Source organism: Lynx rufus, unplaced genomic scaffold (assembly GCF_022079265.1).
Source record: "Lynx rufus isolate CCGP_SWC_20201006 ecotype Redwood Valley unplaced genomic scaffold, mLynRuf1.p SCAF_9, whole genome shotgun sequence".
NCBI classification, from domain to species: Eukaryota; Metazoa; Chordata; class Mammalia; order Carnivora; family Felidae; genus Lynx; species Lynx rufus.
In genome coordinates this window covers 101306594-101378682 of record NW_025814897.1, presented here as the reverse complement: position 1 = coordinate 101378682, position 72089 = coordinate 101306594, and the positions used below count along the sequence as shown (strand labels likewise).

At 37.5% G+C, this 72089-nt stretch overlaps 5 protein-coding genes and 2 pseudogenes across 5 annotated transcripts; 6 read left to right on the top strand and 1 right to left on the bottom strand.

The window, feature by feature from the left end:
* The first annotated feature begins 1458 nt into the window (after nt 1-1458).
* Nucleotides 1459-2391, top strand: LOC124506171 (olfactory receptor 5W2-like). Its single transcript, XM_047072191.1, has one exon. It carries the CDS (start codon nt 1459-1461, stop codon nt 2389-2391), a length of 933 nt encoding a protein of 310 aa, XP_046928147.1.
* A 14718-nt stretch (nt 2392-17109) lies between these two features.
* On the top strand, nt 17110-18019 carry LOC124506381 (olfactory receptor-like protein OLF2; annotated as a pseudogene).
* A 10910-nt stretch (nt 18020-28929) lies between these two features.
* LOC124506300 (olfactory receptor 5W2-like) lies at nt 28930-29865 on the top strand. The gene has a single exon (XM_047072338.1). The coding sequence runs from the start codon at nt 28933-28935 to the stop codon at nt 29863-29865; it is 933 nt and encodes a 310-aa protein (XP_046928294.1). The 5' UTR covers nt 28930-28932.
* An 8218-nt stretch (nt 29866-38083) lies between these two features.
* LOC124506264 (olfactory receptor-like protein OLF2) lies at nt 38084-39019 on the top strand. Its single transcript, XM_047072289.1, has one exon. The coding sequence runs from the start codon at nt 38084-38086 to the stop codon at nt 39017-39019; it is 936 nt and encodes a 311-aa protein (XP_046928245.1).
* Nucleotides 39020-51039: 12020 nt separating this feature from the next.
* Nucleotides 51040-51883, top strand: LOC124506044 (olfactory receptor 5W2-like; annotated as a pseudogene).
* Nucleotides 51884-61727: 9844 nt separating this feature from the next.
* Nucleotides 61728-62711, top strand: LOC124505405 (olfactory receptor 5W2-like). Its single transcript, XM_047071354.1, has one exon. It carries the CDS (start codon nt 61728-61730, stop codon nt 62709-62711), a length of 984 nt encoding a protein of 327 aa, XP_046927310.1.
* A 5019-nt stretch (nt 62712-67730) lies between these two features.
* LOC124505406 (olfactory receptor 5I1-like) lies at nt 67731-68684 on the bottom strand. The gene has a single exon (XM_047071355.1). The coding sequence runs from the start codon at nt 68661-68663 to the stop codon at nt 67731-67733; it is 933 nt and encodes a 310-aa protein (XP_046927311.1). The 5' UTR covers nt 68664-68684.
* Between the last annotated feature and the right edge of the window lie 3405 nt (nt 68685-72089).

The window sequence follows — 72089 nt, the reverse complement described above, 5'->3', positions numbered from 1 at the left end:
CTGCTTACTCAATGAAATAAACTCTGCAGTTTAATGGACAAAAATATTTTCTTCTCAAAACTGAACCTGAGCTTAGTATTCACAATATAACTTTTTAATTATTTTACTTGGATGTTGGTTTACAGGAAAGCTTCTATTACTTTTATTGCTGGGTAAGTATATACATGAATTTAAGCAGTTTTTTTTTCTGGTTTTACTTAAAAATAATGTAGGCACCACTTTACAAATAACAACATACACAAACGCATCTCCATGTGAACCACATGCCATATTTACTTCAGTCTAAAGAGCAAGTCCATTGTCCACTTTCTATTCTTGTGTACGAGAGAGACATATATACACATGCAAATACATGACACACACATAAATACACACACAAGGAAAAGAACCTGTATCACTCAGACGTGTTTATCATTCTTCATCTTACTTTCGTTCTTTAATATAAGAGTCCATTCAAAATCCAAAGACATGCGAATGTATGTGTTAACTTCTTTTTTTTTTTTTTTGCCCTTTTCTTTGGTTAAGAGACTCCTCCTTCGCATCAGACCACTCCACAAACAGTAATGAGTATTTTGGCAAAGCAATAATACATTTCCTGAAAAAAGTCAGTAATTCTTACTCCTTGTCCTAGCAAACACTGAAGACAACTCACCCCGGGATCAGGAATATAATTATTTTCATTGTTATTAGTGTGTGATATGCTCATTGTTTCTAAAACCTAATATAAAAAAATCTTTTAAGCCGATCATTTTTTTTTAAAGAATAGAATAAATATACTCATTTTGTGTGTGTGTCCATGGAATTCTTTCAAGCAGAGAAAAGGCTTAGTCCTCCATCTTATGGCCTAACATTCGTGCTTCTTCAGGTTATTCTGAAGATGAATGAGATATCAATTCACCCAAATATCATCCTTGATAAAAGGAAGGTGATATTTGGAGGAATTAAAGAGCTTGTTGAAAGTTGCATCCCTCATAAATGACATCTAGATTTATACAGTTTATTTATTTATTTACTTGCTTATTTTGAGAGTGAGAGAGAGAGAGAGAGAGAGAGAGGGAGACAGCAGGGGGAGGGGCAGAGAAAGAGAGAGAGAAGCCCAAGCCAACTCTGCACTGACAGTACTCTTCACAATGTGGGGCATGAACTCACAAACCGTGAGAAACTGAGCTGAAATCCAGAGTTGGACACCCAACCGACTGAGCCACCCAGGTGCCCTAAATGACATCTAGATTTATATCAAAGTTTCTTAACCACTTATCGTAGATATTTTTATTATTACCATAGAGGTAGCGATGCCTCTTTAAAGAATTGACCAAGTAATTTTATGAGTATAAAAGACAGTTGAGGGAAGAAATTGTGTTCTGCCTTACAGGTATTTTGTGGCTGTCGGAAGAGTTACATGTGTATCTATCATCGTCTTGGTCATGTTCTCAAAAGTTTAGACAAGGATATAGAAGAATGGATGGAGGAAATTGTTCATCCTTGACTGATTTCATTTTCTTGGGAATTACCAATAACCCTGGGATGAAAGCAACCCTATTTACAATGTTTCTTGTTATTTATCTCATTAATCTTTTTGCAAACCTCGGAATGATTATTCTAATTAGAATGAATTCTCAGCTGAACACGCCAATGTACTTTTTCCTTAGCCACCTCTCTTTCTGTGACCTCTGTTATTCCACAGCTATTGGGCCCAAAATGTTGGTAGACCTTCTAGCCAAAAACACATCAATCCCTTTCGTTGGCTGTGCTCTGCAATTCTTGGTCTTCTGTACGTTTGCTGATTCTGAGTGCCTACTGCTGGCGGTGATGGCCTTTGATCGGTACAAGGCCATTAGCAACCCCTTGCTCTACACGGTCAACATGTCCAGCAGAGTGTGCTTCCTGCTCATGGCTGGGGTTTACGTGCTGGCCATGGCAGATGCTTTGATACACACGACACTAACATTCCGGTTATGTTTCTGTGGATCAAAGGAGATTAATCATTTCTTCTGTGATCTACCTCCACTCTACCTTCTTTCCTGCTCAAATACAGAGATCAATGAGTTGGCATTATTCACATTTTTTGGCTTCATTGAACTGAGTACCATTTTAGGAGTCCTTATCTCTTATTGTTATATAATCCTATCCGTCCTGAAGGTCCACTCTGCGGAGGGGAGATTCAAAGCTTTCTCCACCTGCACCTCCCACTTAACTGCTGTTGCAATTTTCCAGGGGACCATTCTCTTCATGTATTTCCGGCCAAGTTCTTCCTACTCTCTTGATCAAGACAAAATGACCTCCTTGTTTTACACCCTTGTGATTCCCATGTTAAACCCACTGATTTACAGCCTGAGGAACAAAGATGTGAAAGAGACCCTGAAAAAAATAAAAATTAAAAGATGGTTTTAAATATCACATGCACACACACACACACACACACACACACACTTTGTGGTTATAGTTTATATAAAATTATATTGCATAACAGAAGAGAAATAAAGTTGTCTCGAAAACTTTAATTGAATAAAATGAGTTTGTTTTGAAGCCCTATCACAATAATATTGCAGTTCCTTATATATATCATACTTTATTATGCATCTAGATTTTGTATATGGTACTCCTTCTTTGTGGAAAACTTTTCGCACTTTTCTCATTTTGCCAGATTTTTATTTGTTCATTCATTCATTCAAACATTAATTTATTATACTTAGATTGAGTGTGTGCTTACTAAGTGAACTTGGGTATTTAAATGCTTTGTATCCCATGGCATATCCAGTAGTTTCTATACTAATGAAACTTGTAATCTACTCAAGGTAACCAACATTACCTAACTAAGCACCAAATAATTCATAACTTTCAAATTCATCATGAAGTAAAAAAACAGGGGGCTTTATCCACAGAAAATGTCTAAATCTAGTATAAAAGAAAGGCTTCATTGGCTGGAGATATTGAGTCTCAAAAGATCTCAAAAGATGCAAGTTGGATCCTGGAGAAGTGAAGATAGTAGGCAGTGTATCTGACTGTTAGAGAGGTCTTGAGGTGGCCAAGTCATGAGTTTTCAAAGTAAAGAAGTTGTGCTTGCCAAAACATGGATGGACCTTGAGGGCATGAGGGCATTATGCCGAGTGAAATAAGTCAGACAGAGAAAGATAAATATTATATGATCTCACTTGTTTGTGGAATCTAAAAAAGCTGAACTCATAAAAGCAGAGAGTAGAACAGTGGTTGCCAGGAGCTTGGGGAGTGGGCAAAATGGGGACACGTTGGTCAGATAGTACAAACTTTCTGTTATAAGCGGAATAAGCTTTGGGGGACATAGTGTGCAGCATGGTGACTACAATTAACAATACTGTATTGCATAATTGAAATTTGCTAAGAATTTGTTCTTAAATGTTCTCAACACGATATAAAGTTGGTAACTATGTAAGGCAATGAATGTGTTTATTAACGTTATAGCAATGATGATTTCACCAAGTAGACATATATCAAAACCCACCTTGTACCCTTTTAAAAATTCCCAATGTTATATGTCAATTTGATCCCAAGAAAGTGGGGGAGAAGAAAAGGAATCAAAATGGCTAGGTTATAAAGAACAGCGGAAAGGGCTTTGGGCATCACTGTGCTGTAATTATCAAAAATCAGCTCCTCTACCAATCCTCTAGGGAAATTTCCTTCCTTCCTTTTCTCTTCTCTGTCCTGGATAAATGTCTCTTTTTGTAATACATAGCAAAACCTCTCCCTTAAATACTGTTTCAATATCATTCCCTTTATTAAATAACTGCTTCTAATATGTAGTTGGGAGCATTCTTTGTCAAGAATTGAACACTTTGGGGGCACGTGGGTGGTACCTGGGAGGCCCAGTCAGTTAAGTGTCTGGCTTCAGCTCAGGTCATGATCTCATGGTTCATGAGTTTGAGCTCCATTCTGGGGTCTGTGCTGACAGATCAGAGCCTGGAGACGGCTTCAGATTCCCTGCCTCCCTCTCTCTCTGCCCCTCTCCCACTCACACTGTCTCTCTCTCTCAAAAATAAATAAGCATTTAAAAATTTTGAAAAAAGAATTGAACATTTTGTTTGTATTATCCAAAGTACCTGCTTACTGTATGGGACACAAAATGGAAAAAAAAAAAAAACAATTAAATGATAAATTAAAAACACCAGGCAACATTTTTGAATGTTTATTACAAATTAGTAACACAATTATATAACTGTAAAGTATGTAGCCGGAATATATATATATATATATATATATATCTATATATAGATATATATATATAGATATAGATGTGTATATATATATATGCAATTTATTACTATACCGTTATGTTATATATTATATTATATTATATTATATTATATTATATTATATTTTGTTTTCTATAAATTTTAAGGAAGTACATAAAATGATTGTGGATACCAAGATAATGAGTCTGTAAACACCTACATATTAGTTACACTAGAAACAAAGAGCATTTATGTGTGTATGTTCTTGATATTGGTCTATTTGAACTTTCTCTGTTTTAATTTCTAATGATTAAAACAACTTGTTGAAATAGCATGGGAATATCCTTATATTTAAAGAACCATATCAGACCCAAAGACACTCTTAATTATCCATTACAATTGTTGAAGCTAAAAACCACTGAATTTCTTAGATTTTTTAGCTGCTACTTTTAAATAGTTTTGTGAGCAAACATTTTAGAGTGGAAGAAACAATTCCTCTCCTTTTTCAGAGGGCATTTGTGGAAACCTGTGACCTGTCACTGGGTGTCATGCTGGAAAAGAAAAACTGTGAAGAAATTTATTTATTAATAAAGGTTTGAAAGGTTTTCATCTGTACCATGTTTTCTCGATGAACACAGGCACTTTTAAAATTAAGAGCAGCAGCATGGAAGAAAACATTGCTTAAAATATTTAAGTCCAAAAAAAGAGAGTGTGAGTGGATTGCTACTTAAAATTAGAGAATTTTAATATGCAATCTGATTAACCAGCATTGCTCCCTTAGGACAGCCACCATATTTTCCAGTATCTGAAGACTGATTTGATCTACATATTAACTGTTTTTTCAGATCTAGTGGGTGTGAACGAAGAAATAGGAACTTCTACACCACAGAAATGGAATTCCAAAAATAGAATGGACTGACTCAACTAATTTTGGGTTACCTCTCCCTAAATTTGAAGCCAGGTAGATAATACCAATTTCAGAGGGCCAAGTACTTGTCAGTGTGACCATTTTCAGTGGCCAGTTGACGCAAATTCAGAATTTCCTAGACACTTCAGAGAGTGGATATCCAACTTCATTGGTATTCAAGAAAATAAAAATGAATATGTAAATGTAGTATATTCTGATTCACATATAGAACAGCAAAATATGTAAACAATTGAAATGCCAAGTATTGATGACGATATGGAACAATTGTAGCTCTTACACACTGACAGTAGAAAGCAGAATTGGCATTTTACTTTGCAAAACCGTATGCTTATGTCTGCTCGTGCTGGCCATATAAATGTCTTATGACCTAAAAACTCTATTCCCAGATTTATGCTGAGGTTAAATGAGTATGTCTGCCCAAGACATGTGTGCAAATATTCCTCATTGCATTATTATCATTAGCATCAAACTGAAAACAACTTAGATCAACACAACAGGACAAGAGTTGACAAAATTTTTTCCTAAAGTGTTAAATGCGGCATATTTTAGGGTTTGCAGGCCATAAATTCTTAGTTACAGTCCCTTAGGATTGCCCGTGTATTGCCAAAACAATCCTCGACCGTATATAAATAGGAAGTGTCTCACGTCCAAACATACTTTGCGCTATAGTTTGACTGTTGCTCTAGAGGAGATAAATTATTTCATGACATGTTAGCACACTGGAAAACGACACAGCAGGAAGTGAACTCACTGCTTCCATGTGCAACAACACGGAGAAATTTCACAAACATACTGCTCCGCGAAATGAGCAAGGTAAAAAAAAACGTGTAAAAGCTGTGTATACTTTAAGAACTTAGAACTAACCTAGCTCGCTAGACGTCACCTTGCGGTGGTTCTCGGGACGATTTCTACAGACGCTAGTAACGTTCTCCTTTGGAGTGAAAGAAATTTTTGTTTCTGAAATTAACTGCAGTATACATCCTGAGAAAGTTTCTGTAAGTAGATTATACTCTAAATATATTTCCCAAACACATAGTATATTTTCTACCGTATCGTAAGCAACCTCAGGGTTGCTTAACCTAGGTTAACAACCTAGGTTGTTTAACCTAACAGTTCCTTGTACACAGTATGTGTTCTTAATATATCTGTAAAATTGATGTAGTGCCCGTATGTCATAGAATATCTCAGTACACATTCTTCATATTATTAAAAATTGTTTTTTTTAATTTTTTTAACGTTTATTTATTTTTGAGACAGAGACAGAGCATGAATGGGGGAGGGGCAGAGAGAGAGGGAGACACAGAATCCGAAACAGGCTCCAGGTTCCAGCCATCAGCCCAGAGCCCCACGCGGGGCTCGAACTCACAGACCGCCAGATCGTGACCTGAGTCGAAGTCAGACGCTTAACTGACTGAACCACCCAGGCGCCCCTCACGTTATTAAAAATTCTGACTTGCTTGCAGAACGCCTTTATCCACCTGCAGGAACTTCTAGTCTTTCCTCCAGCAGCAGGGAAACTCAGTGTACTTTGGTACCATCATCATGCCAGGAACCCTTTGTCACAATACTCAATGTGACAGGAAAGGCAACTATTTTCTGAAGAAGGTGATCTTCTAGGTAGATGGTTGCCTACCTCCTACTGCTTGAGTATCACCAGGGTGATCCAGAAACCCCTAATTATACATAAATTTTTCTTGCTTGCCTATAATTGATGTATAGAATTTCTCCTAAAAACATTCTTTTTTCTGTTATTTATAGCTCTTTCTCTTTTTTTAAAATTTTATGCTTTATTTTATATTAGAGAGAGAGAGAGAGAGAGAAAGAGAGAGAAAATGGGGGGAGGGGCAGAGAGAGAGGGAGGCACAGAATCCAAAGCAGGATCCAGGCTCTGTGATGTTAGCACAGAGCCTGATGTGGGGCTCAAACCCATGAACCCTGAGAACATGACCTGAGCTGAAGTGGGACGCTGAACTGACTGAGCCACCCAGGCGCCCCTGTAACTCTATTCTTTTAAAAACAATTTAACAAGTTGTTTTTAAGTTTATTTATTTTGAGAGAGACAGAGAGAGAGTGAGGGAGGGGCAGAAAGAGAAGGAGAGAGAGAATCCTAAGCAGACTCAACACTGGCAGCACAGAGCCCAACACAGGGCTGGAACTCACGGCAGGGGAGATTGTGACCTGAGCTGAAATCAAGAGTCCAATGCTTAACCAATGAGCCACCCAGGTGTCCCTTTATAACTCCATTTTTAAGAAAACCGAGATCCATTAGGGTACCTAAGTTATAATAATGTGGCTATACAAGCTCATTTAAATCATGGGAAGGAGGAGAGTCAAGGGAAGTCAGTTTACATGGTCTTGAGGAGAAACGCTGTTTTAGAGGCTAAAGTTAGGTCCTGGTTGAACAGAATGGAACCTGTGGGATTTTCACATCCCTCTACACAGGGGAGCATCTGAGGAAACAATTAATTTGAAAAGAATCAGAAGAAAGGACTGAGGACAATTCCACATCCTCTGAATAAGTACCAAGGAAGTAAACAATGGCAGAAAATGTCTTGGGTAACAAAAATGAATCCGTTTCTTAATTTTAACTGGTGGGCAGTTAGTAGCAATTAGTTACATGGTTTGAGCCTTGCCTCAACAGTATCTCCCACACGAATACTTTTGTTACCTTAGTACTGGGGCCATCACACAAAGAATGACAAAGAATATATGAAAGCATCAAAAATTGTCACTGAGAATCATTTTTCCCAAATTTAAAAGTATACTAATTTCATTGTGGAGAGTTCTAGCTTTATAGAAAGCAAGAAACAAAAACAATACACTAACAAGAGAGAAAAAAAAAAAGCAGAAGAAATCCTGTGCCCCTGCTAAGTCCCAGATAAAGTTTCTGATTAAACAGGAAAGTACCGGACTACTCAAGAGCATAAGCTAGTATATGCCTAACACATCTTAGTTTCTTTCCTCCTCAAGTTTTGCATTTACTGGTTTAGGAGCAATTAAATGAACTGCATTAAATCTCAGAAAATACAGCCGATGTGCGTGATTATTATACATTATCCGGAGACATTTATCAACAGTAGATATTCAATGAATGCATAGCAAGCTGTGATATTTAGGTGTCCTGTCTTGATTAGCATGTTGTAAAATGCCACTCAGAACATGGCCACTAAAGAGAGCATCCCCTGCGGCTACCACAGTGCACAAATTCAGAGGCCACTGATTTTCTTATTATGTATTTACTCTCTGGAATCCTGCAATGCAGTCACCTTCCACATTACTTTCTCATCACACCAATGTCAGCGATGTTCAAGAGTTCAGCTTAATATATATTACAGACCACGCTTCCATCTGGTGACCCTCCTTATATGCTGCCTTCAGCCATCAATCACACAGGCTGGAATCCTGCTGCATTAGAGAACCAACTTAGAGGAACTTGAAGTTGCTTAGAATCCTGGAAATCTGTCATCCCTGGTTTTGTTCATTTCCAAATGAGACTTTAGGGTAAACACACTTGAGCATTCCCTGAGATTAGCCATGAGAATTATTTCGGGAGAGAGATTTATTTCCTGATGCTGTCATCAGGAATCTATCGAGAGCGAGGGTATTGCATCCAGAAAAGCCTAGTATCTGTGAGACTCCAGATGCCCATGTCTGCATCCGTATGAGAAGGTTGTTAATAACCAGTTAGAATACATAAGATAGCATATTAAATATGTGATATTTTATAGTAGTGAAAGACGTAATATATGACAAAATGGTCTTTCTTCCCTTAAGTCCATTTTGAAGGATTTCCATATAGAAACACAGCATCTGATGAATTATGGATGCACACTTTCATTTATCTCAAGTTATTTATGATATAAAAAATTGCATATTATATGGAAGGGAAAATTTTCCTTACTTCTCTCCCACGTTCTCTGGTCAGTCTAATAATTAAATCGACACAAAACAGACTAACAGGAGAAAAATGTGCAATTTCATATGCTCGGAGCTCATAGAAATACAAGACTCAGTGACGAAAGCAGGCAGCTTTTATACATTCTACACAAAGGAAAAATACAGCGTGAAGAACTGGAAAGTCAAAGAAGTTTGGGCTTCGGGGAGCAAATTAGTAAGGAAGTGATAAAGGTTTCTTTATACAGCCCTTTCTAATCTGACTTTTTCTGGTGATAAAGATGTCTCTGTCCCTTCTGATACAGGGAAGGCACTTTTCACCTGGGACATTTAGTGTCTTCTTTCGGGGGGAAAAAGAGAGTCAGTGTGTCCTTCTTGCATCTAAGAAAAATATCACTAGTTCAGTTCTAGATAATAATATATTGCTGTGGTTTTCTTATTTATATTTAATTTTCCCTTAATTTAATTTAATTTTCCCTCAATTTAATTTAAATTTAATTTAATTTTTTTCATAAAAATAAAAATGTTCCCCTGTGGTAAACAAAATTGTGCCATTTATTGTGGAGACAAATCTTAATTAACTACACATTGTTACCACATAGTGAATCAGGACAGACTTTAGAGATGTAAGTCCTAAAGGCTATCAAACAAAAATGGTATATTCTCTTCTTACTCAGTTTCAGAAAGAAATAACACATTATCAGTCATTTTTGTTCCGGTCGACTTTTCTCCAGTTAAACACAGATCCATATTCTTTTTATGATAAAGACCGGAACTCAGAATAAGGGTTTTATGGTGATGCTGTATGTATTTAATGCATATTTATAAGTTTTAAAAGCAACCCCCATCTGTTAAATATGGCCAAAAAATATTTTTGACTTGAATTCAGATATATATATATATATATATACATATATATATATACATATATATATATATATATATATATATATATAAAGAGAGAGAGGAAAAGAGGGAGAGATATTTATATATCTATCTATATCTATCTATATGTATATATCTATCATCTATCTACATATCTATCTATGTATCATCTATCATCTATCTATCTCCCTACGTGGGTGAGAGAGAGTGATAGAAATGACTATAAAAAGGCTATACCTGCCAATCATTAAGCAGCACAGAAAGAATATCCTAACAGTTTCATACATAAGCCACATACCATATTCTTTCTTGCTATTTATCTATTTCATCTGTCTCTGCTCTAGCTTCTGAAAATAAAAGCAGTGAATCCACTTATTGAGACGCCATATATACAGCATATATTTGAAGGACCATGTAAGACTCAAAGACACTCTTAATTAATCATTTCCATTGTAGAAGTTAAAACCAGTGAATGTCTTCAATTTTTTAGCTGCGATTGCAAAATGCCTTTGTATGAAAACATTTCACAATGGAAGTAAAGCCCAAGGAGATTCTCAGGTTTTCAAAGGAGCATTTATAGGATGCTGTGACTTCTCACAAAGTATCATGCTGAAAAAATATCTATGGAGAATTTTGTTTTATTTTTTATAAAGCGCTTCAAGGGTTTCCACCTGTATGATCTTTTTCCATTTAACACATACTTTTATGGAGCTCTTACTTATAAGTAGCAGCACAGTAGAAAATATTGTTTGAAATAAATTGTTCAAGAAGAATGGGTTGTCACTGGATTACTACTAATTTAGAGTATGTAAACCTATAATCAGATTAACCCATCTCTCTCCCTTATGTCAGCTATATATTATAGCATCTAAAGGCTGATTGATCTACGTATTGGCTGTTTTATCAGATCGAGTGGTTTTTAACTAAAGAATAAGACATTTTAATCCCTAAAAATGGAATTACAAAAATAGAATTGACAGATTCAATTAATCGTGGGCCTCCTACGTCTGAATATATGAAATTGAACAACACATTCTGGAAAATATTTTTTAAGGAATCGTGACTCAAATAGAAGCTTGGGCAGATGGCCTATAATGACTATCTTGGCATTTTTACATAAATAGGAAACACCACATTAAAAGGCTTTATATATTCTAGCCTGTCTACTTCAACCCTCATTTTAGTCTCTCTACATCATATCCTTCTCACACATTCCCAAAGACTAAAGGCAAATAGCTGCTTCCAAATGCAGTATTATCAGGGCCAAGGGGAAGTCTTTAAATATGGTGACATAAGAGGCTCAACACCCTGCTTCCCACGGACGCACCAAATGCATAGCTACACATGGTACAATTCCTTCTGAAAGAAACCAAGAAACTAGCTAAATGACTCCTGCACATCAGACAATTAGCAAAAACAAATACAATTGTGGGTCTTTTGTAAAAATGAAGTGGTACAACACAAATGTACTTTTTTTTCCAAATTTTTATTTAAATTCTAGGTAGGGAACGCATAGTGTAATATCAGCTGCAGGAGTAGAATTGAGTGATTCATCACTTACAGACAACACCCACTGCAAAACACAACAAGTGCCTTCCTTCATACCCACCGCCCATTTAGGTCATTCCCCGCCCCCCACCTCCCTCCATCAACCCTTGGTTTGTTCTCTATAGTTAAGAGTATCTTATGGTTTGCTTCCCTCTCTCTCTTTCTCCCTTCCCCTATGTTCATCTGTTTCGTTTCTTAAATTCAACATATGAGTGAAATCATACAGTATTTTGTCTTTCTCTGATGACTTATTTCACTTAGCGTCATACTGTCTAGATCCATCCACATTATTGCAAAGGGCAAGATTTCATTCTTTTTGATGGCTGAGTAATATTACATTGTGTGTGTGTGTGTGTGTGTGTGTGTGTGTGTGTGTTCACCACACCTTCTTTATCCATTCATTAGTTGATGGACATTTGGGTTCTTTCTATAATTTGCTTATTATTGATGCTGCTGCTATAAACATTGGGGTCATGTAGCCCTTTGAATCAGTATTTTTGTATCTTTTGGGTAAATACTTAGTAGTGCATTTGCTGGGTCATAGAGTATTTTTATTTTTAACTTTTTTGAAGAACTCCCATACTGTTTTCCACAGCAGCTGCACCAGTTTGCATTCCCACCAACAGTGTAAAAGGGATTGCTTTTCTTCACATCCTTACCAACATCTGCTGTTTCCTGTGTTCATTTTAGCCAACCTGACAGGTTCATTTTAGCATCTGACAGGTGCTATTTCATTGCGGTTTTGATTTGTGTCTCCCTGAGGATGAGTAATGTTGAGTATCTTTTCATGTGTCTGTTACTCATCTGGATGTCCTCTTTAGAAAAATGTTGTCTATATGTCTTCTGCCCATTTCTTAACTGATTTATTTATTTTTTTGGGCTCTGAGTTTGGTAAGTTCTTTGTAGATTTTAGATACTAATCCCATGTAAACTTTCAGAAAGCAAGAGAAAACTATACAATGTTACATATCAATTGTATCTCAGTAAAACTAGGAAATCATACCCTCATTGAAATACATAAATGAAAACACACACACACAATACACACATACATATAAACATTTTAATGAGATTATTTTACGTAGGTTTAATTTTATTTTCTTAGTGGATAATTTTTCCCCTCCTTACTTCATTCCACACATCCATCTCAAGTATGCTACATCTTTTTTTTCTTATTTTCTCATCATGGTCATTCATTAGTGAGTATATGATCATCATTTGCTTTCCAGAAAATAGTGTATAATACTGTATAATTCACTGCATGTTAAATTTCCCAATTAACTGTAGTCTTTTGAAAATCCTTCTACACCAATACAAAGGGCACCAATGTATTCCTTTTAATGATTTTATAATGTTGTTAATATATTTATTCCCCTATTTGTGAACATCTCTTTGTTTCTAGTTTTGACTACTATTAACTTCATTAAAATAATTACATTTGTAAAAAGTGTACACCGCTTGAAAGCTGGTCCCAGAATGACAATTATTTTTTCCATACTGTATTCATCAAAGCAGTCAAAGTCCAGCTCAATTTAATAGGAAGGGGTAAAGATATCATGTGTCCATGATATAAAATGTCAAAGAATTTGAAATCATCTTTAATTAAACACGACTACCATCAATCAGTTGTAGAACCTTGAAAATTCTCATTTTCTCATTTTTTATTAGTTTTTCATATATTCAAATTAAATACATAAGTGTGTGTGAATGAATTTTTCTTATACTTACAAGTACACACAGAACAAAATGAACTAATTGAAAAGATAGTTGAGGGGCACCTGGGTGGCTCAGTTGGTTGGGTGTCTGACTTCAGCTCAGGTCATGATCTCATGGTTCATGAGTTTGAGTCATGCATCAGGATCTGTGCTTACAGCTCATACCCTGGAGCCTGCTTCAGATTCTGTGTCTCCCCCTCTCTCTGCCCCTCCCCTGCTCATGCTCTATCTCTCAAAAATAAATAAACAATTTTTTTAAAAGGAGGGCACTGGTGATGAGCACTGGGTGTTTTATGTAATTGACAAATCACTGGATTCTACTCCTGAAACCAATAATGCATTGTATGTTAACCAACTAGAATTTAAAAGAAAATTTGAAAATAAAAAAGAAACAAATAGAACCTTGTTTTTTCTTAAACCTTTTTCATGCACACATGTACTTATGATCTATATTAGCTGAAACAGTCCAAAAGAGTCTCTTTATTCCAACTATTCTTCACCCACCAGCTTATCCGCCTAAAATACTTAAGAACAAAGTTTCAGTTTGTACAAGTGCTGGTGCTAGGGCTGCAGGATATACACAAATTAGCTGATTGCAGTTGTTATTATGAAAGAGCTTATAAGGTAGTCAAAGATACATATCTGAATAAAATAAAAATAGTGCAAGAAAAAGTAGGCTATGTATAGTGGATGTGATGGTCATAAAATACTTTTTAAGTGTATATATGTCATAGACTCTAAATCTAAAGTTCTTTCCTGGCCAGTAAGAAAGCAGATGCAGGATTAAAATGCAAGAGATGGCCAATGTCTACAAAAAAAAAAAAGATCTCCAAATAAGCGTCCTTGTCCTGTTTTTATTAGGATCAGCAGGCTTATAAACGTGGTGATGGACGTGCACAAAGAGACAATGAAACTGTGAACATTAACTCATGGATGTGAAGGAAAGGGGGGTCTTGAAGACATTCGGGGTTAGGGGTTTGGGTTAATACAAAACAAAATCCTGGCACTGGCAGCCGGGCAGAAGGTTGTTTACAGCAGACATGAGGCACCACCTCTGTTTATCTTAGCCAGCCTAGGGGATGAGACAGATAGAGTAACTTCAGGGTCAACAAGGCACCTTTTCTTTTGCTAATCAGCTCCACTCTGGGCAGCTTCACCTGCAGCGCAGCAGCAGTCTATAGCCCTATTTACCTGTTTACCTAACTTGGTCCTTCCTTCCTGTGAAAGCAATTTTCTGCTATACTACTAAGTTGGGGGACGCTTTCGCCCTGACTACCTAATCTTGCTTACCTCATATACCATTGTATTGGGGGCCTTTGCCCCCCTTCACTGTTCTGGAAAACTTTGTCCCCCCCAACTCTATTCTGGGGCCTTCGCTCCCCTTCTTTATCCTTATTCCCCTAATCTTGTTTACCTAAACTTGGGTGTGAGCATCCTATGGCTTTGTAATTCTTTGTGCCTTTTTAACGCATTGGTACAAGCCCAGGGAATTCCTAAACTTGTTCCTCACATATTTACTTATTTTGAAAGAGAGAGTGCAAACAGCAGGGGAAGGGCACAGAGAAAGGGAAAGAGAGAGAATCCCAAGCAGGCTCCACACCAGCAGCATGGAGGCCAATATGGGGCTTGAACCCATGAATCATGTAATCATGACCTCAGCCAAAACCAGGAGTCAGACACTTAACTGACTGACACACCCAGACACCCTCAGTCATAAAGTAATTCAAACATTAATTTAATATATTTAATGGAATAGATAGTAATTAACAAAGTAATTAAGTAGGAGGCCTATTTGAGTTTCATTAGAAGTCCGATCTGATTGGAGGAAGATGGTATAGACTCAAGGTCACAATGAATCATACTATAAAAATCATTTTACCTTCCTAACGATGACCCATTTGGTGCAAGAGCAAAGAATTTAAATTCAGCCTTTGTGGAAATTGTTGCAACATTCACGGGAGAAAATACAGAACTAGATATCTAATTGGATGCTTCTGTATAATAAAGAAGCATGAGCACAGAGGCCTGACATATTTAAATCCCAAATGACACTGAGTAAAAATAAAATACAATCTGTCTGCAGCATTCAGCTATCAGGGGCCAGCACAGAAAGGCTTGCCCATCACAGGTAGTTTCTGAGTCACTAAATTTAAATAATCAACAAAAAAAAAGTTTATATTTGGAAAAATGAGGAATCAAATATTTTTAAAAGTGTAAATGATTATTTTACTCATTTCTTTTGGTTAATAATCTGCAATCAAATGGCAAAAAGAGGAGGTATTTCTCATTTAAGTAGGGTGAATCCATTCATTTTGAGTTGCAAATAAACAGTTTTACTTATTGTATCCTAATCAAAATTTATATAGATAGATAGATATGAGATTTTTTACTCGCTGCGAAAGGGTATATGCAAACTTAAGATTTTTTCTACTTTTTTTCTTACCAGTAATAGTTGAGATATCACTACACAAATACTAATTTGTGTAAATTGAACCCATATGAACCACATATGATATTTCCTGAAATCTAAAAGACAATCAGTTATCATCCATATTTCAGTTTTCATATATCAGTAGAAAGACGGGTACATGCATACACACTCACACACACACACGGAAGCCTATAAATCAAAGGTATGTTTATTACTCTTGTTTTCCTCTTTATTTTTAACAAACAAGTCAGTTTTAAAATCCAGAGATGGAAATGTATGTGTTAAATTCTGCTGTATCCACCTGTTTTTAATATTCTTTTTTTACTGGTCAAGATAAATGTCTTTTGGCATGAGACCACTCTTGCATGTAAGTAATATAAACGTGGCAAAGTAGTAATATATAACTAGAGAAAGGTTTATTAAGATATATCTAATGTCTCAGTAAATACTAAAAACAATGTGGGTGGAAATAGTCACAAACATATTGTTCATTATTCTTAAATCAGAGATACGTTCATTGTTTCAAACTCAATAAGTCTTAAATCATGGTTTCTTTTTTCTAAATGTTTATTATTTATTTTGAGAGACAGAGAGTGCACACAGGTTCGTGAGTGGGGGAGGGGCAGAGAGAGAGAGTGAAAGAGAGAAACCCAAGCAATCTCCACTCTCTCCCTATAGAGCCCAACTCTGTGCTCAATCTCAAGACCATGAGATCATGACCTGAGCCAAAATCAAGAGTCCTATGCTCAACCCACTTAGCCACCTAGATGTCCCAAACAAATTATGATTCTTAGAGAATTCAATAAATGTAATCATTTTATGGTCAATTAGGAATTTGGTTTTTTTTTTAATTTTTTAAAATATATATATATATATATTTTATTTTTGAGAGACAGAGTGTGATCAGGGGAAGGGCAGAAAAAAGAGGGAGACACAGAATCCAAAGCAGAATCCAGGCTCTGAGCTGTCAACACAAAGCCCGATGTGAGACTCAAACTCACAAACTTTGAGACCATGACCTGAGCCAAAGTCAGGCACTTAACTGACTGAGCCACCCAGGCACCCCAATGAGATATTTATTTTTAAAACACAAGAATTCATATTCCAACTTTGTTTTTAATTGAAGTGTTACTTGTGTATTATATTTGATCTGTAATGACTGACTACTGACATAAAGCAATGAAAGTGCACATAAATCATATATCTTATGGACGATACCTAAATTTACAATCAAACTTTCTCTAAATTCTATACCAAACACTTTAACTTCTGCCAGCAACATAACCATGAAACTTGTCAGGACTACTGTCTCAAGATTAAGACTGTAAAGAACATAATGTGTTGAAATAAATCCTTTGTGATTTACAGATGGTATTTTTCTGAGTGTTAAAACTTTTTTTTTTTGAGTGTTTATTTTTCTGAGTGTTAAAACTGAGAGTTAAAACTTTGTACTACCATTTCTTGATCATTTCTGTAGCATTTTGGAAGAATAAAGAAGAATGGATGGAAAAAAATTGCTCTTCTGTGAATGAATTCCTTCTCCTGGGAATCAGCAATAACCCTGGAATTAAAGTGACCCTATTTATCACATTTCTAGTTGCTTATCTCATCATTCTGGTTGCAATCCTTGGGATGATCATTTTAATCAGAATGGATTCCCAGCTTCACACACCAGTGTTATTTCTTCCTCAGCCACCTCTCCTTCTGTTATTCTACAGCAATTGGACCCCAGATGCTGGTAGGCCTCACTGCAAAGAACAAGTCAATTCCCTTCTATGGCTGTGCTCTGCAATTCTGGATCTTCTGCACCTTTGTAGATTCTGAGTGTCTATGGTTGGCAGTGATGGCCTTTGATCGCTACAAGGTCATTAGCAACCCCTTGCTCTACACGGCCAACACTTCCAGCAGAGTGTGCTTTCTGCTCATGGCTGGGGTTTACATGATGGGAATTGTGGATGCTTCTGTAAATACAATATTAATATTTCACTTATGCTTCTGTGAGTCAAATGTGATCAACGACTTCTTCTGTGATGTCCCACCTCTCCTTTTGTTATTTTGCTCAGATACACAAGTTAATGAGTTAGTGATATTCACCATTTTTGGCTTCATTGATCTGATTACCCTTTCAGGGCTCTTTGCGTCTTACTGTTAGATCATCCTGGCAGTGATAAAGATCCGCTCTGCTGAGGGGAGGTTCAAAGCTTTCTCCACCTGCGCCTCCCACTTAACTGCTGTTGCAATTTTCCAGGGGACCCTGCTCTTTATGTATTTCCGGCCAAGTTCTTCCTACTCTTCCTACTTTGATCAAGACAAAATGACCTCCTTGTTTTACACCCTTGTGATTCCCATGTTAAATCCTATGATTTATAGCCTCCGGAATGAAGATGTGAACAAAGCTCTGAAAAATAATTAAAAATAGACAGTGGTTTCATTGAAAACTTATATGTATGCATTTTTTTTCTCACAATCTTACACTATAAATAATGGAAATCAGAATTGTTTTGGCTATAATCGTGTGATTCAATAAGTATTTATAACATGTACCAATCATGCCAAAATGTGTCATTCCCTAAATACTCCAAGCTTCATTTTATATCTTGAATTTATGTTGGTTCTCCTTATTTGTGTGAAATTTTCAGATTCCAAGTTTGCCAAATTTTTGTCTTCAGTCTTTCATTTGTGTATGAATTTAATTTTCTAAATGCTATTGAGTATTTTCTAAGTACATTTATGTGCTTTGAATTTCATGGTGAATCCAGCAGTTTATTTACTAATAAATCTCATTGCCTAATGGAAGTTACAATTTTAATTAACACTTAGATTATTTAGAAAACTATAATTACCCATAATGTAAAAAAAAAAGAAAGAAAGAAATGCTAAACACTATAAAACCAAAGTACATTTTTCAAATACAGTGAAGGAAATTGTTGTTTGAGATGACTTCAAATCCACTTGTTTATGACAAAATAAAATTGTTTTTGAGAGTAAAGTTGTTTTGATATAAGGATATCAAAAGGATATAAGGATATATCAGGATATAAGGATGAAATAGGTTTTTCAGGATTTTGTTATCTCATATGTTTCTACTGATAATAACTCAGTAGTTCAACCGATGAAGGGCCCCACTGGGAGCTTATTAATAAACACACATGAAGAATCAACTATGGCAAAGGAGTACTTAGACTCTAAATATTGATTCTTGTGAGGACCACCTAAGAGTGTTCTGTCTGAGCAAGGCTACAATATATATCTCTGTGTGTATTGCAGCATTATTTACAATAACCAAGGCATGAAAGCAAGCCGGTGTCCATTAATAAATGAACGGATAAAGAAGGTGTGGTGTATATATACAATGAAATATTATTCAGCTGTAAACTAGAATGAGATCTTGCCACCTGCAGTAACATGGACAGACATAGAGGACGTTATGCTAAGTGAGGTCACTCAGGCAGGGAAAGACAAATACCATATGATTTCATGTATACATGGAATCTCAAAAAACAAGCGAATAAACAGGCAATCAAAAGGCAGACAAGAAACTCATAAATGCAGAGTTTTGTTGTTTGCCAGAGGGGAAGTGGGGGCGGGGGAGGTGTGCAAAATTGGTGAAGGGGATTAAGAGGTGCACACTTGCAGTTATAAATAAGTCACAGGGAGGAAAAAATACAGCGTAGGTGATATAGCCATTCATATTGTAGTAACTGTATCGGCAACAGATGATGACTACACTTAATGCGAGCACTGAGTAATGCACAGAGTAGTCACATGACTGCTGCACACCTGAGCCTGATATAACATTGCACATCAACTATACTCAATAGTAATTTTTTTAAATTAAATTTAATTAAAATAATATCTCTCCAATGACCTCGGGTCAATAAGCTCCTGCCTGGTAACGGTGACTCTTCCACTGGCGGTGGCAAAAGCCAATAGCCAGGTAGCAGCAGCCTGTGCAGAAAATCATCCTGCCCATGATGCTCATGATGAGTGATTCTGTCATTCCCTAGCAACGTGCTCTAGCAACAGGGGACTGTTACTTTTGCACTGGCAACCGGACGTCAGCTCAGGATTGGCTGAACCGTCTCTCCTGAGCACCAGCTCCCCTAAAGGTGCACTTCGACTAAATTTGAACTCCATTCCTTTCATCTCTCCCTGCCTGGAGCACTAGTGTGATTAATCTATCATTCACTGGAGTATATTATCCTTTATTGGCTTATTTGGAGACATTATCGTGTATGCTATTGCCTAGTGAAACTCCCACCGTGAACTTACATTAAATACATTGCTGGCAAAGACAAACCAGTCTCTGAGCATTAATTTGCTTCCCAAAGCAAAACAGAAGTTGAAAAGTAATTCTTGCAAATTCAGACAATTAGTCTGGGATCTAAAAGATAAGTAGGAATTCGCTGAGAGATGCACTAGGTAGAGAAAGCATTCTATGCAGATAGATCAGCAACTAGAGGGTCCCCAGGGGGACAGGACCACATCATTTCGTGGAATTTAAAGAAAACCAGTAAGGCTGGGCTGTAGTGCTACCATTCACAACTCAGTCACTTCCTCCAGGGGCTTTTCTTCCCTCTAGCACTCGCTAAGCTTGGGTCCCACACCACCCTGAGCCTGGGAACTTTGTTGAATCTACTCTGTTTCCTAAATCGTTACCTTCAAGGTGGGGTAATGAATACTCAGAGTTTAAGGACTGGGTATTTTCATCTCTTTACTCAAGCCCCGCTATAGCATCTGGGTAAAGAAAAAATGAAAAAAGATCCAAAAAGTTAATTGTTATTGAATGTTTATTCATGGGAAGTAAAAAAAAAATCGCTGAGGTCAAGTATGTGCCTTAAGTACGTTTTTGTATCATATACGTAAGCACGTAAAGTACTTGTGGATGCTAAACGTAAGGGAAGCTTAAAGGCATATAAGTTACTTGGGAAAATAATTAAACCAAAGAACTCTCATCTGGGCGTTCACAAGGTATTTGACAACTTAATTTGGTTCTGCTCCAGTTTGTGCATGATCACACTGAGACAGGGAATTGGAAGGGACCCCGTGAGAGAAAAAGCTGCTTCTTTTCCGGCTTCCATTCTTGCGAGCACCTGCACCCCACCCCATCTACACATGCCTTGTAATGTAAATAACATATGTCCTCCTTGTAAGGGACAAAGATATAATGACATCTTTGGAGGCTTCCAGCATAGTAGATTATATCTAAGGAAAGACTGAGCATAGCCATCATATGCCTACTCCAGGCCACTGGAGTTCTCTTGAGACCAAGACCCCTGGTTTCAGGGAATGAGTGATTTCTGAAAAAAACCTGGACCCTATCCTTGTTCTTACCAGCTTCTGGATGCCTGCGAAGACACATGCAGCAGACCACAACTGGCAATAAAAACCCCAGACCCCAAGCGAAGATGAGACTCCCTCTTTTCCTTTCCAAGTGCCCTGGGTGCTCCATCGGTATCTATATATATCTTCAATAAACTCTGCTTTCACTTCCTGCTGGCTCAGGTTTGATTGCTTTTCTGTGTAAAGCCAAGGACCCTCTTAGCTGATCTCCTGGGACTCCCTTCTGGTTCTGGATGTGACCTGCCTGTACCAAAATCACTGAAGTATCACGCTTAGTAAGCAGGGACAAGGGCATGCACTTGAAGGACCAGACGAGAATCAGGGCACTCTTAAATGTCTGTTACAATTACATAAACTAAAAGTCACTCAATGGCTAGGACTACCTAGGTGCCATTGTAGAAGGCTTTGGTGAAAACACTTCAGATTTCCAGTAAAAACCAAGTAGGACAACGAGGCTCCTCTTTTGTCCAGGGTGATATTCTTTCTGACATTCTGAGACATGGTACAGGAAGGTATAGAGGTAGAAAAATACATAACTAAATAAAACAAGGGGGGTGGATGCTTCCTTTAGTCAAAATATCTCCTCAATTAGACAATGCTATTCAGGCATTTTACCTATCAGGTAGGTTCTTTCGTGAAGTACAGCATGGCAGGAGTGTAATTTAATCAGAACAAAACCCAGACACAGATGGGTGTCAATCTTAGAAGCACAAAGATGCCATCTACCAACACATTGCCCCTTCATAGGACAACTGTAATGTATTTAAGCTCGGATTTGATCTACATATTGGCTCCTATAAGCCAATCTAAGTCTGATGTGTGAACTAAAAAGAAGGAGATGTAGGGCACCTGAGTGGCTCAGTCGGTTAAGACTCTGACTTCGGCTCAGGTCATTATCTCACAGTTTGTGAGTCTGAGCTCCTCATCGGGTTCTCTGCTGTCGGTGCAGAACCCCGTTCAGATCCTCTGTGTCCCTCTCTTTGCCGCTTCCCTGTGTATACTCTCTGTCTTTCTCAAAAATAAAATAAACATTAAAAAAAGAAGCAAACGTTAATTCCATTAAATGAGGCACTGTAAGCTCAATAAACGAGTGTCTAAAAATAGAATCAACTGATCTATAAAATTTGCAAAATCCCTGTGCCTAAATCTGTGAGAGTGGGAGACGTGTAACTGCTTCACGGAAACTGGGGAATTCAAGAGTGAACGAGGGCTAATGGGCTGCCAAAGATTTCTGTCTTGATTGTCCACAGAAAATCAGAGAAAGTTAGCATCAAAATATTTTATGTTAACTTCTGTAATCCAGTCCTCACCATTTCCTTTACCATCTATATCTGTAACTCACATACTTCTCAGAGCATACCCGCCACCTGTTGGCGGGAAATGTAACTGTCCCAGTAAGACATTATCAATGTCTGCATGTGATGAGCCAATAACACATGTCCATTCCTTCATCTCAGTTCCTTATTTCTACACAGACACTGGCATCTTTAAACATAAGCAGATTAATGTGTATGTGTAATTACACAAGCAATTATTTCTATATTGTGAAAAGCTTGGCAAAATTTGCTAAATGCTGTACTGCTTCTCACTACTTTGCTAAGTGCCTTTAGAGGCAGCAAATTTAACCTAGTTTGATATCCTCCCTACAAAAATGCTATGAACCGGAGAAGCAGCAATAACGTTGGGTCTGACTCTATTCCCAACTCACTATAATTGTGACCGTTAACAAATCACGTTTCCTCGTCGGATCTCAGCACCACCCTGTCAAAAGAGGAGTTTCAACTGGATAATCTTTATTGTGTGTTCCAGGTGCCACATTCTCCATCTATATTGATTTGATTCTATCAATGAATAATGCACAAGCCTACTTCTATCTGTGGGAAGATTAAAACAAGAATAACAGACAGGTGGCAATATATTCATACCAAAGGACTACATTACATCACTAGGTCAATTTGACCCAAAATAAGGGTGGTAATAAGGACAGACAGCATGAGTTACAGAAACCCCAATACCATTAAGCTGTACTCATTTAACTTTCCTTCTGTTCTGGCATTTTGACTTTAAGAGACACTTAATAATAGCAGATGCCCAACTTTATTAGTCATCAGGAAACCACATATTCTACCTAATGGCTAATATTAAAATGACAGACAACATTAAGTGTTGGTGAAGATGTGGAACAGCCAGACGACTCACACACTGAAAGTGTGATAGTGGAAATGTGGATTGGCATGCTTCTTTAGAAAACCATATGATGATATTTACTAAATCTAAATTTTACACAGACGTGTGTGCACACATTTCCAAATCCTGGTCTTATATGCCTGGTCTTATGTATGTCCCAAAGGGAGTACAAAAATGTTCAAAAAACATTTTGTGTATTGGTGAAAAGAAAACAACTCAATTGCCTATCAACATGAAAGTAGAGGGGCGCCTGGGTGGCGCAGTCGGTTAAGCGTCCGACTTCAGCCAGGTCACGATCTCGCGGTCCGTGAGTTCGAGCCCCGCGTCAGGCTCTGGGCTGATGGCTCAGAGCCTGGAGCCTGTTTCCGATTCTGTGTCTCCCTCTCTCTCTGACCCTCCCCCGTTCATGCTCTGTCTCTCTCTGTCCCAAAAATAAATAAACGTTGAAAAAAAAATTAAAAAAAAAATTAAATAAAGTAGATAAATAATGGTATTTTTGTACAAAGAATACTATTCAATAATGGGAATAAATGTACTGCAACTGAGGAAATATCATGAATGGATTGCCCAAGTATGTTGTTCAATGAAGCAACACATAGTGTAAGCATCGGCATAAGTGTGATTAAAAAATATACTAACCTGATATATCGTGATAAAAGTCAAGAAAATATTTACTCCTTGGGCTAAGTGAATAAAAACTTAGGAGGGAGCATGTAGAAGTCTTTGTTGATTCTGGTTTTGTTCCCATTCTTGGTCTGGGTCCTGGTTGTACAGGTGTTTGTTGTTGTTGTTGTTTTAATTCATCTAACAGTATGTTTATTATTTAAGCATTCTCCATATGTATATTCCACATCAAAAAGACTTTCCAGGGGTGCCTGGGTGGCTCCGTCTGTTAAGCATCTGACTTCAGCTCGTCATGATCTCACACTCTGTGAGTTCGAGCCCTGCGTAGGGCTCTGCACTGACAGCTCAGGTCAGAGCCTAGAGCCTGCTTCCAATTCTGTGTCTCCTTCTCTCTGCTCCTCTCCTACTCTCTCTCTCTCTCAAAAATAAGTAAACATTAAAAATATTTACAAAAAAAAAAAAGACTTTCCAAAAGCAAGGCCTATTCACCTTTAGATTATAAGAAATTGCAGAATGTTATTATAAAGTTTTATCCCTAGAAATGCTTTATACACAGTAAATCTGATCTCTTTTTAAAAATGAATGGAAAAACTCTCAGAAGATATTTCAGTAAATAATTATATCTTTTGTTGTTGAAAAAAAGCAAAGATGTCTTATTCAATCCATAAGCACTCCTAATCCTGTTTAAAGCAACAAAGGGACTTAGTGAACCTGGTTTTCTCAGCTGCCATTATCATGCATAAAACTTTTTCATAGTGACACATGACTCAGGGCCATTCAACTATTTTCTTTTTTATCTTATCTTATCTTATCTCATTTACATTTATTTACTTATTTTGAGAGAGAGAGAGAGAGAGAGAGAGAGAGAGAGAGAGAGAGAATCCCAAGCAGGCTCCATATTGCCATTGCAGAGCCCAAAACAGGGCTCAAGACCAGGAACCGTGAGATCATGACCTGAGCTGAAGTCACACACTTAACCAACTGAGCCTCCCAGGCCCCCAGGGCCATACAACTATTTTCTAAAGACAGGACTTTTTAAGTAGACAGCTGCCTTTATAGAATTACATATAGAAGCTCAGTGGCATCAGGGAAGTCATGTAGACACAGATTTTTTTTCCCATTTGCTTGTGTCTCATGTCTTAAATTCCAACTGCCAATTTTTCGTAATGTGAGAAAGCCAACTTCAATTAAAAACAAATCCCTTTAGGATGGTAATCATCCAATTTGTAATAATAATATAATCACTAAGGCTCAGATTTTAATGGAAAACTTTGGAAGGAAGTTAGACTAACTGGTCCACAGGGGCAGTCAAGCTGAAGAAGGTAAATTTAGGTTCTATCTACACTGAGTGCAACCTGAAGAAATTTGTTTTCCCTGGAGACAGAGAAGCATCTGATGAGAAAATGAGTTTGGAAAAAAAAAAAAAAAGTTCTTGGGTAACACCAATTATTAATTGAACACACAGATTTGGCATTCACTGGATTTTTTTAAAGAAAGAAATTAACTGCAATAAGGCAAAATATAGAGCAAGAATACATTATTTAAGTTATAACCAAAAGTACTCTTTAACAACACATAAGCATCTGTACTGACCAGCATCCTGCAATAATTCATCTATTATAAAATGTCCCTCAGGACAGGGCCAATACAGAGTGTTCCCCAAGATTGCCTGTTTGCACAACCTCAGGAGAATCATTTTATTTATTTTCTTGGCTCCTTAGATTTGTGAAATGCAGTGTTTATTTGACACATTTATATATTGGAGTTATTACCACCATAGCATTAATAACACCTGCATCCCATCATGTAATTATTTTTTTTGTAGTGAGGACATTTAAAATCTACTCTCATAGCAACTTCGAAGTATCTAATACAATATTGTAACTATAATCACAATGTTGTTCATTAGATCTTCAGAATGTATTCATCTTATAACTTCAAGTCTGTACTCTTTGACCAACATCTCCCAATTCCCATACCCCCATTGCCCCTGGTAAATATCATTCTACACTCTACAAGTCTCTGTGAGTTTGGCTTTTTTAGATTAGACTCATAAATCATACCATACAGTGTCTGTCTTTTTCTGTCTGGCTCATCTCACTTAGCATAATGCCTTGAAGTTCATTACCCTGTAGTCAAAAAACTATTAAGGGCAAGTTCTTTGAGTCTTAAAAATATAATGTTTATGAAATTCCAGAACGTTACTGATTATTTCTAGATCCCACTTTCAGTATAAGTATAATGAGGTTGTTAGAGACAGCTCAGGAAACACAAGATAATGCTAGAAATATACGATGATATATATGGATAAGCTAAATAATATAGGAAAACCACAAATAATTTGGTAAGATCTCCATACCTTTTCCATTACAAATTGAGTGCTAAAAAAAGTACATTTCTAGAAGAGAGAGTTGAGATGTTTTATAGGGCAGAATAATGGGAACACAGGTTTTAACTCCCTGTCCCAGCGAAGAAGTCCAAAGAACATTCAGGGACCAACATGGTTGACCAAGATACAGGAAGGTGGAGCATTACATTTGTATCTGTACCAGTGGGATTTGGGTAGGCACAAATTTCTCATCTCCGTTTCTCTCAATTCTCAAAGAACTGCCATGAATAATGGCACACAAAACTTATTTTTCAATAAACAGAAGTTGGCTTTGTTTCAAAAGCATTATCCCAACACATTTTTTAAATAAAAAATCATCCTTGTACAGGTGAGTTATGTACGTAGAAAGGTTGTTTATTACTCCTCTTTGTTGAACATCCACCAGCCTAACAACAGGAAAATATTCAATACCCCACATTTAGTGGGCTCATTAGTCATGCATATCCTATGCTAAAGGTTGTAGGAATGTGAAAAGACGTATGTATAAATAGATAAAGCACATAACTTGATGAAGAATGTACTAGGTGTAGTAGATGTTATACAGTTGAAATAGGGAAGAATCAGGCTCTGAAAGCAGGAAGTTAATCCACCATGGGGAAAGTACACTCCCTGTAAAAGGAGATAAAGTAGCATCCTTATCATCAGAGAGAGGGAATTTAGGGCCATAAAGGCTACACAAAAAAACAAAAAAACAAAAAAACAAAAAAAAAAAAAAACCTTGTTAATTCCATACTAATTTACTACCCCAAGGTCAAACCTCTTTGTCTTGTCAATTCTTCATGAATTTACCACTTCCTTGTCTAAAAGGTATAAAAGCTGCTTGATTTGGTCACTTCTTTGAGTGTCATATATTTTATGGGGCTTCCATATGCAGGAAGTTAAGTTTGTTTTTCTCCTGCTAACCTTTCTTATGTCAATTTAATTATTAGACCACTGAAAGAACCTAGAAGGGAAAGGTTTTCCACCTGTACACAGTCAAAAAATCACTGAAATGGGAGTTGTTGGCGTGTACTTATGAGAAAGGAACCAATGACTAATGAAAAAAACCGTATACAAGATTATCATGTTTCTAAATGGAAGGTAAAGGGGATGTTTCAGAAATGGAAGAAACAGAGCGAACAATGAAAAGGAACTGAAAATAATATTAAGTAGAAAATCTATTTGAATTTAATTAGACATCAGTTTCACTGAAGGAGGGTGTAGATTCATAGTAACCATAAGCATAGACATAGAATAAATTCTGGCAAACTTCTGACATTGATCAATTTGTTAAGGAGTGAAGAATTGAAAGTTCAGCCTTTGACACAGCATTCATTGGGGGGAAGGGGGGGAAGGAAATACAGAAGCAGAAGCCTAATTAGTCACACTCACATAACCCAGAAGAGCAAAGGCAGAGTCTTTAGAGATTAAAGCCCCAACAGTCACAAGGTAGAAATAAAATGCCATCTATTTATTGTTCATGTACCAGAAATAAGAACAGAAAGATGCTCATTTCAGGTAGGTTTCTAAATAACCAAAATTTTAAAAAATATATACAGACTGGAAAACACCTTACTTTTTTTTTGGAAAAATTAGGAATCAAGTATTAAGGAATTTATAAATGAATCATTTTATATCTGCTTAAGTCAGTTAAATAAATTCTGCAACCTAACATCTAAACAATGATATTTCTTTATTAGACCTATGTGGATTTGGCCTCATTTGTCATTTGTATAAGGGTGGTAAAGCTTTTCCCTATTTATATTTTCTTCTAGGTCAATAAGCATACCATCACTTTCTATCTCTGTGTAAGTGATACTGTACATTTAAATGGCACATTTGCTCTAGTTTTATCAAAAATAATAGAGATAACACATTATGAAAACTAATATATACAAATCCAAGCCCATATAGACCACAGGCCACAGCATTTAAGTCTAGAAAAATAAAAACGAGACCACCACTCACATTACCATTTTCATTCTCAACAGATACACACATACATAATGTGTGTGTATAAATTCAAGACTGAAGACTGTGTATCTCAGAAACATTTATTTTTCTTCGCCTTTTTTATTTTAATGGAAAAGACAACTGAAAATTCAAAGATCTGCAAGTTTGCACATGATAGGCTGTTGTTTCCACTTGGTTTTATCACCTCTCTTTGTCTTTCAAGGTATTTGTCCTACAGCAAAAGTCAATCATACAAATGGATTCTCAGCACTGTGTCAAACCAGTGAGGAAGAGTGATAGAATAGTTGTATAAAACATGTTCATATTTCAGTAAACACTAAAGTCAGCATACACCAAAATCTAACCCATACTAATTTTCATTTGTTATAGGCGGTATCACGGTGAGTGATAAAATCAATTACCTTTCTTCAAGAAAGCAACTTATACTTTTGTTTCTTTTCATCCAACTCATATTATCCAGTATCTTCTGACACTTTCTAAAAACTCTGTAGTTCCTTTTATATGATTTTGGCTCTAGAGTGAACTCACAGTTCATTTGGATCTGCTACTTGACATTGGACAACAGAAGCCAAGGCAAGTAACATATTTCAAGAATGACATGTATTTAGAATTCAAGTTTGTCACCTTTCTATCCCCAAAATTTTTAGTTTTTTATAACACAGCAAGGCTTCTTTAATAGGGACACTCACCGGACTCTTTTCTGAGGATAAAGAAGACAACATAAAATCACGTTTTGTCTTATGGTGTTTTGGGTACCCAGAAAAGCCAAAGCCTGATCTATAATTTGCTTGATCATTTTGGAAAGCAGTTTAGAACAAGCACAAAGAAGAATGGACAAAGAAAACTGCTCCTCCTTGACTGAATTCTTTCTCTTGGGAATTACGGACAACTCTGAGATCAAAGTGACTCTATTCACCACCATCCTGCTTATTTATCTCACTAATCTTTTTGCAAACCTCGGAATGATTATTCTAATTAGAATGAATTCTCAGCTGAACACACCAATGTACTTTTTCCTTAGCCACCTCTCTTTCTGTGACCTCTGTTATTCCACAGCAGTTGGGCCCAAAATGTTGGTAGACCTTTTAGCCAAAAACACATCAATCCCTTTCGTTGGCTGTGCTCTGCAATTCTTGGTCTTCTGTACGTTTGTAGATTCCGAGTGCCTACTGCTGGCGGTGATGGCCTTTGATCGGTACAAGGCCATTAGCAACCCCTTGCTCTACACGGTCAACATGTCCAGCAGAGTGTGCTTCCTGCTCATGGCCGGGGTTTATGTGCTGGCCATGGCAGATGCTTTGATACACACGACAGTAACATTCCGGTTATGTTTCTGTGGATCAAAGGAGATTAATCACTTCTTCTGTGATGTACCCCCTCTCCTATTGCTCTCTTGCACAGACACACAACTCAACGAATTAGCAATATTCACCATTTTTGGCTTCATTGAACTGAGCACCATTTCAGTAGTCCTTGTCTCTTATTGTTATATAATCCTATCCGTCCTGAAGATCCACTCTGCTGAGGGGAGGTTCAAAGCTTTCTCCACCTGCACCTCCCACATAACTACTGTTACAATTTTCCAGGGGACCATGATCTTCATGTATTTCCGGCCAAGTTCTTCCTACTCTCTTGATCAAGACAAAATGACCTCCTTGTTTTATACCCTTGTGATTCCCATGTTAAACCCACTGATTTATAGCCTACGGAACAAGGACGTAAAAAGGGCCTTAGAAAAATTGAAAAACAAAATACAGTTTTAAGTATTTATAGTCTGTATATGTGCATACACCCACACACATATCGTGATTGTTGTTTTCATAAAATTATATGGTATGATTTATTTATTGTTACGGTATTTATTATTATGGTATTTTCTCAAATACTTAAAGAAATGAGTATCTGCATTAAAACTCAACCATAACAAGACACTATATTTCCTCAAACCTGTCATGTGTCACTGTGGTCTTCAATTTATTTAAGAAACTCATTTGTGCAAAACATTCTGACTCTTCTAATTTTCCATATATTTATTTGTTTGCTTTTCATGTAAGCTTAATTACAAGTATACTTGGATTTATTATTGAGTGTTCACTAAGTACTTTTCATACATGTTAATATTTTGAATTTCATGATAAATACAGTATGTTCCAAACTAATGAATCCTATAATCTAGAGGAATGAACAAACATTAATTAACTGAGCACCCAAATAAGTCTTAAAACATTCATGAAGTAAAAGAGCTGGCAGTTAAAAATCTAGAAAAAATGTCAAAAGCTAGTGTGTAGAAGAAAGGTTTCCTTCTATGATGATGTTTAGTCTCAGATCTAATTAAAAAAAATCAAGCCGGGGAAAATAAAAGATTCTAGGCAGAGGGTCTAACACTACAGAGGTCCTGAGGTTCTATACCATTTTGGGATTTAAATAGTCCAACATGCAAAGGTTATAAAGAGAAGTGTAAAGTTCCTTGGTAAATTACATCAATGTACTGAAATTATCCACAAGTCTTCCATAACTTCCAAAGGAAGATTTCCTTCCTAAGATTTCCTTCCTATCTTCCTCCTTCTCTGCTCTGGTTAAATGTCCTTTTTTATAATTCATAGACAATGATCTCCTTTAAGCATTTTTTTTTAAATATTGCTTGGCTTATTGCCTCCAAAATAAGATGGTAAGTGTTCTTTGTTCAAGGATTGAGCATTCCATCCCTGTTATCCAAAGTGCCTTCGTGGTGCCGGAGACAAGAAATGGCAAAACAAACATATACCCAATGAAATATTAGATAACATTTTTAAGAGCTTATTAGACATTGGTAACACAATTAACTGAGGGTATGATAAGTGATTTGAATATATATATTTTGTAACTCTCCAAAAAGTGTATAAAATGGTTGTGGATACTAAGGTAATGGATCTATAAAGAGCTACATAGTAACTACATTAGAAGCAAAGAGTATTTTCCCATGTATATGCTTGGTATCTATCAATTTCATCTGTCTGTGCTCAACTTTTTGATGGCTAAAGCAATGAGTTAGCTTGTTGAGACAACATGGGTATGGCATATATTTGAGAGACTATTTAAGACTCAAGGACAGGGGTGTCTGTGTGGCTCAGTTGGTTGAGTGTCTGACTCTTGACTTTGGCTCATGTCATGATCCCAAGAGCCTGCATTAGGTTCCACTGAATGTGGAGCCTGCTTAAGATTCTCTCCCTCTCTCCCTCTCCACTTTCCCCCCACTAGCACTCTCTCTCTTTCTAAAAAAAAAATTAAGAAAATAAAAAAATTAAATTAAAAAAATTTTTTAAAGATTCAAGGATACTCTTACCAATTGCAATCATAGAAATTAAAAGTCACTGAATGCCTTAGATTTTCCATTTGCTATTTAGAAATGCCTTTGTGTGAAAACATTTCAGAAAAGATGTAAACCTAAGATTTTCTCGTTTCCATAGGGACATTTGTGGGACCCCTTACCTGTCACACAGTATCACAGTGGAAAAAAATGTATGGAGCATTTTCTGTTTTTAATAAAAGGAGTTAAGTGTTTCTACCTGAATGATATTTTCTCAATTAATACACACTGTGTCAATATTGTTACTGATAAGCAGCAGCATGGTAGAAAACACTGTCTGAAATACATTGTCCAAAAATGAATGGGGTATAAGTAGATTGCTGGTAATTCAGGGAATGTACATATGTCTTCTAGGTAACTAGTCTCTCTCCCTTTCGACAGCTATACATTACAACATCCAAAGACGGATTTGACCTACATATAGCAGTTTTATCAGATCTGGCTTGACCTAGAGGGAAGAAAAATTTAAAGAGAAAGAAATTTTGAGTCCTATGAATCAGATTCCAAATATAGAATTCACTAATTTAATTAAACATGGACTTCTTTTCCTTGAATATGAGGGGTTTAATAACACATCATGGGGAACATTTTTAGATTTGTTGGTGGATGGCCTACAATGACTCTTCTATCTTATTTATTTTATATGAAAAAGGAGTATCACATCAAAATACTTTATGTACTCTAGCTTACTTCAACCTTCATCATTCCTTTCCTCTGTAAGCTCTATCACATCCTTCTCACATATACCCAATAACTGATGGAAAATATTATTGTCTGGAGGCATCTGGGTGGCTCAGTGAGTTAAGCGTCTGACTCTTGCTTTTGGGGAAGGTCATGATCTTGTGGTTTGTTAATTTAAGCCCCTCATTGAGCTGCACGTTGACAGGGAAGAAACTGCTTGGGATTCTCTCTCCTTCTCTCTCTGTCCCTCCCCCACTCACTCTCTCTCTCTTGAAATAAATAAATAAACTTAAAAAGTTTTTAAAGAAAATATTATCCAAATGTAGCTTTTTTTGAGTAAAGGGGAAGTCTTTAAAGATGATAATATAAGAGGCCTTAAATTTCCCTCCTCCCCAAATTAACAGCTACAGATGCTACAATTCCCTCTGAAAGAAATCAAGAAACTATCTGAGCAACTGTTATACATTGAGCAAATGAGAAAAATTACATTGAGCAAATGAGAAAAATAACCACACTGAATCACAGAAAAAGCTAAGACAAAACTTTGCCATAAAATTTACAGTTGGGAAGAAACTCCTGGCTACCAGCTTCTCCATGAGGTATGGAAGGTTTATATCTGCCCCCCCCCCCATCTAATGTCCCACCATTTAATAGTCCCACTAGAGGGACAGGCCTCCAAGTCCTCTGGCTCCAAAGGTCAATGAGTCTTATATCACAAGAGTCATAAGAGTATAGCAAATAAAATAGGAGATGCAGCTATCACACCAGGGCTCAGAGATAATAGACAAGACCATTCCTCAGTCTTTTCCTGAATGAGATTTATTTGTACAATTTAACAGACTGAGTGTCCGGCTTCTGGTTTTGCATGCTTCTAGGGGCTGACTGGGATCCTCCCTGGAACCAAGGCGCCTGTGCACATGTCCCCAACTCTCTCCCTCCTGCCAACCCCAAGTCACCAGTATCTTCCTGGAAGGAATTTGCACACAGGTCTGCACCCCAGTTTTTGCAGCTGCCATCTGAAGAACGTGTTCCCAGATCATCTGACTACAATAGCCAACAGGGTTTCCATTCAGAAATGCCACAGAATTTTGGGGGCACCTGGATGGCTCAGTCAGTTAAGCATCCGACTTCAGCTCAGGTTATGATCTCACGGTCTGGGAGTTCAAGCTCCCCAAGATCTTAAATAAACAGCCTACATTTATATCTTAAAGAACTAGAAAAGAGAAACAAACTGGGCCTAAAGTCATTTGAAGGAAATGACTAACAAAAATCAGAGCTGAAATAAGTGAAAGAGAGACTAAAAAGAAAATAAATAAGATCAATCAAACTAAGAGCTGGTTTTCTGGAAAGATAAACAAAATAGAAAAATATTTAGATGGATTCACTAAGACAAAAAGAGAGAAGACTCAAATAAATAATATTATAACTGAGAGAAGATACATTTCATTTGATAGCAAACAATTACAAAGAACAATAAGAGACTACTATGAACATTTATATGCCAATGATTTGGACACCCTAGAAAAAGTAAATAAGTTTCTAGAACGTACAACTGACTGAGACTGAATCATGAAGAAATAGAAAATCTGAACAGACCAACTGCTATTAAAGAAATTAAATCAGTATTCTAAAACCTCCTCAAAAAAGAAAATTCAGCACCAAATCCCTTCATTGGTGAATTCTATCAAAATTTTATGAAGATGTCATAGACAATTCTTTGCAAACTCTTCAAAAAATTAGAAGAAACAATACTTTCAAACTCATTTTATGAGATCAGCATTACCCTAATACCAGAACCAGGCAGAGACACTATAAGAAAATTAAAGACCAACATCCTTGATGGACATAGATGAAAAATCATCCACAAAATATTGACAAACCAAATTCAACAGTGAATAAAAAAGGACCATAAACCATAATCAAGTGTGTTTAGTCCAGGGATGCAAGAATGGTCCAACATCCCTAAATCAATCAGTGGGTTATACTATATTAACAAAACGAAAGATAAAAATCATATGATCAGGGGCGCCTGGGTGGCTCAGTCGGTTAAGCGGCCGACTTCAGCTCAGGTCATGATTTCGCGCTCCGTGAGTTTGAGCCCCGCGTCAGGCTCTGTGCTGACAGCTCAGAGCCTGGAGCCTGTTTCAGATTCTATGTCTCCCTCTCTCTCTGACTCTCCCCCATTCATGCTCTGTCTCTCTCTGTCTCAAAAATAAATAAATGTTAAAAACAATTAAAAAAAATCATATGATCATCTCAATAGCTGCAGCGAAAACAATTGACAAAATTCAACATCCTTTTATGATAAAGATCTCTGCAAACTGGGTAGAGAGTGAAATTACCTCAACATAAATAAAGATCATATGTAACAAGTCCACAGCTAATATAATACTCAACAGGGCAAAGGTGAAACTTTCCCTCTCACATGAAGAACAAGACAAGGATGTCCACCCTTGCCACTTTTATTTAAAACAATAGTAAAAATCCTAGCCACACCAATTAAGAAAGAAAAGAATAAAAGCATCCAAATTGGAAAGGAAGAAATCCAACCGTCTTTATTTGCAGATGACATGATATTGTATATATACAAGATCCTAAAGATGCCACCAAAAAGCAGTTAGAATTAATAAAAAAAAAAAAATCAGTAAAGTTGCTGGATACAAAACTAATATACAAAAAAATGAGTTTCTTTTTATGCGCTAACAGTGATCAGCCAGAAAAATAATTTTTTAAAAAAAATGTCTTAACAAAAAAAGAATAAAATACTTAGGTATAAATTAATCAAGGAGGTGAAAGAATTTTACAAATTTCACACTAAAAGCTATAAGATATTGATGAAGGAAATTGAAGAAGACACAACTGGAAAGAGATTCCATGCTCATACACTGGAAGAATTAATATTGTCAGTATGAAATCAGATACTGTGATGCCTGCAGTTTTGTTCTGCTTTCTCAAGATTGGTTTGGCTTTTTAAGGTCTTTTTTTTTGTTTGTTTCATAGAAATTTTAAGATTATTTTTCCTACTTATGTGATAATCACTGTTGGACTTTAGATAGGGATTGCTCTAAATATGTAGGTTGGTAAAATGGATATTTTAGGTAGGATGGCTATTTTAACAATATTTGGAAAGGACAGAAAATTATACTTTAATACTTCTTAACTTTGTAAAAATTGCAACAAATAAAGCACACCAAATTGTTTAAAAAAGCAAATAAAACTGTGTTGTTCCCTAAAACCTCTTCTATGTACACATGCACCTATGATCTCTATTAGTGGAAACGGTTTGCAAAACTCATATTTCCTCTTCTTTCTGTTACCCACTTATCTAATCACTTAAAATACCAACTAATATTAAATTAGGCATTATTTGTGAAAGTCCTGGTATTAGGGCTGCAGGGTATACAAAAATTAGCCAAGAGTAGCTATTATTTCTCAGGAGCTTACAATGGAGTAAAAGACTGAATGAAATGAAAATATATGAATGAAATATCTGAATGGATGAAATAAAATATCTGAAGGAAATAAAAATAAGTCAAGAAAAAGTGCTGAATGGAGTGGATGTTACAGGCATAAAATAATTGGAATCCTGTTAGGTAATATGTGGTTGAAAGAATGCCATCGAATACGATTAATGAAAATATAAACATTGAGGAACTTTCTACTTCCTTTTTTAAATTTTTTTTAATGTTTAGTTATTTTTGAGAGAAAGAGAGTGAGCAGGGGAGCAGCAGGGAGAGGGAGACAGAGAATCTGAAGCAGGCTCTGCACTGTCAGTGCAAAGCCTGATATGGGACTTGAACCCAGAACCATGAAATCTTCACCTGAGCTGAAGTCAGATGCTCAACCAAATGAGTCATCCAGGTGCCCCGATTTTTATACTTACTAAGTGGGAAGGGGAAGAGACTTTTTCCGAAGTGAAAGAACCAGGATAAACATCATTAATAATAAATAATTAACAAATAAAATAATCATTGTATTTAACAAATTTATTAATTTAATAAAGTAAACAAAAGGAATAATATTTGAGATAAAATAATTAAATTTGAATTTCTTTAGAAGTCTGGAAGAAGATGGTATAAACTCAAGATAGCAATAAACCATACTACAAAAATCATCTCACCTTCCTAACAACAAACAATTTGGTGCAAGTACAAAGAATTGGTCTTTGCTGAAGTTGTCGGCTATGTTCACCAGGGAAAGTGCAGAATTAGAAATCGAATTAATCACATGTTTGTTTAAGTGTGAGGGCAAAGGCTTGAGAGATTTCAGTCCCAAATGACACTGAGTAAAAATAAAATGCAATCTCTAGTATTCAGCTACCAGGGGCAAGTACAGAAAGACTTGCTCATCACAGGTAGGTTTCTGAGTCACTAAATTTAAAGAGTAAAGAATAAAAACCTTGCATTTGAAAAAATGAGGAATCAAATATTTAGGACATTGTAAGTGATTTTTTTTTTACTTACTTCCTTTGGGTAATAATCTGCAATCTGATGGCAAAAATATGTACTTCTGATAAAAGAGGGTGTTTAGAAGTAATTTTATTTTAAGTTTATTTATATATTTTGAGAGAGAGAGAGTCCAAGCAGGGGAGGAGCAGAAAGAGAGGGAGAGAATCCCAAGCAGGCTCCCCACGGTCAGCACAGAGCCAAACAAGGGGCTCGATCTCACAACAATGAGATCATGACCTGAAATGAAATCAAGAGCTGGACATTTAACCAACTGGGCCACCCCAGTTCCCCTTGGAGTAACTTTCATTAGTAAATGTATAGTTTTACCTCAACCAAAATAAAGAAGAAAAACTTTTTTTTAAATCGTGTGAAAGGGTACATGCAAATCTAAGATATTCTTTTAATTTTTAAAAACAATAATAATTGAAATATCACAACGCAAATACTAATTTATATACATCTAACCCCATATGAACCACATACCATATTTACTCCAATCCAAAGCAAAATAAGACCATCATTTATATTCCAATTCTCACATATCAATAGAAAGACAGGTGCCTGCACACACATACATATATAAACAAACAGAAGCCTATATATGAAAAATATAATTTCTTGTTCAGCTCTATTTTTGATGAAAAAGTCAGGTTTAAATCCAAAGAGATGTAATTGTATATGTTATTTCTCTTTTCATTTGTTTTTAGCATTTTTCCTCTACATGAGCTTTGGTACCAGACCACCATTTCTGAGTGTAAGTAATAATAATGTGGCAAAACAGTAAAAATGTTGTATTGTTCATTACTTTTATTTTTTCTTCTATGAATTTTTTTAAGTTTATTTATTTTCAGAAAGCGTAGGGACAGTGAAAGCAGGGGAGAGAGAGAACCCCAAGAAGATTCCGTGTTGTCAGCACGGAGCCTGATGTGGGGCTCAAACTCACTAACTGTGAGATCATGACCTGAGCCAAAATCAACAGTCGGATGCTTAACTGACTGAGCCACCTAGACACTCGTGTTCATGATGTTTAAATAAGAGATCTGTTCATGATTTCCAATTTTAACACACAGGCTTGAACAAATCATGGTTTTTGAAGAACACAGTAAGGGTAATCGCTTTTAGGCTCAATTTGATATTTGTTTTTCAGACATAAAGCTGTAAATTCAGCTTTGCCTTTAGGTGTGACTTTTATATTATGTTTGATCTGTGATGAGTTTTCATTCATGATTGCTGAGATAAAGCAGTGAAGGTGCACACAAGTCATATATTTGGTAGGTGATACGCAAATTGATAATCAAACTTTAAATTCTATCACAAACATGTTAATTTTGTCAACAGTATAACAATGAAATGTTTCTGGGCTATTTTCTGAGGATAAAGAATATAATATCTGAAACAAAACCTTTCTCATGAATAGATTGTATTTTTGTGAGTTTCGAGAGGAATTAAAACCTTAATATACCATTTCTTGATTATTTCGGGAGCATTTTGGAAGAATAAAGAAGAATGGATGGAAAAAATTGCTCTTCTGTGAATGAATTCCTTCTCTTGGGAATTAGCAATAACACTGGAATTAAAGTGACCCTGTTTGTCACATTTCTAATTGTTTATCTCATCATTCTTATTGCAAACCTCGGGATGATCATGTTAATTAGAATGGATTCTAAGCTTCACACACCAATGTATTTCTTCCTCAGCCACCTCTCTTTCAGTGACCTCTGTTATTCTACAGCAATTGGGCCCCGGATGCTGGTAGGCCTCATTACCAAGATAAAGTCAATTCCTTTCTATGGCTGTGCTCTGCAATTCTGGATCTTCTGTACCTTTGCTGATTCCGAGTGCCTACTGCTGGCGGTGATGGCCTTTGATCGGTACAAGGCCATTAGCAACCCCTTGCTCTACAAGGCCAACATGTCCAGCAGAGTGTGCTTTCTGCTCATGGCTGGGGTTTACATGGTAGGGCTTGTGGATGCTTCTGCAAATACAATATTAACATTCAGGTTATGTTTCTGTGAATCAAATGTGATCAACCACTTCTTCTGTGATGTCCCACCTCTCCTTTTGTTATCTTGCTCAGATACCCAAGTTAATGAGTTAGTGATATTCACCATTTTTGGCTTCATTGAGCTGATTACCCTTTCAGGGCTCTTTGTGTCTTACTGTTATATCATCCTGGCAGTGATAAAGATCCGCTCTGCTGAGGGGAGGTTCAAAGCTTTCTCCACCTGCACCTCCCACTTAACTGCTGTTGCAATTTTCCAGGGAACCCTGCTCTTTATGTATTTCCGCCCGAGTTCTTCCTACTCTCTTGATCAAGACAAAATGACCTCCTTGTTCTACACCCTTGTGATTCCCATGTTAAACCCTGTGATTTATAGCCTGCGGAACAAAGATGTGAAAGAGGCTCGGAAAAAACTTAAAAATAGGAAGTGGTTTCATTGAAAACTTATATGTACCTATTTTTCTCCCAATCTTACACTATAATTTGTGAAGTTCAAAATTGTTTTGATTAAAGTGGTATGATCTAGGGGTGCCTCGGTGGCTCAGTTGGTTAAGCGGTTGACTTCAGCTCAGGTCATGATCCCGCAGTTTGTGAGTTCGAGCCCCGCGTCGGGCTCTGTGCTGACAGCTCAGAGCCTGGAGCCTACTTTGGATTCTGTGTCTCCCTCTCTCTCTGCTCCTGCCATGCTTGTGCTCTATCTCTCTCTGTCTCTCAGAAATAAATAAATGTTAAAAAAAAAAAGTGGTATGATCCAACAAGTATTTATACCATGTTCCTGCCATAACCAAATGTGTCATTTCTTTAGTACTCTATGATTCATTTTATGTCTTGAGCTTATACTTGGTATTCCTTATTTATGGAAAACTTATGGACTCTTAGTTTGCCCAATTTGTGTTTCTACAATCTATTTGTGCATGAATCTAATTTCCTATATGTTAGTGAGAGTTTTCTAAGTACGTAACGCACTTCTATGTGTTTTGTATCTTATGGTGAATCTAACAGTTTTGTGTTAATGAATCTTGTCATCTAATGGAAACTGATGAAGTTTTGGGGTGATGGTGGGGGTCCAGAGCTTAAGGTCAAGAAAGGCTTCTTGAAGACGTCCTTTGCACAAAATGGTGATTTTTTTTTTTTTTTTTTTTTAAGCTCAGGGACAGGACCCATGGGCAGGAAGAGCTGCCTGGGACCCTGTGGAAAGACTAGTTCTATACTTGGGAGTTGGGAGAGGGGGGAGGGGAAGTCAAAGGGAAGTTTTCAAAAAGATTTCATATGCTAAAGAAGACTCACAGGATACCGGAGGCCAAGCTGTTGTCAAGCTTAGGTTGTTTTTCCCTCCAGCAAAATATTAACATTAAGACAGTAGGGAGATCCTGGAGAAACTTTTTACTCTGCCAGCCTCTAATAGTTGTCAATGGACTGCAGTTTATAAGGAGATTGAATTTTACCTGCCATTTCCTTCTTGCCTTTGTTCCCCATATCACTATGGAGGTGTGATTTTGAGGTTCCAGGAAAGGAATCTACAGGTTTCTGGAGATTAGGCTATTAATAAAATTGCCTTTTTCTTGTAATCTATCAAGACATGGAGACTCATGTCCTGCTTGACTGTGATCTCCTTCAGTTAACCATTTGTTTTCTTTCCTTTCCTTTGTTCTTGAGTAGCCAGGAGTGCCTGTGGAATATCACACATATCCCACCTTGGTGGGAGGGGGGGTGTTAGCTCAATGTTGCCCTCAGCCTGCCTACATAGGCTCTGTCATCAGAAGTGACAAATGTTAATTAAATGATCATTCAAATTATGTGTAATAAACTGTAATTATGCCATAGAATAAAAACAGAAACAAAGCACAATGTTCAATTATAGTGAAGAATGTTGAAAAGTTCTTCCTGGTAATGGGAACAATCTGGGATCTAAAAGATAAGTAGGAATTAGCTGAGAGATGCACTAGATAGAGAAAACATTCTCTGCAGATAGATCAGCAACTAGAGGGTCCCCAGGGGGACAGGACCACATCATTTCTGTGGAACTTAAAGAAAACCAGTATGGCTGGGCTATAGTGCTACCATTCACAACTCAGTCACTTCCTCCAGGGGCTTTCCTTCCCTCTAGCACTCGCTAAGCTTGGGTCCCACACCACCCTGAGCCTGGGAACTTTGTTGAATCTACTCTCTGTTGCCTAAATCATTACCTTCAATGTGGGGTAATGAATACCCAGAGTTTAAGGACTGGATAGTTTTATCTCTTTCCTCAAGCCCCACTATAGCATCTGGGTAAAGAAAAAATGAAAAAAGATCCAAAAAGTTAATTGTTATTGAATGTTTATTCATGGGAAGTAAAAGAAAAAATCGCTGAGATCAAGTATGTGCCTTAAATACGTTTTTTGAATCATATATGTAAGCACATAAAGTAGTTGTGGATGGCAAATTCAAGGGAAGGATAAAGACATGCAAATTACTTGGAAAATAATTAACCCAGAGGGCTCTTGCCTGGGTGTTTACCAAGATATTTGCAACTTGGCTCTGCTTTAGTTTGCTGATGATCAAATCACTGAAGTGATTTCTTCAGTAAGTCTGGATAAAAACAGCTCTTGCAGGACCAAAGAAAAGTCAGGGACACTCTTAAATGTTTGCTACAATTACACAACCTGAAAATCACTCAGTCTAGGTCTACCTACGTGCCATTGTAAAGGGCTTCCATGAAAACCTTTCAGATTGCCAGCAAAGCCCAAGTAGGACAATGAGACTCTTCTGTTCTCCAGGGTGATATTTTTTCTGGGATTCTGAGACATGGTAGGGGAAGGTATAAAGGTAAAACAAAGAAGAAACAAACAAAGAAAAGGAACAGGGGATTCTTCTTTTCGTTAAGATCTCTCCTCAGTTTTCTTATGTTTTATTTGAAATTTAGATTTAGACTCTAGATATGGAGTCAATATTATAGGTCTATTTTTTCTTAAGGGTTCCTTATTCTGATCAGGAATGGACATCCCTAAACATAAATGTTACCAGTGATGAACGATTAGAAAATATGTATAATGATAGAAACAATTGGCTCCATACTGGGGAAAATCTGGTTAGGGAAATTTATTAAATAAAAAGAGTACTAATTCTCACAAATTGGTAATTGTGTAGCTCTTTCTTAAGAGGCAGCAAATTTAACCTAACTTGAACTCTGCAAACATGCTGGGAACTGGAAAAGGAATGGTAGCAAAATTGGGTCTGAATCTGTACTCTCAGTTCACAGTGATTGTGACCTTCGACAAATCATTTTCCTTCTTTGGTCCTCAGTTTCCACTCTGTCAAAAAAGGGCTTTAAACTGAATGATCTTTATTGTGTATTCCAGATACCACATTTCATGCTTATACTGATACGATTCTATAAATGCATAATGTATAAACCCGCTTCTATCTTTGGGGAGATCTTAAATATAACAGATGGATGGGACTACAGTACAATCCCAGGCTAATCTGACCTGAAATTGAATTGGCAATGATCGCAGATAGATAGCACTGATCGCAAGAGCCCTCACCCCGTTAAGGTGGACCCATTCAACTGATTTTCTATTCTTCATATTCTTCATTTTAACTTTCAGAGACATCCCATATAAAAGTGAATATCCAACTTTTATGTATGTATGCATGTATTTATTTATTTATACTTTTTTTGGCGTTTATTTATTTTTGAGAGAGACAGAGCATGAGCATGAGCAGGGGAGGGACAGAGAGAGAGGGAGACACAGAATCTGAAGCAGCCTCCAAGCTCTGAGCTGTCAGCACAGAGCCTGACTCAGGGCTTGAACTCAGGAACCGTGAGATCATGACCTGAGCCAAAGTCAGATGCTTAACCGACTGAACCACCCAGGCGCTCCTTGAATATCCAACTTTATTAGTCATTAGGACAATTATGGACTCTACATAACAGCTAAAATGAAAATGACAGACAATATTACCTATTAGTTAGGATGTAGAAACAGACACAGGATTCATTCACTAATAATGTGTAACTCTAGATTGGCATACTGCTTCGGGAAATTGTATGCTAATATTGGGTAAATATAAATTTTACACACACACACACACACACACACACACATTTCCTATTCCTGGTTTTATACACAAGATAAATAAGTGTATCTCCATCAGAAGACATGTGTAAAAATTGTTCACATTAATATTATTGGAAATAGAGGCACCTGGGTGGCTCAGTTGTTTGAGCATCGGACTTCGGCTCCGATCATGATCTCACATTTCTCCTGAGTTTGAGTCCCACGGCGGGCTCACTACTGTCACCTCAGGGCCTGCTTCTGAACCTCTGTCCTCTCCTTCTGCCCCCTCCCCCACTCATTCACATGCACGCACTCTCACTCTCTCCCTCTCAAAAATAAATTTAAATAAATAAATAAATAAATAAATACTTGCTGTCTTTTCAGGGGTGCCTGGGTGGCCTAACTGGTTCAGTGTCCAAGTCTTTGTTTTGGCTTAGATCATGATCTCACTGTTAGTGAGCTCGAGACTCTCCCTCAGGCTCTGCACCCATATCATGAAGCCTGCTTGGGGTTCTTTCTCTCACCCTCTCTCTCTGCCCCTCCCCTACTTGCTCTCTCTGTCCCTCCCTCTCTCTCAAAATAAATGAATAAACTTTAAAAAAAAACTACTGTAATAAAGTAAATGTGTCTTTTTTTAACTGGTAAGCCCCTCTCATACTGTTTTCAGCAACAAGGAGACTTAGTAAACCTGGTTTTCCTTGGTATGGTTAGCATGTGCTGAACTTATTCCCAAAACCTCAAGACTTACAGCCATGCAGCTACTTTCTGAAGGAGACACTTTATAAACAGACAGCTGCCTACATCGATTATTGTGGCACCAGGGAAGGCGTTTAGATACAATCGTCGTCTTCACATGCGTGTCTCTGGTGTCTTGCGTGAGAACGGAGTAATTTTCTTTCATTATTTTCGAAAGCCATCGTCAATGAAATAGAAATCCTTTGAGATGTTAATCATCCAATTTTTAATAATCATATGGTCCCTAAAGCTCAGATTTTAATGGAAGGGTTTGAAGGGAACTTAGCGTAAATGGTTTATGGGGCAGTCAAGTGTAGGACGGTAAATTTAGGTTCTATCCAAACAGAGTGTAACCTGAAGGGGTTTGTCATCCCTGGAGACGGAGAGGCATCTGATGAGAAAATGAGTTTGGGAAGGAGTCATATAAAATGACCAAGTGATGTGAAATGTTGGAGTCTGGTAGGGAAAAGTCAAGACAGACTTCTTGAATTATCTTTGGTGCAAAAGGGGTGGTTTTATTAAAGCATGGGGCCAGGACCCGGGGGCAGAAAGATCTGCCCTGGGGTTGTGACCAGTGACTGATTACATACTTGCAAGTTGAGAAGGGGTTAGGGATAATGAAAGTCTCTAAGAAACTTGGAAGCAAGGTTTCCGGACCTTGAGGCTAGTCAAATCTTATTCATGAGACCCTTGAGATGTATATCAGTGGGCCATAAGCTTGGAGGATGCTTGCTAACATAGATTTGGGGAGGTAGAGATAAAGGAAGTTTCCAAAGGAATTTGTATATGTTAAAGACTTACAGGAACCTAGAGGTTGGCTAATGTCAAACTAAGGTGGCCTTTTGCCTCTAGCAAAGTATTAACACTGAGGCTTTCTCAAGCGCTTGTCAGTCTGCTCTAAGCTGTAAGGAAAATGATGTTTTTCTACATTTCTTTTGCCTTTGTTCTCCACATCACAAGGACAAATCCCATCCCTTTAATATGAATCAAAGTAGTAAATAATGGTAGTAAAGTTCAAGGGTCTGAGAGACTAAGAGAAAAATTACCAGGTGTACTCACAACTGCAAAGAAAAGACTCCCCCCCTCCCCCCCCTCCCGAAACCAGCCAGGGTGTGCCCGGTGGTAGTCTGACATAAAGGCGGGAACCAATCAAGTTCTGCTGAATGGTTTGAAATAAAGGCGGGAACCAATCAAGTTCTGCTGAGCGTTCAAATTTAAATGTTAACCAACAACAGCTCTGTAACCTCTAAAAAATATCCCTAACTTGTTTGTGCCTGTCTATAAAAAAAGCTGTAAGATCCTTACTCGGGGCCTCTTAGCGTCACCGGCAACGAGTGCGCGGAGGACCGGGTTCGAACCTGCAATAAACGACCCTTGCCGCTTGGCTTTGATTCTGGACTCTGGTGGTTTGTTTTCGGGGGGTCTCTCGAATCGGGGCATATCAGGTCATACAATTGCATCTAATGTCTTCACCCGAATGGGTGGCATATTATCACAATTACTTAGTTTGAGCCTGGCGTCAAATCATATCTCCTAACGCAGTGAATTCTGTATGTTTGTATTGGTATCATTACACACAAAATAATAATAAAAATGGAAAGGTTATTGAAACGTATCACACACAGTCATTTTCCCCAAATCAAGAATACTTTAAGGATTTTAATCTATGATAGCGTCTAGATTTATAGGAACCATAAAAAAAGAAATGCTATGCCCGTTTCTAGTTCCCACTGAGGACTCAGACAAAAAATTAACTGGAATATTTTTGCCCATACGCTGGTAATGCTTATAAATTCATAAATTATTTCTTGAACCCACAGATCTGGCATTTACTTCATTTGTTTAAATGAATAACATAACTGCAATAGGGCAACACGTAGGGCAGGAAAACATTCCTGTACACGGCACTTGACAATAGACTTTCATGACACATATACATTTGTGCCTGTTAGTGAAGGAAAGGCATTTCCTTCTATTCTTCAAGTTCTTTTTGCTGAATTAGGAATTAAATTCACATGAGACAGATTAACAGGAGAGGAAAAAAAAAATTACAGTTTTATTGTGTGCTCACAGAGGCCAAATAACGAAATTGAGATCTAAAGAAATTACCAAAGCAGGCAGCTTTTATATTATTTTTATGAGGAGACAATAAATCTGTTAAGGAATTGGCAGGATAAAGAGAATTGAATTTGCAGTCTTCGATTAGTAAGAAACTCTAAACAGAATTTGGTCTGTGGTAGTAGATTGCTAAAATGTAATAAGGGTTGTTTATAGGGCCTTCCAGGCTCTGAATTTCCTATGCGTGGTGATAAGGATGTGTCTTTACTTCCTGGTACAGGGAGGGTACCTTCCCCATGGGAGATTTACTTCCTGTTTTCAGGAGCACAGAGGAAAGTCAGAGGATCCTCGCACAGGCCTTCTCTTAAACAACTTTTATTTAATATAATCAGTATGCCAAAGTGGCACATTTTGGGTGGCCGCCATGACACCCACATTAGTGTCCTACAGTGAATCACCTATCATAAAGTATCACGTGGAACATGGCCACTACAGTGAGTACTCCCCAAGATTGCCACATGGTGTGACTTTAGGGCCACTACATTACTTATATTTTGGGGCTACAGTTGACACGTGGTGTTACATGGGTTTCAGGTGCACAATATAGTGATTCAACAAGTCTATATGCTATGCTGTGCTCACCATTATGTTGTAATGCCCGAGGTCGCGAAACCCCCCACAAGAGACCACCAGAGTCGTAAGTCAAAGCCAAGCGGCAAGGGTCGTTTATTGCAGGTTCAAACCTGGACCTCCACGCACTCGTTGCCGGTGACGCTAAGAGGCCCCGATCAGGATTGGTAGAGCGTTTTTATAGACAGAGACAAATAGCATAGGGGAGGTTTCAGATTATGAGGGGCCTGATTAGTTGATTTTAAAGTAAGGACATTTGTTGTTCTCTGATTGGGCGTCCTTTGTCTGTCCTTTGGCGGGAAGGCTTTGTCCGTTACTTGTGGTGGGAGAAAAAGGGGGAAGGGGGAAGGGGGAAGGGGGAAGGGGAGGAATGTGTTAAGCAAGCAAGATTACAGAAGCGAGGAAATGCTGGTTAGTAAGTATTTTTATAATCTTAGGGTATAGCAAACTAAGTCTAGAAAAATTTAACGGTGCTCACATCGAACAATAGGCAAGACATACAAAATTTTAAATTCATTCTCTACAATGTGTAGCTACCATCTGTCGCCATATTGACCGTATTCCCTACATCGTATCTCTCATCCTTGTGACTTATTCTTTCCATTACTGCAAGCCTGGGTTTCCCACTCCGTTTCACACATTTTGCCCATCCTCTCCTCTGGCAGCCGTCGGTTAAATGTGAAATCTAAAAACCAAAACAACAAACAAAAAGCAGAATCAGACCTATAAACACAGACAACAAACTGCTATGTTACTTGTTTTCTATGTGTTCCCTGGATTTGTGCAATACAGCGACCCATTGAGCAATAATACTAACGAAGTGTTCTGGCTAAGATGAATAATATAAGGCAGATTCTTTTCTCAGTCTGCAAGCCCTTCCTATTGTTCCCATCTGCCCTCCATCACTCGTGGCATCTTCTCTTGATTTACAAATAGGACTTGGATGGTCTCTCAGCTTTTTAGAACTCTAAGAATCTGTGGGTTGCTGTTTTTGTAAATTTGAAGTAAACACACTAGAACATTTCATGACAATAGCTCAGAGTTACTTCTTCTTAAAAGAGATATTTTATTTTTTATGACTACACTGTAGTCGGGAATATTAATAGGAATTAATATTAACAGGAAATGCTTTGGGTCAGACAAAATGATGCTTAGGGAACTTCAGTTTACTAATTACATCTGTATCATATTTTTAGTATATGTATAATGAGATTGTTAAGAGACAGCCTAGGAAACACAATATTAAAAATGTATGATGATATATATGGAGATCAGTTAAATACTATATGAAAAGCACAAAGTTTTGTTAAGAACTCCACAATGAATTTAAATATATATATATTTAATGTTTATTTTATATATATATATTTATATAAATTTATATATTATATATTTATATAAATTTATATATTATATATATAAATATATATATATATATTTAATGTTTATTTTTTTTGAGAGAGAGAGAGAGGCAGAGCACAAATGGGGCAGGGGCAGAGAGAGAGGGAGACAGAACTCTAAGCAGGCTCCAGGCTCTGAGCTGTCAGCACAGAGCCCCATGTGGAGCTTGAACCCACAAACCATGGGATCATGACCTGAGCCGAAGTTGGATACTTAACCGACTGAGCCCCCACAATGAATTAATTAAATTCACACCTTTTGCCTTCAGGAATTCAGTGTTGAATGAAAAGATGCTTAGAAGACAGTTGAATGAAAAGGAAGGTAGAGGCGTTTTTATGGTCGGAAAAAATGGAAATGTGGGATTCATCTCTCTGTCCCAGTGAAGGATTTCAGTGAAGTCAGGGAACAGCAACATGTTTGGACAAAATTCAGGGATGGTGGAACATTATGTTGATAGCTGTCCAGGAGGAATTTAAATATACTTAAAATTCTAGTACCTCCCAATTTTCAAATCACTACCATAAATTATGGCACATAAGGGTTATTTTTGGAAACAAACAGAACTTGGCTTTGTTGTTGTTAAAGCATCATCCCAACACTTTTTTTCTTAAAGAATTGTCCTTGTACAAATGAAATATATTTGCAAGAACAGGTCTCAAAATATGTTTATTTTTACTCTGTTGAACATCCACCGGCCTTACAGTAAGAAAATACTTAAAATTTTTTAGATGTTTATTTATTTTTGAGAGAGAGAGAGAGAGACAGCACATGAGTGGGGAGGGGCAGAGAGAGAGGGAGACGCAGAATCCGAAGCAGGCTCCAGCCTCCAAGCTGTCAACACAGAGCCTGATGCGGAGCTCAAGGTCACAAACCACAAGATCAGGACCTAAGCTGTAGTCAGACTCTTAGCCAACAGAGCCACCCAGGTACCCTCAATAAGAAAATATTTAACACACATTTACTGAATTTGTACTAATGTAAATATTTGTGTCCAGGATTATGGGAATGTAGAAAGACACACGTATGAATAGATAAAAATCATATTCAATAATGAGTATATTAGGAGTAATGGATGTTATACAGTCATAAAACCATTGAAATGAGGGTGAACGACATATAGTTGAGGGGAAAGAACCAGACAATGACTAATGAAAAAAGTAGTATGAAAGACTACCAGATTTCTAAATGAGAAGTGAAGGAGATATTTCAGAAATGGAAGAAACAGGATGAACAATGAAACAGATGAAAATTATTAAATAAGTCTATTTGAAATTCATTAGTATCTGCTTTTACTAAAGGAGGTGTAAGATTCATGGTGACCATGAACATAACATTGAAATAAATTCTGTTATTTTCTGTCTTTGATCAATTTGGTGATAAGCATGAAAAGTTCAGCCTTTGCCAAGTTGAGACACCATTCATCACGGAAAATACATAACCACAAATCTAATTAATCATGTTCACGTAATGATGAGTGAAGACAGTGGCTTTTGATTTAAGTCCCAAAAATCACAAGGTAGAAAATAAATACAATCTGCTATGTGTATGTACCAGAGGTAAGAACAGAAACACCAGTTTCAAGTAGGTTTCTGTACGATTAAATTTAAAGAATTATAGAAGAAAGACATATTTTTTTTTGGAAAAATGAGAAATCAAGCATTTAGAAATTTGTAAAAGAATTACGTTGTACCTGCTTACTTAGTTGAATTAACTGCAATGTAACTGCCAAACAATTCTATTTCTTTGTTTAGGCGCCGGTGTGCAATTGTCGTTCATTTGTCATTTGTTTGAAAGGTAAAATAGAGGCATCTGGGTGGCTCAGTCGGTGGAGGGTCCAACTCTTGATTTCGGCTCAGGCCATGATCCCAGGGTTGTGGGGTCGAGCGCCACATCAGGCTCCATACTCAGCATACTCTCCCCTTCTGCCCCTCTCCCCCCACCCATTCACCTTCTCAAAATAAAATAATGTAAAATTAAATTAGTAAATTAAATTTAAATTAAATTAAGTTAAATTAAATTGCTAAAAACGAAAGGTGAAATGAAATGGGGTCATTTAGGTCAAGGGTTTTTTAAAGGGAGCCGGGAGGCTATTAAAAAAATAGGCCTTTCTTTTATTGACATGAGGAATCACATTGATTGATTTGCAGATATTGAACCAGCCTTGTATCCCAGGTATAACTCCCACTTGGTCGTGGTGAATAACTTTTTTTTTTAATGTATTACTGGATCCAGGTGGCTAATATCTTGTGGGACCTCATCAAAATAAAAAGCTTCTGCACAGTGAAGAAAACAACCAGCAAAACTAAAAGGCAACCGACAGAATGGGAGAAAATATTTGCAAACAACCTATCAGGTAAAGGGTTAGTATCCAAAATCTATAAAGAACTTATCAAACTCAACACCCAAAAAACAAAGAATCTAGTGAAGAAATGGGCAAAAAACATGAATAGACACTTCCTCAAAGAAGACATCCAGATGGCCAACCAACACATGAAAAAATGCTCAACATCATTCATCATCAGGGAAATACAAATCAAAACCACAATGAGATATCACCTCACACCTGTCAGAATGGCTAATATTAACAACTTAGGCAACAACAGATGTTGGTGAGGATGCAGAGAAAGAGGATCTCTTTTGCATTGCTGGTGGGAATGCAAGCCGGTGCAGCCACTCTGGAAAACAGTATGGAGGTTCCTCAAAAAACTTTAAAAAAGAACTACGCTACGACCCAGCAATTGCACTACTGGGTATTTATCCAAGGGATACAGGTATGCTGTTTTGAAGGGACACATGCACCCCCATGTTTATAGCAGCATTGATGGATGAACAGATAAAGAAGTGGTATATCTATACAATGGAGTATTACTCGACAATCAAAAAGAATTAGTTTTGCCATTTGCAACTACGTGGATGGAACTGGAGGGTATTATGCTAAGTGAAATTAGTCAGAGAAAGACAAATATCATATTATTTCACTCATATGAGGACTTTAAGACACAGAACAGATGAACATAAGGGAAGGGAAGCAAAAATAACATAAAAACAGGGAGGGGGACAAAACATAAGAGACTCTTAAATATGGAAAACAAACAGGGTTACTGGAGGGGTTGTAGGAGGGGGCGATGGGCTTAATGGGTAAGGGGCATTAAGGATGCCACTCCTGAAATCATTGTTGCACTATATGCTAACTAATTTGGATGTAAATTTTAAAAAAATTAAAAAAAAGAAAAAGAAAATAGGCCTTGGGGAACCTGGATGGCTCAGTTGGCTAAGCTTCCAGCTTCAGCTCAGGTCATGATCTCGCGGTTTGTGGGTTTGGGCCCAGGTCGGGCTCTGTGCTGACAGCCCAGAGCCTGGAGTCTGCTTCGGATTCTGTCTCCCTCACTCTCTTCCCCTCCCCCACTCACACTCTGTGTCTCTCAAAAAAGAATAAATGTTAAAAAAATTTTTTTTTAATAAAAGGAATAAAAAGGGGGAATTTATCATGGATAAATCTAGAAGAGTCAAATTATGAACTATAATTTTCTTGAGTGTTTTTGTAAAAGTTTGCAACAAGAATGAAGAGGAAAGTCAGGGTTAATTGATCCCTCTTGTCTGAATTATTTCCCTTGGCAATTACCAATAACTGGACACTGAAGTGGCCTTATTTACCATGTTTCTAGATATGTATCTCGTTAATCTCCTGGAAACTCTTGGAATGTTCTTTATAATTAAAATGGATTCCCAGCTTCACACACAGATACTTTTTCCTCTGTCACCTGCCTTCTGTTACCTCTGCTTTTGCCTACTAATTGGGCCCAAGATGCTGGTAGATCTATTTGCTAACACCAAATCAATTTCCATCACAGGCTGTGCTCTGCAATTCTTCATCTTCTGTATCTGCAGATTCTGAGTGTCTACTGTTGTTGATGATGGTCTTTGACTGGTATAAAGTCATTGGCAACCCCTTGTGCTCCCTGCCCATGGCTAGGATACTTATGGTGGGAATGTCAGCTGCTTTGATACCCCTGACATGAACATCCCGCTTATGTCTTCTGTAGGTCATATGATTAATCATTTCTTCTCTGATATCTCTACTCTCCTATTGCTGTCTTGCTCAGATGCACAGGTCAATGATTTCGCTATTTTTAACATTTTTGCCTTCATTGAATGGAGCACCCTTTTAGGAGTTCTTGTCCCTTATTGTCGTATCAGTCTTGAAGATTCGCTCTGCTGAGAGGAGGTTCAAAGCTTTCTCCACCTGCACTTCCCACTTAATGGCTGTTAGAGTCTTCTGGGGAACTATGCTTTTCTATAATATATTCCTGGCCAAATTCTTCCTCTTTCCTGGATTAACCCAAAATGAACTCTTGGTTTTACACTCGTGTGATTCCCATGTTAAATTCTCTGATTTATAGCCTACAGAACAAGGATGTGAAAGAGATGGTGGAAAGTTGAAAAATAAAATGTGATTTTAAGTAAATAGTCACATAGTACAAATAAATATATATTTATATACATACACATGCAAATGCACTCTTCTGTTTTCAAATCTCCTATTATACTTCCATGGTATATTATATTATTAAATTGTCTCAAATACCTTAACTAACATAGTATTTTATTATGCTACTATGATGCCAATATTTAGGTACCCTATATTTTATTGTATGTCTCCATTTTAAGTCAGTCATGCTTAATATTTGGAAAATTTATCAGTCTTCATGTTAGTGTGTCAATTTTGTATTAGTCGTTAATTTTATGCACTAATTTAATTATTCTAAGAGCCATTAGTGTTTAGTATACACCTGTTGCACTATAGGTGTCTTGCATTTCATGGTGATTCCAGTAGTTTGTATACTACTGAGTTCAATAATGTAATAAAAAGAAATAAAATTAATTCATTAATCTTACAAATTATTCATGATAAACTCTAAATTTCCCTGGAGTGAAAAGTCAAGATACTCTCAGTTCAAGCAAAAATGTCTACCTCTAGAGTGCAGAGAAGATCCTCTGAAATTTCATTTCAGATCAAAATGGTGAAGAGGGATACAGTGGTGATGGGGTGAAGAAAGGAATCCAAATGAAGAGGTTACAATTACAGGTCCTGAGGTGGGCAGGGCAATGCCTTTTCAGAGGTTATGTAGTTGTAGGGGAGCAAAGTTTTTCCTTTCTTCTCTTCCTGGTTCTCTGACTGATCTAATAATTAGGGGCACATACACCCCAAGGTGTCCAGCAGCACTATCAACAATAGCTAAATTATGGAAAAAGCCCAAATTTCCATTGACTGATGAATTGATAACGAAGATGTGGTTTATATATACAATGGAGTAGTACTCAGCAACCGAAAAGAATGAAATCTTGTCATTTGCAACACCATGGATGGAACTCGAGTGTATTATGCTTAGCGAAAGAAGTCAGTCAGGGAAAGACAAACATCATACGATTTTACCCATACTTGAAATTAAGAAACACAACAGGTGAACATAGGGGAAGGGAAGGAAAAATGAGATAAAAACAGAGAGGGAGGCAAGCCATAAGAGACTCTTAAATAAAGAGAACAAGCCTAGTCTTGCTGGAAGAGAGGTGCATCGGGAGATGGGCTAAATGGGTGATGGGCATTATGGACAGCACTCGTTGAGATGAGCACTGATGTCATATGGAAGTGATAAATCACTGGGTTCTACTCCTGAAACCAATACTACAATGTATGTTAACTAACTTGTATTTAAATAAATAAATTTTAAAAAGAAAAAAAGATATTAGATTAACAGGAGAAAAACAAATTTAATTTCATAAGTACACGATCTCATAAAAATATAAAACTCAAGTAACCAGAACAGGTAGCTTGTATATTTTTTAGACAAAGAAACAATATATTTGGGGTTTTTTAATGTTTATTTTTTCTTGAGAGAGAAAGAGCATGACTGGAAGAGGGACAGAAAGAGGGGGACAGAGGATTTGAAGTGGGCTCTGTGCCGACAGCTGCTAGTCCAATGTGGGCTCAAACTCACAAAAGCGAGATCATGACCTGAGCCACAGTCAGATGGGTGGGTACTTAACCAACAGAACTACCCAGGAGCCTGAAACAATATATTTGTGAAGAATTGACATGACAAAGAAGTGTGGGCTTGGATTAGTAAATAAGTAAAGAGGTAACAGTTTGTTTATGCAGATTCCTCAGCCCTCAATTCCCTCTCTGGTGAAGAGGATGTCTCTCTTTCTCCTGGTACAGGAAGGGTACCTTTCACATAGGAAATTTATTTCCTGCTTTCAGGAGGACAAAGGAAAGTCAGAGTGTCCTTCTTGCACCTGCTGTTTCTTAAGTAACTTTAATTTAAAATAATCAATAGCCAAAGTGGTATATTTTGGGGTGGCTTATTCTGCCCCCCCCAAGATGAAAATGAGAAGGATAAAAGTGCAAAGTGGAGGGTCCTGCTAAAGTACCTCCTTGTGTTGAAATTCTCAATACAGTCACTTCCACTTGGCTCTTCTTTCCTTCTTCTGCCTTCCCAGTGCTGGTTAAATGATGTTCTTAAATTATAAATAATTTACTCTCCTCAAAGCATCCCTGTACCTATGGCTCAGTTGATTTGACCATTGTCTCCAATATAAGACTGTGAGTATTCTTTGGTGAAGGTTGAGTATCATCCTTACCAAGCCAGTGCCATTATCATGTCTGGGACACAAAAATTGAAAAACAAATAAATAATAAAAACCACACACCTAGGGCACCTGGGTGGCTCAGTTGGCTGAGCATCCGACTTGGCTCAGGTCATGATCTTGCGGTCCATGAGTTCGAAACCACATTGGGCTCTGTGCTGAAAGCTCAGAGCCTGGAGTCAGCTTTGGATTCTGTGTCTCTTTTCCTCTCTGCCCCTCCCCGCTCATTCTGTGCCTCTCGCTCTCTCTCAAAAATTAATAAACATTTAAAAAAACCCACACACCTGATAACATTTTTGTTTGGGTTGTTTTGTGTTTATTTTGTTTTGCTGACACTATTTTTGAATGTCCATTACAAATTTTCAGAACGTAATTAAATGAGAATATAATATATGTTTTGTATATGTATTTAATAGCTTTTATGAAAATATTTATGAATGGTTGTGGATACTAAATTAATGCCTATATAAATACTTATATTAATTATATGGGGAGTAAAAAAGCATTAACCTATGTCCTTCCTGGATGTTTTCTTCTTTATCTAGCTCTGCTCAAGTTTTCTGATGTCAACCACTAAAAGAATCTTACTGAGAAAACATGGATATGGTTATGTGTTTGTAGGACCATGTAAGACTCAATGCCATTCTTAATTACTATTAGAATTATACCCCTAAGTAATTATAACTGCCCTTGGTGAAAGAATGTCAGAATGGAAGCAAACGTCAAAAGGCTTCTCTGCTTTTGAGAGGGGCATTTATGGGAAACTGACAAATTGGGGGGAAAATATGGTGGTGGAAAAAATCAATGGGAAGGCTTCTTTTGGGAAAAAAAAGGTTTAAGAACTTCCATTTGTACCATATTTTCCCAATTTATCAATACACTTTTGTTAATCTTTCTTGACTTTTTGAAATGCAGTAAAGTCTAAACAAGTCAGAATCTTAGTGGGTTGATCAGAGGCTTCTCATTCAGAAGTTATAAATATGGCATCACCCTTCCAAATGACATATAACAGTAATATCATGTAAAGATTGATTTGATGCACATACTGGCTTCTTTAATCACATCTAATGAGTGTGAAGTCATAAACCAATTAAATGAGATTTTAAGCTCATCTAAAAATGGAAGAAACCAACTTGATTAACTGTAGGCTTCATCTTCCTGAATTTATGTAATTAGAGAGTGAAAAATCACTGTCTCAGAATATTGAATAGTAGCTTCATGACTTAAATAGGAACTTAGGGCAGATGGCTGAACTAACCCTTCCATGTGGAATTCTACAGAAATAGGGAACACATCAAAAAGCTTTGTGGTCTATTCTGGTTCATGTACTTCCTTCCTCACCCATTTCCTTCCACTCTCTATCTATATCACAATGTCCCCACACATCCACCAGGGACTGATGAAAGAATTATTATCCAGTATTACCATACAAGTGACTATTGATATAATAGACATGTTGCCATATCTGGACTCCTTTCCTTCAGCCTTGCACTGAAATCCCTAAGGATAAAAATGACATCGTGATGGTACATTTGGGCATTTGTATAACGCAGTGAGCAGATGGATGCACACAGTGGTAGGTTGTGTGACACCATTTGTTAAAATACAACAGTGGCAAAGCTCGGTAACCGAGTAAATGGGTGCTCCTGTGTAAAAGCCAGAGGCAGCAACTTTAAACCTCTTTGGACACTCCTCTCCAGAAATATGCTCTGAATATGGCACCAAATGCAACCCCAAATCGCTGTGGTGTTCAACGACTCACTAGACCTCACCCCCACTCTGTAAAAGAGGATCTTAAACTAGATTATCTCTAAGGCCCTAGATTATCTCTAAAGCCCTTTCCGGTTGCCTTAATCCATCTCCCCAATCTGTGATTCTACAGCTGTGTAAACCTATCTCCACCATTGGAAACATTAAAACGACAAACAAACCAACCACGCCAGGGGCTTCATCTTCGTACAAAAGAATCACTTAGGCTGATTTGACCGGAAGGGCAATAATGATATCAGCTAGAGAGTGTGAGTGGTGGAAGGCCACATACTTGTAAACACAGCTTCTTCACACCTTCTTTACCTCTTTTTCTGCCTTCAGAATTTAACAGGCACTTCTCAGAAATGGTTATACAACTTCATTAGGACTCAAGTGAATAAAATGTAAGTCTTCAAGGCTGGACTTTGGCCCACCAGAAGAATGGCCAAAATGAAAATGATTCACGATATGAGCATCAAGCACTTGTGTGAATGCGGAACCACCGTGACTCTTACACGTTGACAGCAGGGATCAGAAGTGATGCACAACTCTGAAAAACTGTGGGGCAGTGTCTCTTACAGCGGGCCCCAAACATTGGGATGCCACACAACAAACAGAATGAATAAACTATCACCAGAGGCAATGGCATAAGGGAATCTTATATACATAACATTGGGTGTAAGAATCTAGACATACAAGCTTACAAACTGAACGATTTTAGTTCAGCATACTTTTTAAAAAACATACTAACCTGCCATATTGGACGTCAATTTGTGTTTCGTTTCATGGTCTCTGAAAGGCTGTTATGTTCATGTTTTCATCTAGATTATGTGTTCAGGATGTTTTTATTTCTCAAAAGTCACTAGTAGTTTTTAAAATAATACACATTGGGGCGCCTGGGTGGCTCAGTCGGTTGAGTGTCCAACTTCGACTCAGGTCACGATCTCGCTGTCTGTGAGTTCAAGCCCCGCATCAGGCTCTGTGCTGACAGCTCAGAGCCTGGAGCCTGCTTTGGATTCTGTGTCTCCCTCTCTCTCTGCCCCTCCTCCGCTCATGCTCTGTCTCTCTCTCTCTGTCAAAAATAAATAAACATTAAAAAAAATTTTTTTAAATAAAATAATACACATATACAACTTTAAAATTAATTCTGAAAAGATACGCAGTTATTATCCAGTTGTAGAAAACTGCAAATTTTTTTAAACCCTAGCAGTTTATTTTATACAGTATTTTCAAGATACTTCTGTAAAATTAACAAAGAATGCAACTTTTAGAAAATATTTCATTAAATAATTATCCCATATGTTGCTGAAAATGAGTTGTTTGCTTATAGAATACAGATGTTAGCAACCCACAGCTCCTGGTTTTCTTGTTTCCTCCAGCAGGAAGACTTAGTTTTCCTTGGTGCCAGTATCATGCACAGAAATTATTCATAATGGCCCATGACTCGGGCCAGAAAACTATTATCTGAAGGAAGGAGTTCATAAGTAGACAGTTTCTATGTAGTGCGATGCTTAGGGGTGACTGTGGCACCAAAGGAATTGTTTAGTTACAGATTATTTTCTCACTTGTCTTTCTATGACATCCTAAACTTTACCTTCAGTCTTTCCCTTCATAATTCTAGAAAGCCATTCTCTCTTAACAAACAAATTCCTTCGGGAATTAATTTATATTTTTCAATTTTGTGCAGTATATTGCCACGCATGCTCCCCACCTAAAGGGGACTGGGATTAGACTACATAGTCCGGAGGGACGGCCATGTTTATGAAGTTCAAGCTTGGCACCCGTATGAACAGAATGTAGCCTGAGGAGATCTGACCTCACTGCAGACAGGGAAGCACCTGCCAGGAAAATGAGCATGGAGAGGACTCAGAAGAGGTGACTGAAGGTGGTTTCACGTCAACCTCCAAATATGCATCAGAGATATAGAGAACAGTAGTAAAGTGCCCACGTAACACAAATGCGTCATTTTCTTGAGTTCATCGGGTGGCAAGTTATTGACAATTCCTTAGGTGATTTAAGATTTGTGTCAACAACACGTCCCAGAGGAGTACGTTTGGTGTTTCAGTATTGGAAATATCATGCAAAGAGTAGCAATACGTTCAGAAGAAGCATTAACAATTGTCACTAGAATCACTTTTCCAAAAATTAAAAACACACTGACTTTATTGAATTTTTGCCTCAAGAGTAGTCTGGCTTTATGGAAAGCAAGGGGAAACTCCATAACAACAAATAAAACAAGTAAAAAATAGTCAAAAGAGCCAAACCTATGTTTCTGTTTCCTCCGGGTGAGGTTTCAGAAGAAATATGAAACTACCTGAAGCCCTGACACGTACAATCTAGTAGATGCCATGCACATCTTGCTTTTTTTGTCTGCTTACACAAATTTTGGACTTGCAGATTGTGTGGCCATCAAATTAGCGATGTTAAGACTCAAGAAATACAGGTGATACATATGATTATTTTACATTTTATGGAATATCAATTAGCAGTGGTCGTTTAAAAAACACATCCGACCTATGCTCATATGTGTACAGCAATGATTTGTTCACACATGATAAAATGTTGTTCAATCACAATACAGAGATTATCCACCAAAGCTACCATGTTATATAAGTTCCAGGGTAACCAATTTCTTTCTCTCTTATTTGCTTCTTGCAATTGTGCAATGAAGCCACCTGCCACATCACTTTCTCTTCACATCAATGCTAATAATGATCAAGTACCCAGCTAATATAAATAAACCAGATTACCCCCAACATAGTAACCCTCCTGCTGTCAATCATCCATCGTTGGATTCTACCTTGGTGGATAATTGAGACTTTAATGGTCTCTCAGCTCTCTCAGAAAGCTACAATTCTGTGCATCATTAATTTGTACGTTTTCAAGGGTCACTTTAACATAAAGACACTACAGCATTCTGTAAGAGTACTTAAGAGAGTTATCCTTAAGATAGCTTTGCTTCATTGCATTATATCGAGGAACCTATAGTGAGCAAACCCTATGGATTCAATGAAATTCAATGACTATGGGACTATAGAAGTTTACTTATTCCCTCTGGGTTTCAATTTCTTCTTTTTTTAAATTTTTTTAATGTTTATTTATCTTTGAGAGACAGAGAGACAGAGCACTAGAGGGGTAGGGGCAGAGAGAGAGGAGACACAGAATCCAAAGCAGTTTCCAGGTTCTGAGCTGTCAGCACAGAGCCTGACATGGGGGTCAAACTCTGGAGCCATGAGATCATGACCTGAGCTGAAGTTGGACACTTAACTGACTAAGCCACCCAGGCACCCCAATCTCTGTGTCATATTATAAGTTGTTAAAGACAACCGGGGATGCGTATTAATACATGAAATATATCATACTATGCGTTGATAACTAAACAATATAAATCTGACTAAGGTAAAAAGGAAAAAAATGCCTTTGAATAAATTAATGTCCATTAATAGAAATGCGTTGCCTCTATTCATAATACTTTTGTTATATATAATGTATGTTCTGATGCCATTTTTGCTTAAAAATTACATATCCAATAATATAGACAATGAAATCTACTTTTCCCTAGGCAGTGAGATTATGGCAGGTTTTTCTGTTTGTTTATTTTTTTGTTTGGCTATTTTTACAACAACTTTTATTTTATGAATATTTTTATGGAAGAGTGTCCATAGATGTGTGTAAATGTATATATGTATAATGTGTACACATACACATTATAATGTATAAATGTGAGCAGGTATTTGTTTGTAAATTATGGAATTAAACAAAATGCTTCTATGAAGAGGAGTAAACTTGAAATAAGGAATTCTCATTGACTGGAGTCATTTTACTCTTGCTAATTAAGTATACCATTGAGGAGTAATAATAGAGAGGAACAAAAGGAACTTTTTTTAGAAGTCTGTATTTTTCAGTCACGCAGCCTATATGAAATATCAGATGATAAATGATGTCATTTTTTTAAGTGACTTATTCCTTAGAGGCCAAGTGTTTAACACCCAGGGACCAGATACAGAGATGACTATATAATCTGGCTCATTCAGGAGACAATGCTTGCTGAACCTCCTGCAGACAGAGCTGTGTACAACAGAGTCAGTAATTCTGGGGAAGGTACTGATATATATATATACATATATATATTTTTTTTTAATTTATACTTTATATTTGTTTAGCTTTTTATCTTTTTCAACTGAAAGCATGTGGTAAAACCAAAGGAGAATATGAAATATTTTAACTTTAATTACTTGGATCAATGTATCTTAAATGCATAAATACACAGATAGCAAGGGCGACAATAAAATGGGAGCGTGGACTCTCAAGCTAGTTGGACCTTTTTTTATTATTTTAAATCTCTTACTGTCACATTGTATATTAAAAAAAATATATTCGTTGTTAAAGGAAGACAATTTTAACTGATACGTCCACAGGGACAGGTATTTAAAGGAGGTGAGGCCAACAGTTTGGAAATATGCACATTGAACACTAGATCATTATTCAGATATTCATTTTCTGTCTTTCATCTCCATTATTCTTATGTCCTCATGGAATAGAAGAGGTCACTTATGATACTGCACAAACATCATTCGTTGGGTAAAATACAATTGTGGGACACAGATTTCTGCTGGCCTCCCAAAGACCACCAACTTTTTTTTTAATGTTTATTTATTATTATTATTCAGAGACAGAACGCCAGAAGGGCAGAGAGGCAGAGAGAGAGGCGGACACAGAATCTGAGGCAGGTTCCAGGCTCTGAGCTGTCAGCACAGAGCCCGACGCTGGGCTCGAACCCATGAACCGCGAGATCACGACCTGAGTTGAAGGCAGACGCTTAACCGACTGAGCCACCCAGGCACCCCACCACCAACTTTTTTAAAGCAAAGAGAGGCAGATTTCAGAGATATTCCGTGCAAGAGCATTCAGTGAAAACAATAAAATAATATTACACTTTCTAGAAAATTAGGTTGTGGGTGCAATTCAGAAATGAGTCTATCTGAGGTTAGAGACTGTGAATTTATGAGTACTTTTACCATGTGACTTATGCATCTGATCTGTTGGTGAATAGATCTTGTTGATTATAGTAAATTAAGGCAGATGGACTCACACACTAAACCATTTTCCCTTTCTTGCTGCCCTGTCCCTGTGATCAGCATCAGCATCTCTACAGTTTGGTCCCCCAAGTTCTTCCTACTCTCTCCTGAGCAAGAACAACTGTCCGAGGAGAGCGTGGTTAGCCTCAGCATACTCCTGTCTATCCACTCAGCCGTAGCGCTCATGGAGACCCTTCCACCGTATTGTCCAGCAACCACCATCTGCCTTGCTCCAGCGGGTCCTAGAACAAACTATCTCTACCTCTTGTTTATTGAGACTGGATAGAACATAGAATTAATGGGGTTGTGGGAGAACGTCATAGCCAGGAAACTACCAGACCTCTGTCCACTCCACTTTCTTGGATGATGAGGGAAAACAAAGGAATATATTCATCACCTGCACCTCTTACTTAATTATGCTTCTCTATGACAGGATATAACTCGTGTTGGCAAAATTTAACAAAAACAGCTACCTTATGAGAATACCTGGATTATTGTGAGAATTATTGCCTCAAACTACGAGGATATTGTTTCCAATCTATAAGCTAGACGTAGCAAAAGTTATCATAAAAACTGCATAGGTGGTGTGGAAACAGCATGATTTAATTTGGATGAAAAGCGTGCTACAAATTCTGTACAGTGCTGTTGAAATGCAGGCAATATTATTATCACTATCATGTAATCGATTGGTATGGGTATGTATATATTTCCAGGATAGTCTGTTTAACCTAAACAGTCCCGGCACTGCTCATCTCTTTTCCTGAATACAGAAAAATAGAAAGGACCAGCAGTTTAACTACTAAGATAATAGAATGATGTTAATCGTGGTTCCATTTCCTTCTTTCACAACCAGGGATTCCCAGATCTCAGCGATGGCTGTTGAGAACTGCTCTGTGATGACGGACTTCATACTCCTAGGACTTACTGGAAGAAAAGATGTGCAGCAGGGGCTCTTTGTGTTCTTTCTGCTGGTTTATGCCATAACCATGATTGCCAATCTAGGGATGATCCTGCTGATCAAACTGGACTCCAGGCTCCACACACCCATGTATTACTTCCTGAGCAACCTGTCTTTCTGTGATGTCTGCTACTCCTCCACTGTCTCTCCCAAGATGCTGGCTGGCTTCTTATCTGAGCAAAAGAAGATTCCATACAACTCGTGTGCAATTCAGCTGTATTTTTTCGGGGCCTTCGCAGATGTGGAGTGTCTCATGTTGGCTGTCATGGCTTACGACCGGTATGCAGCCATCTGTAATCCACTTCTGTATACAATGGCCATGTCCAGGAGAATCTGCATCCAGCTCGTGGCCCTTGCCTACATCGTGGGATTTGTGGATTCGGCAATCCACACCGGTTGCACGTTTCGATTGGCATTCTGCAATTCCAATATCATCAATCACTTTTTCTGTGACATCCCACCCTTGCTGTCCCTCTCGTCTTCGGATACATCTATAAACGAGATAGTGATGTTCACTTTCATTGGTTGTGTGGTGGGGTGTAGCGTCATCACCGTCCTCCTCTCCTACACCTACATCATAATGACCATCCTTAGAATGAACTCAGCGGAAGGGAGACGCAAAGCCTTTTCTACATGTGCCTCCCACTTGACCGCAGTGGCCATATTTCACGGCACACTCCTGTTCATGTATTTCCGACCCAGCTCCAGTTACTCTATGGACACGGACAAAATGGCCTCTGTGTTCTACACGGTCGTCATCCCAATGTTAAACCCACTGATCTACAGCTTACGGAATAAGGATGTGAAAGGTGCCCTGAAAAAAATAATCAGTACTTGAAGTTGGATTTTTCACCAAAAAGTATTTTTTAAAAGATTCTGAGAGCTGAAGTTCAGATCCTTTGGCATAGATTCCTATAGTCTCACCAATACAACCTTCTAGATGTTTTCTATCATTTATCATTGTACCTAAATTGAGTGTGGGGAGTCATTATTGATCTTAGCCTTCTTCTCAGACTAAGAAAGAGTAATACTAGGTTATTGCTAGTTTGCAAAAAGGATCTTTTTATACCCGCTTTCTCTGTTCATGGGGGTGCCTCTGCGAACTACTCTCCTCGTGTCGGTTAAACATAACTCCTTAAGATTATAGTATTTTGTAAGTGATGAGTTCAATAAACTTGTTCAGCCAGAGGGGAATGTCTGTGAGTTAAGTTGGGTTTGTTTGCACCCTTCCTGTGGTCTGGTATCACCCTATAAATGTTCCATTATGGCACTCACAAGTATTTCGGTAGTAAGTAAATATATAAGAATAAATTAAAAATATCCTGCCCCAGCTCAAAGTTCTGTGAATGTAATACCCTTTCCAGGATTGTTCACCAAGAGTTCTACTCTGTTATTTACAAAGCTCAGCTCCAGATGCCATTTAAAACATTTATTAAATTAATGAATGAGTGTCCCCTGCAAAGCTGATGCAAGGAGACTTTGTAAATTCACACACACACACACACACACACACACACACACACACTTGCTTTGCTAATATTATTCTAGTATGTTCATCTTAGATTAAATCTTCGCAAACTTTTTTTTTTTTTTTTTTTTTTGCCTAGGCTGAAATATCCATCAGGGATACGGATCATGGGATGTAAAAATCTTTTTTGGACCATCCATTCCTCTTCATTCTGGCCTGGTAATTTCAGCAGACACCCCCAGGACCAGGTGCTCCAATTATACACCGCACGTCCCAGTGCACATCAGCTTGTGCATTCCCCTTCCTGCCCTCACTCTGGAGAACAGAGCTGGTGCTGCTGACAACTTTACAGAAAATGCACAAATGACAGTTGGACAAGGACCTATACCTTGTCCAAAGGCCACTGGAAAGAGGACTCCATCTTTCTTAATGTGTTCATAGCATTATCGTAATAATTTTTTTAAAAAACTAAAATGCCTAATTGATACAGTTTAAGCTGAAAGTAAGATTTAATGACCTAATCATGTGTTCAATGAAAAAAAAAAAAAAAACAACAAAGGGCGCAGTAAAATTTACATAGAATTATATTTGTAATAATTGATGATTTTGGCTGTCTATCTGTGAAACAAATAAACACAGTTTTAATAATGGTCATTGCTGGTAGCTGGATGTCAGGTAATCTTATGTCCTTTGCCAAAAACCTAATTAATTGCATGTGTTGTTTACACTGCCGTCAATTAAGACTTAATCCACTTATGAAAAATGTAAGGAGTGTTGCTCAAGATTCATTTTATTTTAGGTTATTGTCAAGAAGGAATTACAGAGGCACCTTTTTCTGGTTCCAGGAGGAGAGGGCCATGGTTTTAACAAGCTTTTTCATTTAAATCTCCTTCCTGTTTTATATATATTCATTCCTTTAGTGTATAAAATGGGCTGAGTGTATCTCAAAATATCATAAGCGTTAAATAACACATTTAGAGGCACCTGGGTGGCTCAGTCGGTTGGGCGTCCAACCTCCGCTCAGGTCATGATCTCAGGGTTCGGGAGTTCGGGCCCCTGTGGGCTCTGTGCTGACAGCTGAGAGCCTGGAACCTGTTTCTGATTCTGTGTCTCCCTCTCTCTCTGCCTCTCCCCCACTCATTTTCTTTCTCTCAGAAATAAATAAAACATTAAAAAATCAAAAAAAATATATAACACATTGAAAAGGTGAAATTATTAGCAGCTTATTAGTTTTGCATTCCTGACTGGATGGACTTTTAAGACAAATCAAAGTATTTCATTATCTATTGACCATTTCACTTTGCAATCTCAAATAATTTATTTGTTGTTTAGAATATGTCATATATCAGTACCTCTCCATCATTGTCCAAATTCCTTCCCATCACAATGTACTTTAGTGAAAAACATATTAACTATATTCTTATCTATAAAAATTAAACTTATTCATGTCACATGAAATTAGATTCCCTGGCCAGCTTTCACATATGTGTGTCAGAATAAAAGAGATTTCTTTGTTCTTCTTTATGTTTTCATTTAAAGATGACTTTAATTTAATAGCCTTTACACATGGACAGGAAATGCGGATTTTGTTTTTGTTTGTGTTTTATTTTCATTTTTTTAAAAAACGGTAAAGAGGAGACAGGTGTTAAGATAAGAACTGGAATTCAGAGTGAGACAGACCTGGTTCACATCTATATACTGTCATTTACTTGTCAGCTGTGTGACCACAGATTATTTGTTACTCAGGTTCTTCATCTCCCTAACATGGCTTTAATATTTACATGTATGTGGCTTTAATATTTATATGTTATATATGTATATATATACATATATGTGTATACCCATACATAGATAACATATAAACATAAAACATATAAACATATACATATAAATATACATATAAAACATATAAACATATTTATATACATATATACAAATATACATATAAAACATATAAACATATTTATATGTTTATATAACATAAACCATATAAATATTAAAGCCACGTACATGTAAATATTAAAGCCACATGCATGTAAATAAATACAGATCTACACATAGATATTTTTATAACCAGGTATATATCTATTTATCTGAGGATGATAGGGACTTTCTAAGATCATTCAGGGTCAACCAGCTCCCTCTCAGGAACTAAAACCTGGTGCCGAAATAGAAGACGGTATCATTCATGGCATCCTATCATGAACTGGTGTCTGCAGGATCCATCTTTATTCCCTTTAGGGCCTGCTCACCCGGTCATTCGGGTTCCAGTTGCACATCACAGCTGCAGGTCCTATTTGGAACTGTCTACCCAGCCACCTTGGGGCTTATTTTTCCTAATGTTGCCTTCACTCCTGAGCAAAGATTTCTTCATGACTACCCAGGCTGGCCACACTATTCCCATGTCCAGGCCAGATGCCTGAAACTATATTTCTGATCCAAGTCTCAAACCCCACATTGCCAAGAAACGAGTTTAGGTAAATAGTCCCAGGATACCCCATTTTGTGTTATGCTGCGTGGCCCCATCCCAAGGGCCAAGGATGAAATGGGACATTGTTGGAGGAGGTGGTGGAGAGAATGTGATCGCTGGTTGACCTGCGGTCTCAGTCAGAGGCTCTTCACCCTTCCCTTGTCCTTGGAATAGACATTCTGCCCACTATTCCCACAGTTTGAACTCTTCCAAGGACACAGACTTAAAGATCAATGTGGTGTTGAGGGCCCCCAGATGGTTTACATGACTGAGCCTAGTTAAGGCTTCTGTACAAACTTTTAAGATCCTGGAGCACAGGAGTGGCAATCTACTCCTCTTGGGGCTGCCCAAGACAAGCCTTGTAAGTCAGTTCATTAAACATTCCAGCTAGCAGTCTGGAGTGGTCTGCCTTTTTCTTCAGTCTCTCCCTACCCTCTGTGCGGGGGGGAGGACAGTTTATGAGGCAACATACACTTAATGACAAAAGAACCAATATGCATTTCCTGTGATGAACCTGTACACTGTGGTGAACATTGTCTGCTCAGTATTTAGGATGAAGTGTTTGTTTCTCATTGTGATCAAGCTTCCAGTCCATTCTTCCCTACTGACAGCCCACATTGCCCAGAGCCCTTCCTCACCACTGAGCTATATGGACAAAAACCTTCTTGCAAAGATCCTTTCCACTGTAGTAAATGTAACTGTGATCCTTGTTTGTAACCCAGACTGCATTTTCACTGTCAGAAGGCTTTCCTGTCTAATTGACCCTCTCTCCCACTGTTCAACCTCACTTGGGTTTAACACTTTTTTCAACTTTCTGCCACACTTTGTCTAAAAGCCAAGTCCCAGCAGCCCACCTAACTAAGACCTCACCATTTGTTGGCTTCTGATCCCATCTCTGGCTCTCAGAAAATAGCCTCCCTCAGGAACTTCAGCTCTCCGCTTACCAGTCAAGAGATTTCAGACCATACATTCTCGAGGAAATAGTTTATGAGCCAGATGTTAACTTTGTGGATATTTGCAAATTGTTTTTTAATAAGCCACCATGCTTAACAATATCTTGAAATAGTCATGTGTGTTTATAGTAGCCCTCTGGAGAAGGAAAAAAATACTGCAAGAGAAATAGTTTCTGCCTATCCATAGGTGTATAATCTAAATAAAAACAACCAATAGCAAATGTACTCATGTTGACTTCATGAACATTTACTCAGTATCTATATTGGGGAAAATGCTGTGATAAAGAGGCAAGGCATCAAATAAGGAACAATAATAAATGAGTAAGTCTAGTAGAGGGACAAAGCACACACAGACAGCTACAATGTCATATAGAAAATTCTGAGAGTCTCAAAGGAAGCACACTTAAGATTCAAATGAGGTTTATGATGTGACGTATCATCTGTAATCGAAGGAGATATCAGAAAAAAATCATATAGGAGTTAAAATTTGGAGAAGATGTTTTTAGAGTGAATACAATCAGACAGCTAAGCTGCAATGCACACATTTACATGGGAATAAAAATTAATTGAAAAATAGTCTCAGTAAATTGGATTTAGTTTCTTTCAGAAAAAGAGGGTTGTGACATTTAATGGCTTATCCAATGTTGAGAATAATTGTTATAAAAATTAGGATTGGAGGAAAAAGGAGTAAGAATATGAAATATAGGATATTATGTGAAGGGTAAATCTACTCCTTGAATACATATTAAAAGTTTTAACTTTAAAATAATAAAGAGATAGACATAATACAAGTGATGTGACTGGGCCTGGCTCTGATGTTAGGCTCTGGCCTTATTTTGTAGTTGAGGCCTCATTACCCACAGATTTGGGAAACATCCATATCAAACTGACTTTCCCAACAGTGAGAACCAAAGGTCAAAGAACAGACATTGTTGAAAAAGTCATCAGGCTCAATTTCATTCTTTCTTAAGAAAGCAATTTTCGGCTGATCACTTTCCTAAAGGCATTTTTGACATCTTTGTTCCTCAGACTGTAAATTAAGGGATTCAACATAGGTATAATCAATGTATAGAACACAGAGGTCACTTTGTCAATATCCAGCGAATGACCGGCGCTGGGGCGCAAGTAAATAAAAATGAGGGTACCATGGTAAATAGTGACCACAGTCAGATGGGAGGCACAAGTGGAGAACCCTTTTCTTCTTCCTTCAGCAGAACCTGTTTTAAGAATGGCTGCTATGATGCAGACATAAGAGAGAAGAACTGTTAGAAGACAGATAGCTTCCACTAAACCAGCAAAAACTACCAGAACAATGTCATGCATGTAAGTATCAGTGCAGGACAGAGAGAAGAGTGGGGAGATATCGCAGAAGAAATGGTTAATTTCTTTGGAGCAGAAAGACAGATGGAAGGTATTGGTAGTGTGAATAATTGAGCTCATGGTACCCCCCCAAAATGCTCCAATCGCAAGCTGGCAGCAAAGCCTCTTGGACATAATAACAGTATAAAGCAGTGGGTTGCAGATGGCTATGTACCGGTCATAAGCCATGGCAGCCAAGAGGAAAGATTCTGTGTCAACCAAAGAACAGAAAAAATATAACTGTGCAGCACAGCCCTTGTAAGAAATGGTCTTTTTCTCGGAAACCAAGTCTGCAAGCAATTTGGGGGCAATGACGGAGGAGTAGCATACATCGACGAAGGACAGTATGCAGAGGAAAAAGTACATAGGGGTGTGCAAATGGGAACTGGTCATGATTAATGACATCATCCCTAGGTTCCCCATTAAGGTAACAGAGTAGATAAAAAGGAACACAGCAAAAAGAACCCTCCAGAGTTCTGGATGCTCACTAAATCCCAAGAGAAAGAACTCAGTCTTCACAGTGAGGTTCTCCAATTCCATCCTCCGCAGTGCCCCGGACCTCTGCAGTTGTGGCACAAGTAATAATGATGGCAATATTAATAACTTCAACATTCACTAAAAATAACAACAATAACAAAAAAACCAGACAAAACAAATAGAAGAGTTATTCTAAATCCACTGTTATCTAAATCCATGTCTTGATAACACATGGGCATATCTACAGCGAGGGTAGGGTATATACATTTCAGATATATATATATACACACACACACACACACACACACACACACAGATATAGGGTATTATACATTTCAAACATGCAGATTTTCAATTTCTTAATTAAATCAACACTCTGCCACTTCTATCATGTAAAGCTATTGTTTTCTGTGTTTAAGGGCACTGCCATCAAATCAGTTGTTGAGCTATACATTCTTCGACTCCCTCATCTTCCACCAATGTCAAGTAATAGTGGCTAAACCACATGGGTATACAGCAATTTGAGTGGATAGCCTCTGTTCCCGTTTGTGTTGTTTTTATTTTCACAACAGATAGCATTGCCGTTCCAGCCGAAGCCCTCTATGAGAAGATTAGCAGAACTTCTGTTCCTTACCTTGAGCTGTGGCTGCCCCTCTGAAGAACAAAAAAACTCTGAAGAGTTGTTCGACATCCGCTGATAAGATATAAAGAAGAAAGGTTCTGCGTTAATCATACAAGTGACTGAATCGCAGCTCTGTTTCTCAGAAGTTGTGAGACCTTGGTCAGGCCACTTAACCACTGAGCTTCAGTTCGTCACCTATGACATGACAGTGATAGTGCCTTATAATCAAATTGTAAGTGTTAAGTGAATTTCCTTCCACAGTCTCCGTATCCTCACCATCTTGTTCCTTCATGGTTCTAAATCTGGCAGCCTGGCAATTCTGAGTCGATCCAGCTGTCTGTTTTCCTTTTCTGGAATTCAAGCTACAGAACATAGCTAGAGAAATTCTCATGCCTACAGATTTATTAAATTCAATCCAGGGAATATGATAACGATATCCAGGAATGTGCCCATGCCCTCTGCCAGGAATAATTGTAAAAGGTGTTGAAAAAAAGGATCACTCTCCTTACCTTTCTATCTTTTTGCCTTTGACTGACCTTACTCTAGTTTAGAAATCTGTAAGTCGCAGAGAACTGATAGCAACACAATGCTTGTCTACGGACATGTGCATTTTGTCGAGTGTAGAGATAATGGATTTCCCTCTCTTCTATGGAAATAGCCAGTTTTTAGTCTATTTGTATATTTATTTGTGAATTTTTTTCAAGTTTTAATTTAAGTTCTAGTTAGTTAATATACATGGTAAAATGTTCAGGAGTAGAATTCAGTGATTCATCACTTTATATATAACAGCCATGTTCATCTTAAATGCCCTGCTTAATGATGAATTCTTGATCTATAATTCTTTGCATTATCTTTTATACCAATTAGAACAGCTTAGGGAATGAATGATGAAATAAAATCACTGAAAGTTTCATTTTATATTTGTATATAAGTCACAATTTGTTAATATATCATCAAGTTAGCTAACATACCCAGTATACAGTATGTTCTTGGTTTTGGGGGTAGATTCCCATGATTCATCACTTACGTACAACACCCAGTGCTTATCCCAGCAAGTGCCCTCCTCAATGCCCACCATCCATTTTCCCCTCTCCTTCAACGCCCCTGGCCATAAACCCTCAGTTTGTTCTCTGTATTTAAGAGCCTCTTACGGTTTGTGTCCCTCTCTGGAACTATTTTTTCTCCTTCCCTTCCCTCATGGTCTTCTGTTAAGTTTCTCAGATTCCACATAGGAGTGAAAACATATGATATCTGTCTTTCTCTGACTGAAAAAAAATAATAATCTTTTCCAAAGAAGACATCCACATAGCCAACAGACACATGAAAAGATGTTCAACATCACTCATCATCAGGGAAATACAAATCAAAACCACATTAAGATACCACCTCACACTAGTCAGAGTGGATAAAATTAACATCTCAGGAAACAACAGATTTTGGCAAGGATGTGGAGAAACAGGAACCCTCTTGCACCATTGGTGGGAATGCAAACTGGTGCAGCCACTCTGGAAAACAGTGTGGAGCTTCCTCAAAAAATTGAAAATAGATCTACCCTATGACCCAGCAATAGCACTACTAGGAATTTATCCAAAGGCTACAGGAGTGCCGACTCATAGGGGCATATGTACCCTAATGTTTATAGCAGCACTTTGAACAATAGCCAATTATGAAAAGAGCCTAAAAGCCCATCAACTGATGAATGGATGAAGAAGATGTGGGACATATAAACAATGGAATACTACTTGGCAATGAGAAAGACTGAAATCCTGCCATTTGCAACAATGTGGATGGAACTGGAAGGTGTTAGGCTAAAAGTCACGATTTTAAGTTATATTTACATATATGTATATATAATTCATAAAATTGTTGTTTAACTTTTCATAGCATACAGTTATTTCCTTCATTTAATCTCTATTGGAAACCTTTATAATTCTTTTTAGGTCTCATTCTCTTTTTGGGTCTCTTCTTCTCACTACCAGAAAATGATTTCTGTCTTGTAGAGAAAAAAGATCCGATAGCTAGGAAGTATATGCTCAACTTTCTCATCAAGTCATGATATAAGCATTTGGATTCATCCATGGCTTCCTCTCTCCTTTCTTTTCCTTTTGTGGAATATCATGCCCTCACATTTTCTGAGGTTAATCCCTTCAACTGTGCACCCAGTTCTGATGTCTGCATCAATTAAGATACTTATACCATTACTACTAATCTTTCCTTCATAACCTTGCAGCACATAACATTGAAGTCAATGTCACCTTTAAAAATATTGCCCTGTATCTACTTCCATTTACTTTCTTTCATCTTATATCAAGGTTTTCTTGTAAGCGTCTACACTGGTTTCTACTTTCTCACTTCAGCCTACTCACATAGGATTTTTATCCCAATGACTTAAAACCCTTTTTGTTTCAATTCCAAACTACGTCCTATTTGTCAAAGTCAAAGATTTTTCAGTAGGTAATGAAATTTATTTCTCTATTTCATGTAATAGCTTTGACATCTCCTTTCTTCTTTTTTTAAATCATGTTTATTCATTTTTGATAGAGTGTGAGTGGGGGAGGGGTAGAGCGAGGGGGACAGAGGATCTGAAGTGAGCTCTGCACTGACAGCAGAGAGCCTGATGCAGGGCTTAAACTCACAAACTGTGATATCACGACCTGACCTAATGGCAGACACTCAACCTGCTGAGCTACCCAGGTGCCCCAACCTCTCCTTTCATCTTAAAATACCTTCCTCTCTTGGCTTTTGTACGCCTCTCTTGATTTCATTCCTAATGTCAACTTGCCCCTATTCAGCCTCCTTCATGCACAGTGGCACTTTCCTAGGGCTTCCTTCTCAACCTACTTCTCTCCTCGCTATGTACACTCTCC

What these genes read in the sequence shown, in the direction of transcription:
- LOC124506171 (XM_047072191.1), top strand. Translation starts at nt 1,459, where the DNA reads ATGGATGGAGGAAATTGTTCATCCTTGACTGATTTCATTTTCTTGGGA.
- LOC124506300 (XM_047072338.1), top strand. Translation starts at nt 28,933, where the DNA reads ATGGACAAAGAAAACTGCTCCTCCTTGACTGAATTCTTTCTCTTGGGA.
- LOC124506264 (XM_047072289.1), top strand. Translation starts at nt 38,084, where the DNA reads ATGGATGGAAAAAATTGCTCTTCTGTGAATGAATTCCTTCTCTTGGGA.
- LOC124505405 (XM_047071354.1), top strand. Translation starts at nt 61,728, where the DNA reads ATGATGTTAATCGTGGTTCCATTTCCTTCTTTCACAACCAGGGATTCC.
- LOC124505406 (XM_047071355.1), bottom strand. Translation starts at nt 68,663, where the DNA reads ATGGAATTGGAGAACCTCACTGTGAAGACTGAGTTCTTTCTCTTGGGA.